This window comes from Pogoniulus pusillus, chromosome 34 (assembly GCF_015220805.1).
Source record: "Pogoniulus pusillus isolate bPogPus1 chromosome 34, bPogPus1.pri, whole genome shotgun sequence".
Lineage (NCBI taxonomy): Eukaryota > Metazoa > Chordata > Aves > Piciformes > Lybiidae > Pogoniulus > Pogoniulus pusillus.
The window spans coordinates 6,394,006-6,449,098 of NC_087297.1; the positions used below are offsets into that span (position 1 = coordinate 6,394,006).

Sequence of the window (55,093 nt, forward strand, 5' to 3'; positions counted from 1 at the left end):
ATAGAGCCAATGCTCAGCCAGCTCCAGGGTGGACCCACTGCTAGCCAAGCTCAAGCCCATCAGCAATGATGGGAGCACTTCTATGACAATGTAATCAGGAAAGGGGGAAAACCACAACCAACCAACACCACCACTCCAACAAACAAACCAATGATAACAACAAGAAGCAACAACAAAAACCCAACCCAAGCCTGCTGTGGAACAGAAGCAGGAGAGAGAAACAAGAGCATGTGAAGGAAACAATTCTACAGTCAGAGAGGTCTGTAAAGGAGAAGGAGCTGCTCCCAGCAGCCCATGGTGAAGAGTGGTGAGGCAGGCTCATGGAGGTCCACAGTGGAGCAGATACCCACCTGCAGCTGCTGGAGGGCTGCACACCAAAGCAGGTGGATGCACCTGAAGGAGGCTGTGACACTGTGGGAAGCCCATGCTGGAACAGGCTACTGGCAAGACCTGTAGGCCCATAGAAAGAGAAGAGTCCATGCATGAGCAGGTTCGATGGCAGGACTGGGGACCTTGTGAGGGACTCATGCTGGAGACCTTCTTTACTGAAGGTCTGCACCCCATGGAAGGCACCCACCCTGGGGCAGTTTGTGAAGAACTGCAGCCCCTGGGAAGGACTCAAGCTGGGGAAGTTTAGGGAGGGCTGTGTTCTGTGGGAGGGCCCCCATGCTGGAGCAGTGCTCATCCTGCCCTGTGGCTTCAGCACCTTGCTTTCCTTGGCGTGGCCAAGCCTGCTTTAGCTGGGAGTGCTGCTAACTTTGATCTGCTGGGCAGGCAGCACTGTGCTGCTGGCACCATAAAGCTGCTGTGGGATTCTCTCTGCCTCACAAAACAGCCAGCTGGCAAGGCAGGTGAAATTCACACGGGAAATACACATTCAGAGCAGATTCTGCAATGTTACTGCTTCAAGAACACCAAGAAGAGCCCTACATGACAGAACTGTTGAGGAGTTCTGCTACCCAGGTATCCTGACACAGGATGCTGCAGGATAATAATCCATTTGCAACTGGGAGTGGAACTTAACCCAACACAGGTAAGGACTGAACAGAATAAAATATTTTGGGAGGACAAATCACCTGCATTAAGTTGTGCAGAATGCTTCATGCTACCTTGGTCGTGGACCAAACTTTCCCTGCAGAAGTATTCAGGTTAGTTTTTGTCTTCCAGCTTCCTGTCTCTCTCTACTGGAGATTCAGCCAGGGGATATGGAAGGAACCCCCCTGCCAAGCAATTAGGGCTGTTTGGAGTTGGCTTGATGTAGAAAGGTGGTTGAGACTCAACTATTGTGAGCTGCAGCAGAGGAACCATGGATAAGAGAGTGAAAGAAAAGAGGTTTTAAGGTGTGGACTTTAAAAACAGCTGAGTCACTCCTGTTGTACACTTCCATACATCAGAGAGGACACTGACTGTGACCAAAGTCTGTAGAGAAGTTCTCTGTGTTCATGCATGCAGAAGTGGAAGAAATAACCTCTTCAAACCTCGTCCTGTTCCCTGAGCAGCAGGTATCAGCATTCAGCACCAGCCTTGTCTCGGCACGCAGCCTGCTGGGAAGCAGAGTGTCATAGCAGAGAAATGGGATAATTGAAAAGGAAAATGTTTCAGCACTTAGGACAACTTCTGCCAGGCTCTCTGAACTCAGCCTCAACAACTGACTGGCAGACAGAGTCTGCCAGTGTCTCTGTCAATGGAATAGGTTGGCCCTGACCCTCTTCAGAAAGTGAGACACATCAGACAAAAGACAACAAGACTCATCCTCATTTCAGCTCACAGCTCTTAATTTTATGCTGTGACTCCTCCAAAGAACAGATGCATAGCCAAAGCTGTTCCCAGATTCCAAGTAATGGGAGGACAATTTCCAGCACCTTGACTCCTCTAATTACAGTGACAAGCCTCCTGAAATCTCTGCTGTGGTCCTTCAGCTGAAACAGAAATGCAGGCGTTCCTCAATGGTGTCTGTAGAGCTGAGAGGAATGAGAGGATTAATTAGTTGCAGTTCATAAAACAATAAGATTAAAATCCATGAGTACCTACAGAGTGTAATTGGCAATAACGATGCAATCGCCACAGTGCGAGGAGGGCAGGATTGGGCCCAGGTACTTCACATCTGGAGCAAAATATATTGATTACATTAAGAGCATGGGACAGGGAGAAGCCCAGATCAGATCTTTCAGTAAAGAAATTTTTCTTAATACCAAATGTAAACCTTCCCTGGTGTAACTTGAGGCCATTTCCTCTCCCTCTATTACTTGTTACTAGGAAGAAGACACCATAGGATCATATCACAAAATCAATGATCTTGGAGGTCTCTTCCAATCCAAACCATTCTATGGAAACAAAGCCCAAAATAAATTCTCTGTTCATTCATCTATACCACCTGTAATTCCATTCTCCCCCAGGCAGTCTCTCTGGCTGGATGACAGCTTCCAGTAAGGCAGCTCTGCTTGCATTTTACAGCTGAAGACTAATCACAGAATGATAGGGGTTGGAAGGGACCTCTGGAGATAAAGAGCCAAATCCCCCTGCCAGAGCAAGATCATGTAAGGCAGTTCACACAGGAACTGTCCAGAGAGGTTTTGAAAGGCTGCAGAGGTGTGTTTGTGGGTACAGCCAGGAAAGAGAAAATTTACTTTAGATCCATATGAAAGGTTCAGTGTATTACTGAGCTTCCTCAGGTTTAAGTAATGAAAACCACCCAAGCTAATTAGTTTTCATGTTCAGCATACTATCTATAGACTCTCCTCCTCCCCAAACCACAGGGGTTTCTTTTTCACTCTAGCACTTTGGCAAGATGTTTCTCACAACATAAAACCCCAAATCAATTAATTATCTTTTCATCTTAACAAACATGCTACACACAAGTGCCCTTGCTTCCTTCACACAGCCCTGCCTACCTTAGGCAGCTGCTACTCAAGAATCACAGAATTAACCAGGTTGGAAAAGACCTTGAGATCATCGAGTCCAGCCTATCATCCAAAACCTTCTACTTAACTAAACCACAGCACTAAGTGCCTCATCCAGGCTCCTTTTAAACACCTCCAGGGACAGAGACTCCACCACCTCCCTGGGCAGCCCATTCCAACGGCCAGTCACTCTTGCTGTGAAGAACTCCAAGCACAGCCAGTAACAGGTATTGCAGGGAGCTGAATTCTAGGGGTTGTGCCTGGGAGCACTGGGTAAGAGCTCAAAAAGCAAATACAACAACAACAACTTTCAATGTACACACCAACACTACATGTGCCAACATGACAGGAAGTTCACTCCGGCAAAGAGGACCAAAATGAAGACAGTATCCCAGAATGGTTGGGGTTGGAAGGGACCTTAAAGATCCTCTAGTTGCAACCCCCTTGCCATGGGCAGGGACACCTTGCATTAGCCCAGGTTGCTCAAGGCCTCATTACAGAGTGTTATCCATGCCTAGAGATTGCTACAGCTGCATTAAAAGCAAGGAATAAAAGGTCCCAAGTCCATCATGAATATGGTGTCTGTTTTATTCTATTTACAGTACATTTGTTATAAATATAATACATTTCTTGAAAATCTGGAGTAGATTTCTTCTTTATTCCTTGTTTAAAACAGATCAGTTGTATAGTTACATCATAAAGCAAGTGACAATTTGAATGACAATCCCATGGCTGCCAAATAGTGCATTCTGTGGTGAGATGAATGAGAAAAATACTCAAAACTGGTCAAAGGAAGTTCTGAAACAACCTTAGGTGGGACTTGTATGTAAACCCTGAAAGGTTTCCATAAACATGAAAGCTCAAAACAAAAAAAAAAAGCTTCAACCTGAAGAACTGAGGAACAGAAGTGGGTTTGAAACACCTTATTGAACTTTACAGTAGGGTTGGGATTTACCATGATTAACGGCTTCAGACAGGAAGAAGCCAATGAGGGCTTCTCTTCCTGAACCACATCCTCATACAGCCACAAATATTAACACACCATGCTGGAAGTTGTAACAGCAGCCAAGTCGTGGTTTTGACAGGGCATAGGACATACAAACGTGTTCAGATTTGGAGTTGTTGAGTATTTTGTGTTATGAAGATCTCAATTACCAGAGAAGAAATACGTTACAAAAGGATAAATTTATTTCAGTCCAACGTGCGTTGCATTGAGAAACAAACCGACAAAGCAGTCTGAAGTTTGCTATTTGCTTTCCTACACGACCTTTAGTAACAAGTTAGGTGTTTGAGGTGCTATTTCCAAAAACTGCAGCAAAATGTCACCAGGAGAAAAGAATCCCATTGATTTAAGTGTCATCTTTTAGGGGAAGTGGTCAGATATTATTGATGATGATCAGTGCAGGCATGGAGTTCTGCTGACTCGTTTCAAACAGAGTCGCTTGGTCCGCTAACTTGGCAAATACTCTGGGGGTTCCGAGGTTGTAGACACCTGTGTGGACGAAGCAAGCCTTCAGCTGCAGGCTACAGACCTCCTGGCTTTTCAGCTGGAGCCTGTACTGCGTTTGCCCAAGCCATGTGAAAGATCCGTGGATTTCTAGTGCTTCTGGGCTGAAAGATAGGACAACAAAGTTATTGCTCTGCATTCGCAGTTCACACAATTCCCTCAACGTCAAGTTCTCCCAAGCAGCCAGAACACAGTGCCCTTCGCTGCCCCTTACAAAGAGATGCTTGTTAATGCTTTCCAAAAACTTCTTTCCAAAAGCCAGCAACTGGAAGCTACAGTTATTTATTGGCCATTTTGGATGGAAAGATGTACACCATCAGTTGCCCTTGATAACTTGGAAGCTGCTGAGTCTTTTTTTCACTGCCTGCAATAATTAAGTCACTGCCTTCCCCAAGTGCATTCTGCTCACTTTGTTTCTCACACCACCACTCTGCTCCTTAAGATATTCAGGTTTGTCTAGCAAGACAAAGCTAGACTTGGAAAGGATAACAGTTGCAACCTGTACTTCTGTATAAACAGAACTGTACTTAAGTGAAGTTGCTGAAGCTCAGATTTCGCTAGTTCAAAAGCACTTCCCCTTTCCCAGAAGAGATCTGCAGAGTTTAACCATTTGAGAGTCACAATTCAAGCTCCTGTCTCAGCAGTTGTCAGCAGCAAAACTGAGCACTGACTGAAGACTCTCATTTGGCCATATCAATATTCTATCACCTTCCTTTAATTTACAGAGAAGCTACTATTGGAAAAAATCCTATTCCAGATCTTTGATACAGTTCAACCTTTACAAGACTTCTCAAAACTACGTTTCTCCAAAAATGTTACTTGATTAAGATTCCCACATTACCTTGTTGTTTTATGTCTCAAATCAATCATTACATCTACAACAGCCTGGGAACAATTGGAAAGCAGGAGAGTGACAGGTACCAGGCAGAGGCTGCAAAGATAAATAGTTCCACAGTAAAGGAAATAAGTCTTACTCTGGGTAGTCTCAATTACACACTTCAACAGTTAAATTTCAAGCAATATAAAATGAACATGCAATTATCCGTTATGTAATAGTCAGGGCACATAGCAGTATCATCACTTACACAGCTTTTGTGACAAAAGCTGTTCAGACAAAGGGCAGTGGCTCAGCTGAGCCAAATCAAGTTATCACTTCCCTTTGTCCAGCTGAGAAAGACCAGCAAGAGCATGAAGAGTATCTCAGTTCAGAATGGGTAACATGGGCCACTATGCTGCTGTGAAACACAGGTCAGCATGTTTTGTCTAGGCACCTGCCTTCTGCACTGTCCTGTAGAGAAAGGCATGCAGCCTGAAGTTTTAGCCAGTACAGTGCCCAAAGAGTTGCACATACAAGTCTGGTGTTAACTTAAGCCTTTACCCTGAATAAAACTAATACAGTTAGTTGACAGAGTCCAGAGGAAGGCCACAAAAACGATCAGGTGGTTGGAGCACCTCTGCTACAAAGATAGGCTGAGAAAGTTTTTCAGCCTGAAGAAGAGTAAGCTCCGGGGAGACCTAATAGCAACTTTCCAGTACTTGAAGGGTGCTACAAGAAGGATGGAGAAGGACTGTGCACAAAGGCCTGCAGTTAGAGGACAAAGGGCAATGGGCTTCAAACTAGAGAAGAGCTGATTTGGATTGGATGTTAGGAACAGGTTCTGCACTATGATGGTAGTGGAACACTGGAACAGGTTGCCCAGGGAGGTAGTTGAGGCCTCATCCCTGGAAATACTCAAGGTGAGGCTCAACTTGGCTCTGGGCAACCTGATCTAGCAGAGAATGCCTCTGCTGACTGCAGAGGGACTTGGATTGGATGACCTTCAAATTCCAATTCCAACCCAGACCATTCTATGGTTCTGATGATAACCTGCTTGTGCACATGACTGGGTTTGTAAATAATGATGCAGCAAGAGAGACTTCAAGATGTTCACAGGCAAGAACACAAATGACTGCATCTGAAACAGCTCTACACAGGCAACAAGTGATTTGTACCAAATAACAATGGAGGTGTTCAAAACCAGACTGGATGAGGCCTTGGGTAACCAAGTCTCTGAGGCCCTTTCCAGGATAAGTCATTCTATGATTCAAATGTTTCTAGAGAAGAATGTTGTACGAACCTCTTTTGATGAAAAGAATGACTGAAGGACTCTGGATAATGAAGACTTGTCTTGATAAGATTAGAAAGCTGCTCTGGGGTTGGTCTTGCAGGTACTGCTGTGCTTTCTGGTCGAAAAAACTTTAAGAGAACCGTTTCCGGTAATTCCTGAAACACAAATTCAGAATGACATTTCAAATGGCAGAAGGTACTGTGCAATGACACAACACAAGAAATTCAGTCACAGGAGCTACAATTTTCCATACCTCCAGGGAAATAAGCTTACAACATCACAAAACTGACAGCTTTTCTCAATGTGTATTGTGTGTGTGAGCTACTGAAGGAATTCAGATGATTTATCTATCCGAAAAGATGGTAACAGATTTCACAGCTGCTTGTGAAGACACTGTGCAAGTTTCACAAAAGCATGCTGCTGTGGCTGTGGTTTTGCTAGTGCTTGGGTTTGACTTGCCTCTAAGAACTGAGGGACAGTTCCCTGTTCAGCAGCTGTACCTAAGAAAAAGCAGTAAAAATCCATCACCTGCCCTGAGAAGCTCACAGCAGGAAAGCCAGCAGCCAAGTTTCCCAGAACAGAGCCAAAGAAAAGAATGCAGAAGTTTCTAGGACCATGCTAATGATGACAGAAAGATTTAGTGATACAGAGTATCTTAAAAAACTGTCAGGCAAGCTCTTGCAGGCAAAGTTCTCTTTGTCCCCAGCTGAAAGCCCAAGTCTAACTACCACACTGCTTGGGATTCATCCTAACCCTGTGGCATGATCAATCTCTGAAGCAGAACAAATCAGATACAGAAAGATACACCACCAAACGAGGCAAGCAGGCTGCATTTGGCTCAGCACTACAGCAACTCTGTCCAACAGCATCTAATCTGTTTTGCAAACAGCATTTATTTTCCTTTGTCCCCTTATAAATCTATTCTGCAAAAAGTCCACCTTTAACATGAAATATATCTCAAAGACTTGGAGCAGCAAGTGTGACTAACTACTAAAAGCAAGAAAAAAGATTTTAAAAAGCCACCAAAGTAATTCCTTTTTTGCTTATCAGTGATGGATTGTCCCTTTTGAGTTGGAAGGAAATGCTACAGGCAACAAAACCTGACTCAAAATAAGAGAGACACTGAGCCTTCTGTAACAGTTATGAACAGCTCAGTTAGCATTGTCCAGCACTGGTAATAATAGGAAAACAGCCAATGTTTTAAGCTTGTAATTCTTCCCTTTTGAAGGGAATTCAGTAAGAAAAGAGAGATTTCACAGCAGCATTGAAATCTATTGTAGCTGATGAATTTATTTGGTGCTTCCACCCTACCCTCCGGGTACCTAACTTGATGAAAATTGACAGCACAAAAGACATTGGCCTTTGAAGTGATCTTTCCCCTCAAATTTCAATCCAACCAATTCTTCAGTGCCTCTTCAACCACAAATTAGTGTCCTACACACTGCAGTTTGCCCTAGAGTCCATTACCTGTTCCAAGTCCTCCCAATCAGAACTCCCGAGTATTTTTTTAAATCCCTACAAAAGACAAACACGAAGGATTATCTCTACAAACAGACAAGGACATCATGAAATGCAGCAGGCACATTTACTGGTGAAAGTGCAGAGTGTTGTTAAGATTTCAAACCTTTAGTTCTCATATCACACCTCTACAGAAGGGCTGGAAAGCAGAGACATTACCCAGTTACCATCACAGAGCTAAGCCTTAATTGCAGCCAGCCTCTGGGTGTCAGATTCAGAACGGATGTCTGTGAGTCTCCAAGTTCAGCTGCTCAAAGTCTAGGGCTTTTGTAACTCTGTACCTAGAACAAAGGCTAACACATGGCATTTAGTACATGATTCTCTTACCTAAAGCTTCAGGGCAGAACTAGCCATAGCTGAATGGCTCAGGGGACTCAGAGGAAATGCTAAGTTTAAGGATGCATCAAACTGCCCTTCTCTAGAACTTGTCAAATTGATCAAGTCTACAAACAAAACAAGCCCAAAAAATGCCCACATCTACTTGGGCACCTTCCCCTTCCCTTCAAAATATACACCAAGGAGAACCAAACCAAGAATTAAACCAGGTGTACTTTGTTGCTGAGCTCCTAGAATACCAGCTCAAGCGGAGCACTGCCTTTTACAAAGGCGAAGGCACAGCTGATGCCTGCTTGTTGACTCATCATTGTTCCTTGCAAAGCCTCCAGAAGCGCCACGGGCTCCAACAGACAACAAGCATCATGTATCTTACACACAAGGGCCACAACAACAGCCAAGGTACTGCCTTCAAAAATGCTTATGCTGGAAATTGAGGGTCTCATCCCCACATACTGCTAGAGGGTCATACAAGCTTGACAGATGACGCTTTGGTCATTCCATGCATCTTTTGCATTATCTGATAGAGGTCATAGACAGGTCTGCCCACAACACACTCCTTAACCTCTTACAATGCAATTTCAAACCAAGGAGTTCTCCCTCTCCATCAGATGGGTAGAAACGATGGCATCTTCTCACCATCACTTTAAAGGATTTTTCTACATATTAGACAATTGAAAGGTTGCAGTTTTAAAACTCATCTTGTCAATGACTGTCTCAGTGTGCTCTTAAACCAGAACAAAAATTAAACACCATAAATCACAAGTTGAACAATCCTTCTGAATGTGTGTATGTGCTCAGCTGGGAACGACAGACCAATATGCACAGCACAGAAGGGAACCCCTTGAACAACACTAAGCACAAGCAAAAGCATATATGAAAGCAACTGAGTAAGAGTGAGCCATACAGAACCTAAATGATGTGCCTTTCTCTCTTTCTCATTTTAAAACCTCAGTTTAAGTTGGTTCTCATCTATATTCATTCTAGTTTCTAACTACAGAAATAACTCCAGGAACAGTATTTTACCAAGATTCCACTGAGTTGCATCCACATTAAGCACCAAAGTTAGCAAAAATTATCACCTCTGAAGTGCCACACTGTCAAAAGGCCTGGAGCCACACTATGGATTTTGCTTTGGACTAGCACTGGTCTAATATACAGGGCTGAAGGAGCAGCCCAGAAGCACATCAGAAGCAATCCCAGAGCACAACTCCATATGGGAGGTGTCCACTTCTTGTAAGAGTGCCATGAAAACAGGGAGACTGGGTCCAGCATCCTAAAAATCCCAAGCATGACCACACTGATGGAATCTTTGTCTCATTTAGACCTCAGTCAAGGCAAATGTGCACATGCACAAAATTTCAGCAGCATGGATTTTCTCAACGTGCCAGCACACCCAGGTGACAAACCTCTGGCAGGCTGCTTCTCACTCTCCAGCAGTGTGAAGTCTTTGCCAAGTGTGACAAATGTCCCAGCCTCAAGCAATTACCACCATCCCACCATACTGCATTATAGAATCATAGAATCAAACAGGTTGGAAGAGATCTCCAAGATCATCCAGTCCAACCTAGGACCCAGCCCTAGCCAATCAACCAGACCATGGCACCAAGTGTCCCATCCAGTCTTTTCCTGAACACCTCCAGGGACAGCGACTCCACCACCTCCCTGGGCAGCCCATTCCAATGCCAATCACTCTCACTATGAACAACTTTCTCCTAACATCCAGCCTATATCTGCCCTGGTGCACCTTGAGAATGCGTCCCCTTGTTCTGTTGCTGTTTGCCTGGCAGAAGAGTCCAACCCCCACCTGGCTACAATCTCCCTTCAGGTAGTTGTAGACAGCACTGAGGTCACCCATGAGCCTCCTCAGGTGTTTCTCTTTGGGATCCTTTGGACTGAATTCATAGAGTTGATATAATCACTTTGGCTGGAAGAGACCTTTGAGATTAAAAGGACGTGAGAGACAGCAATAAGAAATAAGATTGATCAACAGCCCTGACTGCAAGTGGAATTTTAATAAGCTATTTGAAGATTTTGCCCTTTTGCTAAGATAAGGTAGAGAGGTCAAAACCAAGAGATTGAACAGCTGCACTTTGGATGCACTCAAGGTGACCTTCACTTAAACTGATTCCTAAAAGCAAGTTTCAGGAGAGAAGCAGAACCCATAGCATTGGCAAAAAAAAAACCAGCCATTAGCTGATTTTCATTAGGAAGGCTTTTTACTAACTGCACTCAAACAGCTCTTGCTAGCACATCTGTTCAGATCTGTTCACTTTAACACCTCATGAGATTTATTCCTCACGTGGCTGGTGGCAACCACAACATATCACTTTATAGCACATTTTATGCTTCTGATTCAAGGAAATAAACTACCTGGCTTTCACACACACACACTAGAAATGGCCAAAAGGCCATTTTCTCAAAAATAACAGTGAAATAAAAGACAGGAAGATAAATGTTTTCCATATTATCCAGACACCTTTCTAGATCAAACAAATAAATGCTTTAACAGAATCAACATTAAGTCTTCTTTTAACATGCTGTGTGTCACAGTTCCAAACCTCTAGAATATAAAAGGTGCCAGTAGTTCACACATCACCTGCTAAGCCTGTATCTCGTACCCTAAGCTCAAAGGCAGTTCAGTGAAATAAGAAAACCCTGTAGTGTAAATGAGAACAAATAATTCCCTGCTCAATGACAGAAACCAAATAAACTTCTGAGCTGTAGTTATTGTTGGCTGGAGTAGAATGAAAACAAGTTTAGAATTCACAATTCTGTTCTGAAGAGGCAAGGGAAGGAAAGGCTGCACGTGGATTTGAGCACCCAAGAAAAGTTTGTATAGAATACTACTGCCATTTTATTTCTTTTTATGTGGGTACATACAGAAATTCTACCTAGAGAGGGATTTTAAGCCCACCCCCAACCCCATGCCTCACTACTTCGTTTTATAGAAACAGGAGGTTTTATCTTGATTTTATCAGATGCTCTTTCAAGTTATGCTCCTGTGATACAGGAATAATCCCACCCTGCTATCTGTCCACATCCCTGTTGCATGCATTACATGATCCACAATGAGCCAAGCAGACAAAGAACCACCTGTTCTTGCACCTCAGTCAGCAGACCAACATCTCAGACATCTGAAGTTGACTTCGTATCAGTGCATCTAACTACCTACCCACCAGCAACTGCTTGCAGAGCCTGAGAAACACAAATGTGCCAATAAATGCAACCTACTGCTCTTCTACTACAGTGCTTCACTGCAGCTTTATTTTCCTGAACAGTTCTACAAGCTTCTAGAAACCCAAACTAAATCCTTAAAAGCCTGCAAAGAATCATTCTGAGATCACAGTATCACAGTATCACCAAGGTTGGAAGAGACCTCACAGATCATCAAGTCCAACACATCACAACTGACAAAGCAGAAGCCAAGCAGTTCACAGAATTTAAATAAAATAATAAGCTAAGCTATCTTGATGTGTTTGGTGTCATTATTTGATGAATTCATAGAATGGCTTAGGTTGGAAGGGATCTCAAAGATCATCCGCTTCCAACCCCCTGCCATAGGCAGCTAAGATTTGAGTCTTTTCTCAGACTACACAGACACAAAGAAGTGCAGACCTATCTTGTTTGTGTTTTCTCCTTGTGCACTGTGAGATTGTTCTTGTTTGGGCATGGTTGTATTGCCAGAGACACAAGAATTCCTTTGCTGTCTGCAACAGCATGAAGCAGGAGCAGTTTAAGTCAAGAAGAAAGAAGCTGAAGAAGGGAAACAGAACACAACAAGGGAGATGACTCTCATCCCTCTTCAGAGTCTGCAAGCAAATGCAGTTTTATCAGAACCGAGCAGCCCTTTATCATTTAAGAACTGCAACCCGCCGTGTGTTGGTAAAAAGCATGCGCCTCCGTCTCCCTCTGCTGTCTAGACCACAGAAAACAACTGCTACACTGTCAGCCGCAGACACTCAGGAACAGCCTATTCTCCCCATCCCTGCTTAGGACCTAGAGAGTAGAGACTGCAAGATAAACTATTTGAATGTTAAAATAAATCTCAACCCCATTTGCTGAAAATGTCCAGTTAGAAATATGTTTAGGTTCAGATTTTCTCCCCCCTCAGCTTTTCACTGCTGGTGAAGACAATACAAAGGTAATATGCAATCCTCAGTAGATTATGTGTATATTATTTTCTCCACCTAGCCTCATTCCATCTTATCTGGGGGATACTTTTAATTGTTAAATGCAGAGTGAATATATTGCTGCAAAGTCTCAAACTTTCTTATATCACACCTCATGCTGTACATGAGCATTTCTCAAACCTTAGCAGTCTTGAGGCTTTCAAAACCCAAGTTAAATCTGGACCTAGGTTACCATGAGGACACAGACTTTATAAACAACAACCACTGTTCTTACAGCAGATTTCAGCTGCACCACAATGCAGCTGCTTCCAACAAAATGCTTCACAGCAATGTTCCTTACACTGGACAAAGTGAGGACAATAATCAATGCAGCATCTTTCTCATCAATTAATACTATTACAACTGCACTCAAGAAGATTACAGACAGAGAATGTTAATACTCCCCAAAACATACTGAGGGTACACTGGGATCTTCCATCTCATTGGTGCCTGGATTCATTCTTTTATTCTTTCATTCATTCTTTGACGTTTAAAGCTGAATTGAATGCAGGCCACCAGAGTTGCAGTGCAGTCAAAAAGTAATGCATGTTTCTACCCCATAACATGTTCACTCATTTCAAGATGCAGACGTGACTCATTCCTACTTCTCTTCCCACCTATTTGCCCAAGCCAGAGCTCAGAAGTCTACTGTTCTCAGTCCTAACTTTCAATGCCTACAGTGTGACCTGCTGTTGCACATACACCTTAAGACAATAAAGATAACACAGCTGACATCAATACAGTATTGCTCAGCATAGCTTAAGCCCATGTGTGCATAAGCTTTTTTTTGGACATGGGGTGTGAAGTCACCATCTTCAGACATCAGATCTCAGATTTTCCTGGTTTTCAGTACCACTGAGCATTGGCAGGTTTAGCTCCAACTACAGGCCCCTTTCAGCCTATTCCCATCTATTCCATAGCACAAGAAAACAAGCGGGAAAATTATCTTGATAATGTAGAAGTCCTTACAGGCTTAGGAAGCAAAGTCAAGTGCACAGCTTCAGAGTGATTTCTATTTTTGTTACAGAAACACTTGTCCTATGTCTCCTTGACAAAATTCATGTCTACTACTACTTGCTGCAGCTTTGAGCAAGGACTCACTAAAACCTGTTTGCAACATTGGTAAAACCTAAGGAGAAATGCACTAAAGCAAGAAGAGGAGCAGTGCCCTGCTCTGGAGAAGACTAAACAAGCACAAGAATTGTTTCTCCTGTTTTGTACGCTAGACTTCTTCACTCATACAAAGTGCACTACCTAGCATGGATGATTTTCAACACATTTCTCTACAGCTTCCACAGTTGTTACTGATTCATACAGCAGGAGACATCCACCAGTTTCTCATAGGGTAGTCAGCCTCTAAAACTTCCAGGTGAAGCAATAGCTATTAACTGATCAGTTCCAATGGAGATTCCAATGGCTTTTCAACTGCTCCAGCCTTTTTTACTGTTCTAATACTTCACACTAGGCCCACATTTACAAGTTGTGCAGAGTAGCACCATTTACAATGTTTATTTTGTAACATTCAAAAATAAGAGCACCATTTTACTATTCACTTTGTTATGAAACAGTAATCAACTTCAACTTAATACCATTAGTAAGCTGCTAGTCCTACCCTGAAATACCACAGAACAGTTTACTCCAGTGACTGACTTGTATGTACATTTACTGCTTTTCATCTTTAAACTGAGCCCTGTGTCAACAGAGTTGACTGATCCAAGTTGAAGTTAGTTTGAATTACTAATTATAATAGACTCTACAAAATCAACCAGAGTGATTCTCTTACAAGCAAATATATCAAGTCTCTTGTGAGAAAGAAGCAATTGTAAAGAACTTCACACTGCATTACCTGCTTCTGAGGAAAGGATAGAGCCTCCTTCCCAACTGTGTTAAGGGCAACATGATGCTGGCCCTCCAAAATAAGCTGTTTGTTGTCTTCCACAACATAGGCCTATGGAATACAACACAAAAGACATTAGCATACCTGAAGATATCATGAGCTTCAAAACACAGAACTGCTGACCTTCCTCATAACCTAAGTGGAAGATGTTGCCCTGTTTAAAATCTGTAGGCTAGCATGACTTCTGTGCATGCTTTTCATTTTGCAAGCAAAGACATCTCCTCAAGTTCAGACTGCCAGTTTCCACTACTTAGTGTTTGCATGCTGGTCAATCAGATCCTCTTCTGCAAAAGAGATTGAGTCGCTCTTACAGTTCCATGACAAAAGCAAACATTAACAAATCTCTTGGCTTAAGATTTCAGACTTTTCCTCTTTGGAGGAGAGAACTTATAAGAACTGGGTATACACAGAATAATACAAAACCACTTCAGCATATTTATTACAGTTAAAGCTATTGTCTGTGATTTTTGACACAGTTTTAGTTCATTTAGCAGCTTTCAGAAAGAAATCCACATAAATGTTCAGGACTGCAGATCAAAATAGTTTCTAACAGCCACATTTCATGACCCAATGACCACAAAGACATGCAACCACACCTACCTTCCACAGCACAACAACGTTCAAATCGACTTCATTGCATCTCTGTATTAATCTGACTGTCTCATCAAATGATTGCTTGGCAGCCCTTTGAGATCCATGAGGATGAGATTGCACATGTGTTCTTCTAAATTCAGAGAACAAGCTTTGAAACAAAAAGTCTGCACAAGGACTGGCTGAGCTTATTATCTGGAAGAAAATAAAACCAAACAAGAAAGTGCTCTGAGAACAGGATGCAAGCTGACATCTGTGACTCTCACAACCTATCACTGCAGTGGCTCAGCTCCATTATCTTGCTCTGTCTGCAATTACAAGCTTACAGAACATTGCCTCTTGGTTTTTGTGCCTGCCCTGTTAGAGGTCACTCCTGATTACTGAGCTAAGGTGGAGAAACAGAAGATTTATTCCTTCAGTATGAGGGTGGTGAAACTCTGGAATAGGTTGCCCAGGGAAGATGGTGGAAGCCTCCTCCCTGCGGGTGTTCAAGGCCAGGCTGGATGAGGCCTTGAGCAGTCAAGTATACTTGAGAAGATGTCCTGGCCTACAATGGGGAGGTTGGAGTGGATGATCTTTGAGGTCCCTTCCAATCTAAACCATTCTATGATTCTGTAATTTGCCTCAAACTAGAAAAATCAAGCTTTAAGCTTTGATTATTGCCACCAGAAAGCCTATTGTGATACATCAAGTGCAATGGAGAGAGCTGAAGCATCCAACTCCCTCCCAAACTAACCCACATGCAAGTCATTATTGCTTATAAATGTCTTCCTGGAGATATCTAGATTTATTTATCCAGGTCAGGAACATATATTTTGCTAGCAATGGCAGATTACAGACTGCACAGTTTATCCCCCATGATAAATGCCACAGCCAGAAGAACTGTGCTGTTTATCTCATTTGTGCTGCATTTTTCCAACAGCAAAAGCAGTGGTTTTAAGACTGATAGCAATGACACTGAAAGACAGCAGGTAACATAAGAAACTGTAGCTTTCTATCCCCTCCCAGAAATGTTAACTGCTCCAGAATACGCAGTGGCAGAGCTGCTAATCACTGCGGTAGCAGAATGCTTTTGGAGTAACTCTATAGAAGGAAGGGCCATCTCCACATCCCTGCACTAGAGAATATTTTCTTAGATGATGAAGATGAAGTCCCTGCAGCTTCTCCAGCTCCAGCAATGCACATTTTACCTCACATTTTTAGTCCTAACTAAAATTTATATTCCTATCAAATGAAATGTCAGTGAGTAGGTTTTCCTTGGCTTTTAAAAGCTGTATTCATACATGGAAAATGTGCTCTGGGCAGAAAATAAGCATTCTAACATCCAGCTAACTAAACCCACTGCCCTAATGTAGATTCCTGACATGATGCAAGTGGCCTGCTTTCCTTCAGGGTTTGAGAAAGCATTTGCTGGGCCAAGACCATTTGCCAAAAGGATTCTTCTTCAGAAAGGAGGTGCATGCTTAATCTTTTCTTAAGAAAGCATGGCAATTACAGAATATTAGAGGTTGAAAGGGACTTCCAGAGATCATGGAGTCCAACCCCCTTGCCAAAGCAGCATCACTTAGGGTAGTCCACACAGGAATGCATCCAGGTGGGTTTGGAAAGCCTTCAGAGAAGGGGACTCCCCAACCTCTCTAGGCAGCCTGCTCCAGTGCTGTCACCCTCACTGTAAAGAAGTTTCTCCTCATGTTGAGGTGAAACCTTCTATCCAGAATCTTTAAGAAAAGGCCAAGAAAGACACCTTGACCTGGCTGCAATCTACAGCAGTAGCTTTGAAATTCCAGATTTTTAAAATGAGCTGTAACTGCAATTTTTAACTTATCTTAGTGAAAATGTCATCAGGATAAAACCCTATAGAATAAGAATCTCACATCCACAGATCTCTACTAGAGAGCCAGGTAATACACAGATCTCTACCAGAGAACTATGGGAGTGGGAAATACTCAAAACTGCTCTGAAGAGCTGGAAAGTAAGAAAAAACAAAATAGTAATCATCAGAATACACTCCCAAAGTAACTCAGCTATGGAGCTGGAACTTAAAATTCCAGACAATCCCTTATAGCAGTTCTTTGTGAAAAAGAAAAGCTGACCCAGAAGACCAATAGTTTTGGACATGCAAAACTCAACTTCCCAACTCTGAAAGCACTGGTTCCATTTCTCAGTTTCAAAAAAGGATTCCAACTGAGATACCTGCACATGGCACAAAGCCAAGCATGCAGTTGCACCAGCTCACCTACCTGTTCATTTCCAAAGACAATGTCTGCAAAGGTGTAATTTTCTACGGGATAAAAAGAGAAGACATTTCAGCATCAGGAAGAAACACAAATTCAGCATGCAGAATCCAAATACCACCTTCTTCTTCAGCAGAAAACTTACCTTCTGAGTTTTTGCATCTCACTGCTTTAAAGCATAACTTCGCTTTCTCTCTGCTAGAAAGTTTAGTATCTGGAAGAAAAAGGTTGCAAGAGTTTTTTGCTCCCTCAGAGTCCCTCCTCATGAGCCAAAACTCAGACTTTACACTTCACAAATACACACCCTCGATGATACTCAAGAAGCACAACCAATCAAGCAGAGAAACTGCATGGTAGTAAAGATGATAGAGCTTCTGCTACCCTTCTCTACCTACATCTAGGGCAGTAAGAGAGCTTTAATACATAAAGATGATATAGAAAAAGGAGGAAAGAATGGAAGACAATGAGTCAGTTTATCTGTTTCATCCTCAATGTTAACACTGGAGCAGTACATATCTAGATTAATTTTAAGTGCATACCAGTGAAGATCACATTTGTCATACAAAATAGCAGCTAATCTTTGCCTTTTTAAAGATTAGCAGCTTGTATTAGGCTAAGGCAGGACACAGCAAGAGCAATTTTGGCATTTTTCTAATAACTCAATAGAGCACTTGTCACATATTCTGTCCATCAACTGAATTTAACACTGATATAAATTAACTACAAGTAAAGGAAGACTGAAACATAATTCTCATTAGACAAGTTCTAAGTCAACTCAGCCACAAATCTCTCTCCAACACAGAAATAATTTACCTCTAAGCTAAGCTCATTCTTAAAAATAGTCTAAAAGTTATCTGTAAAATATATGTGTCTTAAAACTCTAGCAAAGGAAGGGCTGCAGAATGTCTGAAAGGGACAAAGTTTTTAGAGATTAGTTATTCTGACAGCCAAATTCAACTCCTTGTAAAACTCTCTCACCTATTCACCAGGCAGAAGATACACCCACCAGCATTTGGGTGATAAAGGTACATACCTTTGTCTTCAGAGATGTTAACAGACTTCTGAAGCTTCCAGTGCTTGCTATTACTTGAAACTTGCACTATATGGAATTCTTTAACACCAGTTTCACTCTAAGGAAGAAACAAAAGTTATGTCAGACAGGAACACTCACAGCTGTGATGTCTGACATAGCACTGGAAGTGCTGCCTGCAAGCTGGCCCTGTTAGAATCTTAGTTCAACTCATTATTCTCATCATCCCTAATAGAGCCCTAAGGAGAGACAAGGGGAGATTTAAGACCCACTGTAACTTAGAACAGTCCCAGTTCACAGCAACTTCCTATCACTCTCTCTGGCAAGAACTTCCTCCTAACATCTAGCCTAGACCTCTCCCAGCACAACTTGAGACTATGTCCCCTGTTCTGTTGCTGGTTGTCTGGGAGAAGAGACCAACCTCACCTGGCTGCAGCCTCCCTTCACTAACCTCTCGTCCCTCAGATGACATTACACCGATGTCATTTTTCTAGGAACTGTTGCTAAGGAATTACTATGTTTCATTATATAATTTTCCTTTGATCTCACAATATTTCTGTTTGTGAGCCTGGAAGGATCACAGGCTCACAGGACATTGGGGCAAGAAGGGACCCAAGGAGATCATCCAGTCCAACTCCCCTAGCACAGATCGCAACAGAACGCATCCAGACAGACCTTGAAAGTCTCCAGAGAAGGAGATTCCACAGCTTCTCTGGGGGGCCTGTGCCAGTGCTCTGTGATCCTTACAGTAAAGAAGTTTCCCCTTGTGTTGAGGTGGAACCTCTTTTGCTGCAACCCATTGCTCCTTGTCCTATCCCAGGGAGCAAGTTAGCAGATCCTGTCCCCCAGCCCTCAGATGTTTATAAACATTTATCAAATCCCCCCTCAGTCTTCTCTTCTCCAGACTAAAAAGTCCCAGGTCTCTCAGTCTCTCCTCATCAGCCATGCCCTCCAGTCCCCTAATCATACTTGTAGCTCTCCGCTGAACCCTCTCCAGCAGATCCCTGTTCCTCTTAAGCTGAGGAGCCCAAAACTGAATGCAGTATTCAAGATGAGGTCTCACCAGGGCAGAGTAGAGGGGAAGGAACTAAGAACATGTGTAAATTTCAACAAGCATGGCATGAAAAAATGAAGTATTTTCAGCTAATTCACTACAGCACAGCAGGCATATTTGTATTATATCTGCAAAAATGTCTTTTTGAGTTTGGTAGTAAACACAGAAGCCTCCTTCAAGTTGCAGTTCATATTTTTGACTTCACACATTACCACTAATTACATCAGTGTTTTCATTGGAAGGCTGTGGAAGGCACAAGTTGTCTCAGGTTCTCTATCTTGAAAGTAGTTATCATAAACATTCATGACTTGGAGTAAATCTTCCTAAAGGGAAGAACACTCTGAACTACAGTGCTGGAGTTTGCCTAGGAGATAGATAGCTATAGCAGATTTCTAGAGAGCTGAGATGTAATTTCATGTTGCTGCTCTTTCCAACAGTAACTGGAGTGATTAAATATACAAGGTTTACCTACTGTTTACAAAGCAGTTTGAAAAAGCCTTTTACTCAAGTCTTGGTTCCACTGGTGACACACATCTGCTAAGCTTTAGAACAGTACTATCATTTTAAACAAAAACTTACTGTGTTGATATTTTCTACATCCACAAACACCAACATATTGTCCCCTCTGCCTTCTTCATCTTCAAGTGCATTACTTCTGCAGGCAGTTGCTCGAATATGCAGAGACCGGCTAGTGCAAATAACTGCAGTGTGCCTTAATACTCTATGACTACGAAGGAGGAGAAAAGGAAAAAAGACAGACAAAGAAAAAAAGAGACATTCTGAACAACCAGCACTGCTGTCCAGAGCCTGTCATCAAGAAATTTAGCTTACATGTTTGCCATCAGTTAGACATTAGACAATTTCTTCCTTTCAATCACCGAAGAGCCACTTTTCTTTTAGCTTAATATCAGAACTATACTATATTTAAACCATCACTCTGCATGGGTAGGTGCTGTCCAAGGAATCAGTCTCCTGGCCAGTTTGAAATACTGGAGAAGGTTTGTATGTTACCATTCACCATACTTGTTTACCATTATTACCATTCATTGGCTTTCTGATGCAAGACCCACAGCACAGTGAGAAAAACTGGCATGTGTTAGCACAGGGACATTCACTGAGCTCCATAATGCCACCAGAGGCTTTGGAAAGTAACAATTGAGTGAATAAACCACAAAATGCCTACTAGTTGGTCTGAAGAAGGCTTTTCTCCAAAGAGCTCTCCTGAGCCTTCTTAGCCTCAGACACAGGTGGGACTTGGGAATAAGTGCCATAAAAAGCAAGCCTGCTGCCTTTCAAGTACAAAGAAAGCACTACTTGTTAGCTTGTGGTGTCAAACTTGAATGTTCACTGTCTCAAGACAGTCAAAACCAAATTATAACAACAAGTTAAACTTGGTATTTAACCCCTCCACAGAACAGCCTCCATCATAATACAACTAATAACCATATTTTAACTAAGAACAGTAATTTCTGTTCAAAGTAGACAAGACTTTGGTTTATTGCATACAGAAACAAATTAAGTCATGATTTTTCCACCCCTGTGCCTCAAAAGTGTGTTAAATACAGTTTGTATTAACAGCATTCTTCTTTCTATTAAATTAATAATTGCCACTTGAATGGAAGCAGTGTAGACTATATAAATCCACATGGAAATTAGGTCATACAGTAGACAAAAACTCTTGCTAGTGTAGCAGGTAACTGGCCACTTGAATATCACCACAGCAATGAGAAGAAATTCAGGAGTTTATGCTTACATGGTTTGTAATGCCTCCTAAGCACTACAGAAAAAAAGCAGGTAAAAACTTACCACATTTTTGAGTGCCTTTTGATACTTTCATAGTAAAACAAAAAGTTAATTTCATGAACACCTTCTTCATCTGGTCCCCGTAACCACATTGGCAGCTGCACCGAAGCCCCAGGAAGAAGAACAGCATCAGGAAGTGGGACGTTTATTACTTCAGGCTGAGCTCCTGTGCCAACCCCAAAGTCTAAGGAAGAAGCTGAGGAGAGCAGTGCTGTATGCACAGAGGTAGGATCTGTCACAACAGTCTTGTAAGCACTACAGTTCTCAGAAGCGGAAGGGCTCAGTGGTGTTAGGGCAGCAGTGTTTCCACCAAAGGTAAAAAACTCTGGATGCTTGGACACCACCTTCAGCATCGTTAGAGGACACTTGCTTACGTTCACAAACTCTACATAGGCTTTTCTGATTTCTCCACAGAGAAGACCTGTAGGAAAATTTATAAAGAACACCTGGATGGGAGAGAACAAGAGAAGAGAAAAGCTTGAGCGCCGAGTCAAGTCACAGATCACAGAATTAACCAGGTTGGAAAACACCTCGAGGATCATTGAGTCCAACCTATCACCTAACCCTTCTAATTATCTAACCCATGGCACTAAGTGCCTCATCCAGCCTCCTCTTAAACACCTCCAGGGATGGTGACTCCACCACCTCCTCAGGCAGCCCATTCCAATGCCAATCACTCTTTCCACAAAGAACTTGTTCCTAACATCCAGCCTGAACCTGCTCTGGCACAGTTTGAGACTCTGTCCCCTCTTGTTCTGTCACTGGGTGCCTGAGAGAAGAGACCAACCCCTGCCTGGCTATGATCTCCTTTCAGGTAGTTGTAGACAGCAATGAAGTCTGCCCTGAGCCTCTTCTTCCCCAGGCTGCACACCCCCAGCTCCCTCAGCCTCTCCTCACAGGGCTGTGCTCCAGGCCCCTCACCAGCCTCTGTGCCCTTGTCTAGACACGTTCAAGCACCTGAATCAAAACCCACACAAGTTTGGCATTGCTAGATGAGAAATTTACTGAAAAGATATAGACATTAACAAAGTCTGTGACACATTGATAAGCTGTAATTCAGCTGTTCTATTAAAACCACCATGAGAAAGTAGCTCCATACCTCCAACAAAGGCATTTCTTCTGTAATGATGGGGTCTAAACGCCGATCTGGTCCATATTTAATAGAGGTCTTTTCCTCTTTTGTGTTATTAAGTCGAGGCCCTTGGATTTCTAAGTCTTGTCGTCCTCTTACAGACAACCCATTGGCAACAAACTTCCCTGAAACAGTTTTAGAAAGTTTTATTGATTGTCTTTTGTCTAAGTAACTCCCTTTTCCTCCCCCCCCCACCCCCCCCGAGATGTGATCCAAAGCTCTCTGCCCAATCTCAAAACCCATCTTGATTCTCCAGTTACGGGGCACAGGCAGTGTTCATTGACTAGGCTACGTGACTGACAAAAGACTACTCAAAGCTTACTGTGACACAAGGCAGTGTGAGTTCAGCCAGCCAGTTATCCACTGTGGTAGATTTTACCCTCAAATAATTTGATTACAAGAGAGAAGAAGACAGAGCATGGGGGTGATGTGTATTTATTTCCTTTCCCAATTTCTACCAAGCTGGAAAAGTAACTTAAACCATTTTTATTTCCTTTAATGATCAATAGTCTCCAAATGTTCTTATTCTACAGGTTTGCATTTCATAGACAGCTAAGCAAGATTTGTTACTTCTCTGAGACAATTTCAAATCTCCATTTCCTCAGATAAATTTTCCTTGAGTTTCAGATGAATGACTCAAAACAGATCAACATGCAATTAGCATGCAATCAATAAGCCATTTAGATGTTAAGATAAAGGAAAGGCAATGAAAAATCAAGCCAAGATGCTGAAAATAAAAGTAATAATAAAAACAACTACACCAGCCAAAATTAAATTTGGGAATTTAAGAAAAGACCTTCAGTGAGACATTCAGATGAAAGTTAAAAGCTAACAAAGTGAAAAAACCCAGCAGAACAAGGAAGGTCAAAAGAGACAAGGATAGTTGTTATAAATCAACATGGCACAGAGGGAATACTTAAATTCTGGGGGCCTTAAAAATGGTCTCAGAATTTCCACAGGTTTAAAAGGGTAAGTATAGGTTTGGCAGAGGTTAGCTCCTCTCATTGAATTGCTACAGATGCCAACCCATCCTATATCATTTGTTTTCCCATCCTCACTTGAAGGAGGGCCTTGCATTATGATAATCAACTATTAAACACTAGAATTTAGTTCTGCACTGCAGAAAGTCACATCTGTCCCTTCCACAGACACAACAGTTAAAGGAATAACATCACTTACCTGTCTGTGATCCAACAGAAGGATCTATCCCATCTGATGTCACAGCACCCTGAACAGTGCCAAGATTATAAACGACTCCCAGAATATGTAGCTCCCCTGTTTGATGGGGAAAGAGCTTTAGTCTTGCCTGTGGAGATATGTTAAATTTTTGTTGTTGTTGCTACTAGAAAAAAGAATTATTACATTTAAATATCCAATTGCTAAGACATCCACAGCTACATTTACTTTGATTCTGTCAGACATAACTGGGTACAATTACAAGGCCTGTACTGGATTTCAAATTTTACACATACAGACCTTAACCAAAATAGTCTCACTTGAGAGATGCTTATCCCATTAGAAAAGAATCCTAAAGTGGAACAAAAATTAAACTAGCAGAGGCAGAATCACAGAATGGTTGAAGTTGGAAAGGCCCTCTGGAGGTCATCCTGTCCAACTCTCCTGTTCAGTGAGGGCCATTTGAGCAAGATGCCCAGGACCACATCCAAATGCTTTTAGTATCTCCAAGGAGGAAAACTCCACAATCTCTGTACAGCCTGTGCCATCCCAGTAAAAACAAACACACACAAAACCCACCACAACAAACAACTGCAACCTGCTCTTCAGACAGAGCCTTTTGTGTGTGATTGTGCCCACTGCCTCCTGCCCTGTCACAGCCTCCCTTCAGATACTCATACACACTGATGAGATTCTGAAGTGCCAGTGATCCATTTATCACCAATGTCTTCTGTAACTTCAGCATTAAGTTCAGATCATAACAAGCCTGAACTCCATCCTAAAGACCAACACCAAAGAGACTACTTTTAAAACAATGTACAGTACTTACCACTTTCGTTTCCTCACTGTTAATTAAGAACTCTGCTATTGCTTCAGTTCCTATCATATCATCATCACATGCTCCCTGTAAACAAGAAATAGTTTTTTAGATACCATTACTCTTGTGCAGAAAATATGCCATAAATACTACTTCCTACACCCTTCCAGGAAAAAAAAGCATAGCAATTTCTAAGTGCAAACAGGTCGGACCAGTAGGTGCTGTACGCCCAGCTCCTGAATTAAAGCAGCAGCTACAGAGCTCCACAAATAGTTACTTCAGGGAGAAATTTAAGATTTACTACTACAAATCAGAATAATTCCAAGTCAATATCACAGAAACAGAAGTATTTATTGTATCATTAAAGCAGTACTTTTGAGCAGAACAGCAGGGAAAGTGTATGGTTACTACAGGCTTAGTTATATATTTGTAATTATGGAAAACATTCCAACACCTTTAGAGATCACAGAATGTTAGGGAACTCCAGAAATCATGTCCAGCTCCTGTGCCAGAGCAGGATCACTTAGAACAGGTCACCCTGCAACACATCCAGGTGTTCTCTCAATGTCTCCAGAGAAGGAGACTCCACAACCTCTCTGGGCAGCCTGTTCCAGGGCTCTGTCACCCTTACAGTGAAAAAGTTTTTCCTTATGTTCAGGTGGAAGCTCCTTGCTCCAGCTTGCCCTTGTTGCCCCTTGTCTTGTCAGTGGACATCACTGAGCAGAGCCTGGTTCCATCCTCCCCACGTGGCCCTGCACATCTTTATAAACATTCGTGAAGTCATCTCTCAGATGACTAAAGACAGGCAGCTCCCTCGGCCTGTCCTCATAAGGGATATGTGCCACTGCCTTCAGTATCTTTGACCACTATGTTCCAAATGCTTTTAGCCAGGAAACCAAATTGTTACAGAATTTACTACAATATTCAGCACCAGAGCATATTCTTCAGGCTGGAGAGTTGGGCAGGGAGAAACTGAATGAAGTTCAGAGGCAAGTGTAGAGTCATGAAACTGGGAAAGAACAATCCCAGGGGTGAGTATAGAATGACCTGCTGGAGAACACTGAAGGGAAGAGGGACTTGGGAGGCCTGCTGGATGGAAAGATGGCCATGAGCCAGCAGTGTGCTCTTTTGGCAAAGAAAGTCAATGCTGTTCTGGGGTGTATTACAAGGGCTGTGGTTAGCAGGTCGAGGGAGGTTCTCCTTCCCCTATACTCTGCCCTAGTGAGGCCTCATCTGGAGTATTGTGTCCAGTTCTGGGCCGCCCAGCTCAAGGAGGACAGGTTGCTGCTTGAGAGAGTCCAGCACAGAGCCACAGAAATGATTAAAGAAGTTGAACATCTTCTTTATGAGGAGAGCCTGAGGGAGCTGGGGCTGTGCTGCTTGGAGAGGAGACAGCTAAGGGGTGACCTCATCCATGCTTATAAATATGTAAAGAATGAGTGCCAGGAGTATGGAGGCAGCCTCTTCTCAGCGATGTCCAATGACAGGACAAGGGGCAATGGGCAGAAGTTGAGGCATAGGAGGTTCCATGTGAACCTGAGGAAGAAATTTTTTCCCTGTGAGGGTGACAGAGCACTGGAATAGGCTGCCGAGGGAGGCTGTGGAGTCTCCCTCTCTGGAGGTATTCAAGAACCGTTTGGATATGTTCCAGTGTGATCTGCTCTAGGTGATCCTGCTCTGGCAGGGGGACTGGACCAGATGAGCTTCCAAGGTCCCTTCAAGCCCCTGACATTCCATGATTCTATGCTATTCAAACCTTGATAACACAAATGTAAGAATAGTCCTCTGGAGAGACATTCTGGCAGTATTAGTCGAAAAATTAAGCAGCAGTAAGTAGTTTCTCAATGATATCCAAAACATGAAATTTATAATACAGTACATTTTATTTGTTCTTCCAACTGAAATACAAAGATGTTCCTGTGTCAGATCAGGGCAGTTTTTCAGAACACACATTTCACTATGTAGACTAGTTCAAGTAAGAAGAATGTATTTGATGATAGATGTTGTCATTGCAGATCAATTCTGCTGGTCAAGGCTAGTGTTACTCAAAAGAGATCTACTACACACACAATAAAATGCTGCATGCATTTTGCTTTGCATTACAATACTCATTACATTTGTTAACTTGGCTGCTTCATGCTCTATGGATCTAGAAAAACCTAACCAATGCAAAAAGAAATTCAGTATTAAACTATCTGTTTTTTTATATCATAGAATTTTGAATACTTAACACATAGCCCATATAGCTGTTTTGTTTTCGTTGAAAAAGGATGAACCTTTCCTTACCAGCTCTTTTGTTTCTCCACCGTGCTTTGTGCTGAAGTCTTTAGGTTGAAATTTCCACAGCAGTGACAGGTCAGTTAAGAGAAGTGGAACTTTCAGAGGGTTTCGGAAGGACACTTCTACAGTTATTGGCTCTGTTAAAAAAGGGCAAGAAAATAGAATCACAGAATGCACTGGCTTGGAAGGGACCTTTAAATATCATCTAAGTCCAACCTTCCTGCACTGAGCAGGGAAATTCCCAACTAGATCAGGCTACTCAGAGCCCCATCAAGCCTGACCTTGAATGTATGCCAGAGATGGAGCTTCCACCATCTCCCTGGGCAACCTGCTCCACCACCCTCATGGTAAAGAATCTTTTCCTAACACTTGAACCTTGAATGTCTCCAGGTTGTCCCTCCTACAATCAGAAGGTTCGCCTATCTCAAAGCATTCATAGGCAAGCAAGCTGCTCAAGAGTGTTGGTTTAAATCTGCCACACCACAAAGTTGCATACAGATTCACTTAACTCAGTTCATTTCTGAAGTGTTTAAATTTTCACTTTACCTTCTATCACAGCAAGTGGAAATCTGGAGTTATCCGAGTAGCGATTTAAACAGAACTGCGTTGGTTGGAAGTTCGAAGGTAGTGTCCCTTTGTTTACCACAGAAACAACCTGCTCCTCAAGCTCCCTCCACTGCTGGGATGATTCAGAGTCATACTCCTGATCCAGGCTTACATGTGTAGCTGCCTGCTTTTCACCTAGGACGAGTAAGGCAATCTTAGAAGATGTGACGAGAGGCAGCAGCTGCAGCCCAGGGCTGCACTGGTCATTTAAACACTGTTAGAATATGTTAAGTTCTCAATTGTGATTAACAATGACAGTCACTCGTCACCAAATTGCAAGACATTTTGGAAAGCACACAGGAAAGACAACACTGAGCAGAATTTGAGTATACTTCCATTTGCAAATTGTGGAATTGCAGGATTTTCTCACTCGGTGTACAGATTTTTACTTCATGGCAGACTATGGCCCCACAGTACAGTCCTGGTCCTGGTTTACAGAAGAATGTCCACTCAAGCTATTCTACATTCAGTGTTTCAAACATTTCACCCAGGAGAAAGTTAACTCTCAAGATAATTTTCAGCACTGTAGTAGTGTCTAGCATTTGCTAAACCATTAAAAACCTGTTTCACTTGCACTGCAGCTTTCCAGCTATGGAAACAACACACAGAATCAACCAGATTGGAAGACACCTCCAAGCTCATCCAGTCCAACCTGTCACCCAGCCCTATCCAATTAATTAGACCACAATGCTAAGTGCCTCATCCAGTCTTTTTCTGAACACCTCTAGGGACAGTGACTCCACCATCTCCCTGGGCAGCCCATTCCAATCCCAGCTCCCTCAGCCTCTCCTCATAGGGCTGTGTTCCAGTCCTGTCACCAGCTTTGTCACCCTTCTCTGGACACGTTGCAGCACCTCAACATCACACACAGAGCTCATATTTACATAGCCTGAAACTATCTAGCAAGCAGATGCTAAGCTTAAACTTTCCTTTTGAAATCTCATTTAAGCAGCTACCTTGTCACACCAGGTTTACATTTATTTTTTTTAATGACACCAACTCCTGCATGTATTTTGGCTCCATAAATGATGTTGTGTAAAGACATTTGAAGTCTTTTCTCTAACCTTCTGCTGGTCGTCGATCGTGCCCAAAGAAAACCCGAGTTGCTGAGCTGTTGATGTATGGTAAAGGAAGCTGTGGTAAGGGACCATCAGGTGATAGCTGGGTTACATTCTGGAGCAAAGGAGGAAAACAGAGGGTCATGCCAGTGTGTAAATAGACAATGCTCATGCTGAACATTACCAGTGAACAGGTAATATTTGTAAGATGGAATGAATCATTGCAACTAATTGTTCTGTTAGTTTCTTCTGCTTTGACAGTCTGAAGTAATATTTCTTCAAGAAAGATTTGAAAGTTCATGAAATCTTTATGGAAGAGGAAAAATAATTATCTTAACCCAGTACTTTAATCACTATTGCAGCTGCATGGCTGGTACAAGCTTTATTTGGTGCAAAGCTTGACTAACTCAGAATTTGATCAACCGTTTATAATACCACTACCATTACACAAGCTCACCACTGCTGAGCTGTGGACTCAAACTTGAGTAGGGTCTACCATAAATTAGCAAACACCACAGAAACCCTTTACAAGCTTTAGAAAACAGTGAGCAACTACATGGCTGCAAGTTGTGTTATGCTCTCAATACTGAATATCCTATAACACGCTACAGTGCTACAATCCAGAGTCATTCAAGAGCTTACAGCCAACCCTGAGTCACTTGATCTATGAAAACACACATTAAAGAATAAAATTCACTGCAGTATGGATAGGGGGTACCTTATAGTACCAGAAAAGGTGACAGTCTACCTAGTTTTTATTAAACATTTATTATCAAAAGCCTCAAAAATAATTGATCAAAAGAAAGAATTTCCTCTAAAAGAAGCTGAACTATCATAAGCTGCAATTCAGCCATGACCCTTGTTTTGTTGTAATAAAACCACATCCAAGAGTCACACTAGCACCCATGAATGAAAGCACACTTGATACATGAAATGCAGCAAATCTGGTTTTTTGAAGCCTAAAGCAAAAAAAAACAAACTACATAAAAAATACCCCTGAAACAAAGCAGAAAATCATTTGATGACTTAACAAGAAATTACTGTTAATAAAACTAGTGATTACTCAAGGAATAAAGGCAATGAAGAGTCATTTACCTTATAAACATAAAGATATTCTCTTAAGAAAGCTCCTTGCTGAGCTGGAGGCTGTTTGCTGTCATTGATCAAGATATGCCTGAAGGCAGACACAGCATTGTCAAGCTGACAGAGTGTAAAAGACTGGCGCCCAATGGTGAAGTTGATGTGGTCTTCTGCAAGAGACCAGCCCTTCCCTTTGTAAACCTGCATGGCTTGGCAGTAGCAACGTAAGGCATGTCTTTTCTGCAAGACAAAAACCAACCACCCAATTAAGTTCAGTATCAGGAAGACTGAGGAGTAAGTCAGAAAGTTTTTACCAGCCCTCTCCACTATGCCAAGTGTAATGTTTGCAGAACCACACCTCTGAGCATCTGCTCAATCCCATTTGAAGCACAGATGCTGCTGGTTCATAGAGTACAGAGCCAAGCCTGCAGATTAAGTCCACGTTTTTCCAGACTAGTGTAACAGGCAGCAAGTTCAAAGCACAAATAAGAGAAGACTACTTTGAAAACAGTGCTCTGTGTTGCTCCACTAGAATCAGGCACAAGCAACAAGAAAGCTGTCACACAAACACAATGCCAAAGCTTTACAAAACGCATGCAAAGGGGTGAAATACAAAAGAATAAAGAAAAAAACTCTGACCAACAGCTCCCTGTCAGTACTGCCCTGTCATAAAAATACTGAAACTGCTGCAGACAGTTCTCTGTAGTAGTTTCTATGAAGAAAACAAAAGGTGGGGGGAATACTCCTAGCATCCTTCATATCTGAGATTTTCAGCACAGACTCTAAGAACACAAGATTTAATTTGGTCCTTATAGAAAAAAACCTTACCAAACAAAAATTAGATTGGGTGGGGTGGGAGAACAAGCCCCCAAAACACGGGGCTTTCCTTCAAACAACAGGGAGTGACAGGACTAGGGGCAATAGAGCAAATGAGGAGGAAGTTCTTCAGCATGAGAGGTGAGAGCCTGGAATGGGTTGCCCAGGGAGGTGGTTGAGGCCTCATGCCTGGAGTTGTTTAGGGCCAGGCTGGATGAGGCTGTGGCCAGCCTGATCTAGGGTAGGGTGTCCCTGGCCATGGCAGGGGGGTTGGAACTAGATGATCCTTGTGCTCCCTTCCAACTCTGACTGATTCCAAGATTCTAAGAGACGCTTTAGTCTGTCTTGTAGTAACTATTCATACACCTACACATCCACTAAAAAGCATATGGTTAAGGCAGCAGGAAACATATACCTAAATTTTGCCATTATTCTGAGAAGTTAAGAATTTAACAAATCCTTAACTCCTGCAACTCACTTTTAGCTCAGGAGTAAGAACACTCCTTTACTCCAATAAAAAGCCTTGTCATTCACTGGGTATAAAACAAACCCAGAAATGAAAATACACATCACAGAAGTTTCCAGTCAGTGATTTTCAGCATTATTTCAGACAGAAGACAAAGCTAATCAACACAGAGATCATATTCAGAAGAATCACACAGCTGCACACTTCTGCCTAACACAAGAGGGTTAGAAATCAAGCACCTTTTTCCAGGCTAATGACATAGTTAACCTGTTTTTCAAACACCAAGCATATTTCCCATGCTGAGAGACAATACTTACCTGGCCTGCTTTACTAAATCTATGGCCAGCCAGTATCATATGAAATGCAAACTTCCTAACCATGGGACTTTTCATGTTTATAAAGCAATGGGCTGCCTGCTCCAGCAGAAGTGCACTGCGAAGATCTGAATCCTGCTCAAAAGCAAAAAGGAAAATGAGATTCAAAGTTAAACACAAACACAAAGAAAACAGTGGTCTTATTTTAATGCTAACAGGGAGAAGAAGCTGTGACAGTCCTGTGCAAGTCCTGTTCTTTTATATGTAAACATTTTATGTATGTGTATATAAAAGAAAATAAGACTAGAAATGCTTTTCACTCTATTATGTACCAAATACACTGTCATTTTTTTCTCCAGAGGAGAGCTTTTATCTATCACCCTATTGTAGTGTGAGTGACAAAAATACTATTTTCTGCTTTTTCAATTACTCAGACTACAGTTTCCAACACCATTACCTCTACAGCACTCTTGCTACCTTTTCCCCCTCCATTTTCCTGCAGATATTATGGCTAAAAACAAAACCCAAGAGCTTCAAAACGATTAAAGAATAACAGAAGGAGCAAGGAAACTTGGTGTATTTGTATCACAAGAACCAGGATGACTTCTTAACAAGGCAGAGCTTATTTTCACACTCTTCATGCACAGACACAGCTATATTGCTTTAGCCAACCTGAACAGAATCTACTTGATTTTACCACAAGTCATCTCCATGCAGTCAGTGATGGACTACAAATATACTGAGACACCTCCACAGTATCCAATGAAGATTGTCCTTGCAACTGCCAAAAGGCACCACAAGTATACTATATACAATTTTAAGCTGTAAAATTAATGGGCAGAGCCAACAGTATCTAAATTCCATGGTTAAATCACCTACACTGCTCACACAAATTCTGGAGACAAGCTTAAGTTGAAAGAGCAAGAATGAAGCTACAAAGACACTTGAGAAACTTGGAAAACAAAGCAAAGTCATTCCATGCTTAATCTCTCCCAGGAAGTCTCATCATATTCAATGCAGCTGACCACAAAGGCAGAACTAACTGCCTGTTAGACTTTCCTCCAAGCTACATAAAAGATACTACACCACTACTGGTATTACATTTCTTTTGCTCTTTTTCAAGCCAGACACTTTCTGGGCTGTTAGAAGCTAATTCCATGCTTAATTTCCACCAATTAATATTACAGAAGTGTTCAGACTAGCTTTCATTTATGATTCTAATGATTCTTAACAGCTGACTTCCACTAATGTCTTAGTTACTTAAAACTACAGAGACCTTCTGACTATATGTAGGCTAGTATCCATTATGGCTCTGGCAGGTCACATTAATGCTTCTAACCCACAAGTTCTTAAACTCAGTTTGTCACACAAGAGCTAAGCAGATGTCAAATAAATTAATTGTAAAGCCAAAGATAACAAATGCAAACTGAGGACATTTAAAGAAGTCAAGCAAGTCATTTGATGATAAAGTACCAGTTTGTTTTCATTTGCAGTGCAAACAGTTTTCTTCTTGCTTTACACCAGCTCCTTTGCTATCTTTGGCTAGAAAATATCACAGGACAAGGGTTAGAATGTAACCCAGAATTGCTTGGATGAGCAACCAGAGGGCAAGACTGGAAAAAAAGCTACCAAGTGTTTTACCTCACTGGTCAGACCAATCAGAAGAGCAGCTGCCTCTGAGTATTTGCTTTGACTTTTTAAGATTTCAGCACTAAGCAGCACACAGCGTTCAGCCAGGACCATGTTCCTAAAACAAAAGTCAAAAATGTCTTAGGAAATATTTGTCAAAATAAACCACTGAAAAAAAAGAGAAACCTTTTCATCTCAAATGTGACAAATGTTCTCCCTGTCTCAACAGATGGATGTTCTGGTGTTTAGCTTTCTTAAAGGAAAAAAAACAGGAGAGTTCATTCCCTGCAAAACAACCACATACAGCCTGGCACATTAAGTGTCCTGGCCTACTGAACAGCAGCTTTCAAAACCAATGCCTGAGGTGGCCTACTGAACAGCAGCTTTCAAAATCAATACCTGAGGGCATTTTGGAGAATGGTGTCATATTTATAAAAATAGTAGCTAAAATGACCCAGTCAACTAAATGCTCTGATAAACAAGAAGTCCAGGAGTCCAGCAGGTAAATTCAACACAAGTTCAATCAGCACTCTGTTAAGAATGGCACAGTTCCCTTTCCATGTTACCTTAGATAAATAATGCAGCCCTGAAGGCAAATCACATTCTAGGCTGCACGAAGGAGTGTGGTCAACAGGTGATCCTGGCCCTTTACTCTGCTCTTTTAAGACCCTCACCTAAAATACTGCATCAAATTCTGGTGTCCCCAGCATAAGGAGGACACAGTACTGTTGGAACGAGTACAGTGGAGGGCCACAAAGTTGATCTGCTAAAAGGACAGGCTGAGGGAGGTGGGGTGGTTTAGCCTAGAGAAGAAAAGGTGGATGTTAGATCTACCTTCCAGTACCTGAAGGAACTCTACAGGAAGGCTGGAGAGGGACTTTTCATAGGGGTGTCTAGCAAATCGACAAAGAAGAATAGTGCTAAGCTGAGGGAGAGTATATTTAGACTGGATCTTAGGAAGAAGTTCTTCAGCATGAGTGTGGTGAGACTCTGGAACAGGTTGCCCAGAGAGGCTGTGGATGCTTCCTCCCTGGAAGTGTTCAAGGCCAAGCTAGACAAGGCCTTGAGCAGCTGAGTCTAGTTAAGAGGTGTCCCTGCCCATGGTGGGGATATTGGAGTAGATGATCTCTTCCATCCTACGCCATTCTGTGATTCCTTTAGTCATCTGGCACTATGTGCAGAGCAGAAAAGTTAGACCCTCAGTCTTCCAACTCTGACTGGATTAGTATGAAAGTAACTGACATACTTGCAGGTATCTCGATAAGTTTTAATTGCTGTTTCCATGTAATGAGCAGGATACGGTCTAGGAGCTCCAGGCTGAAGAAAAGCTGACACTGCTGCCATTTCCTGCAAGAGAAACTCAGCACTGTCACTACAGGCTCTCAACACACACTGAGGAACAGGTTTCAACAGCTACTACCTCAAGATTTTCATCTAATCAGCTACTGGCACATAAAAGCATACCAAACACACAGCAACTGTTAAGAGCTTTAACACAATACCCTCCTTATGGCTTTGCTTGTAATTCACCAGACAGGAGGAAGAGAGCTACACATACTGAAGTGTTTCTAGTCGGCTGTACCCCTAACACCAGACAGAAGCAGTGATTCAGTACTGCTGATAATTTCCTTTAGCAGGAACAAGCCTCCTGATGAAGTACCACCACCATCTCTTAAGATGAGAACTAGTTTTTGAGTGTTGCTTAAATGAAGCTACATTCTCAACTTCCAAGGAAATTCTGGTATATGTACTCTGAAATCTTACTTCTTTCTTTATGGGACAGCAAAGTTTTTTCCTGCAGTAATCATAGAATCAACCAGGTTGGAAGAGACCTCCAAGATCATCTAGTCCAAGAGTCTTAAAAACAAATGGTACAATACTACCTTTAGTGACAGTCTTGACTTCCCAGGAAATAAGTATTTTGCGAAGTCTCAAAGAGAGATTACAAAATTATTTTATACTTCCCAGACTAAAAATTTTAAGATCCATTCTGCTGCAGGAGACCTCACTGCTGTCTACAACTACCAGAAGAGAGGCTGTAGCCAGGTGGGGGTTGGTCTCTTCTTCCAGACAACCAGCAACAGAACAAGGGGACACAGCCTCAAGTTGTGCCAGGGGAAGTATAGGCTGGATGTCAGGAGGAAGTTGTTGGCAGAGAGGGTGATTTCCCATTGCAATGGGCTGCTCAGGGAGGTGGTGGAGTCACCATGCCTGGAAGTGTTCAAGAAAAGACTGGATGAGGCACTTAGTGACAGGGTCTAGTTGACTGGATAGGGCTCAGTGATAGGTTGGACTGGATGAGCTTGGAGGTCTCTTCCAACCTGGCTGATTCTATGATTCTCCTTACCATACTGCACATTTGAAGAACTATCTCTTCCATTTTTATTCCTTTTTTTCCCCACTTCATAAAACAAGAGCAAATAGACCAGAGAACACTTTAGAATTTGCTAGATACGTGCAGCAGACTTGGGAAGACCCTTATAAATTTGGAGGTGGAAGGAAGAGATTGCATTCTGCTACCTTCAGACAAGCATTAAATAGGAAAAGTTCACAGAATGTTTATGTTCTATGAAATACCAACCAGTGCTCCAGCTGCATAAAGCATTGCCTGATCATTTAAGAAGTCTTTCTTTGCTGTATGGTAACAGCTATAGGCAAGTTCATAGTGTTGAACCAAAAAGCACAAGTCTGCCATTTTCCGGATTTGAAGCTCTGGTGCTTCTGGGGGATACCTATAAATACAAATAGTTCAATTCAAAGTCATCATATGACTAAATAGAGCAAGGCATGTTCTGTAAAGTCATCCCCTCTCAATTTCTATTCACAAAGTAGGAATAAAATCCACATGGCTTCAGCCTTACTTAAAAAGCACCCACGACAAAATGAAGCTGCTTCCTCTCTGCCACATGGAACTGGTTTCACACCCTACCTTCTGATTAAAAAGATTCACTATTCCACTAACATGCACAACAAGCATGCCTCTTAGCCAAGAAACACTGAAAGAAGTATGCAGTATCATTGAAGCTGCTCAGTAAGATTAACTGTGAGTGCTGAGAAGAGCTGCATGAGAAGCAAACAGTAAGACATTGACCATTTACTAAGCTGTAGCTATCTCTCATGTTTCCCAAAAGAAAAAATCCACTAAAGAATTATGCTTTAAGCCAAAACACTGGGCAAGTTCCCATTCTCTGAAAGAATCACTTCAGTGAAGATCAAATACATTTGCATGAACACTTTTTAGTCAAACTTTGTAGGGAGCAAACCACATTTACAAATTCAATACAGATAGTTGAAATCCACAACGGTTTTGGTTACAAATTCAAAGACACCCAACATATGAATTTAAAGCTGTATGCAAGTGTCAGGGCCATTCACCCTGGCTAGGCAATGTCCAACAGTTAGTCAGACTGCTGTGGTTAAAATACAACAGTGGAAGGGAAAGCTTTTCATGACTAAACATCCTAAGCATACAGATGGAATATTTTGGCAAAACTTAAAATCTGGTTTTAGTGTAAAACAGAGGTGCAAAAAAAATATGCAACTATCCTTGATATAGCTCTCAAATACACTTGCAAAAGTATACTTAACTGCAGCAATTACAGTTCCCATTAAAGCTACATAAACAATAGGGTTTGGCTTACAGAAGAAAACAAAAAGGCTATAGTAATTTCAAAACGTTCCTCATGGCAGATCATAGCTTCTTTTTATTACTGCCACTCTTAAAAACGTGCAGTTCTTGCAACTTAGCAAACTTCGCTATAAATATCAAAGCAAGATGACTCTACACAGTTTCATCCTCTCTCTAAGTTCTTCTGTTCTATTATTTCACACATTTAGCTATAGTGTTTCTCATTACTTATCTAATTAAAGTCTTTTACAGTGTTGATTTAGTTTACTGCGCAGAACATCATCAAACACAAGTGAGGTACAGTTCAAATCTAAAGGACAGGCCTGTGATTACTTACAGCAAACCAGAAGTGTTCTTCAGTTCATTTATGCTTTTCTCTGGAACCTTGCTGCCACTAAACCATTTTTTAGTAGCAGAAAACAGTGATCGACTCAAGCCCTTCCTGGATATCAACTGCAAAAAGACACTAAAATCAGAGCAGTACAAGAGACACACCAACAGAAGCTAAACTAACACAAAAATCCAAGCTTCAGTAAGGCTTCCTAAACTCTAGTTGTTTCCATAAACCAGAAGTATATAACAACAATTAAATAACCAAAACTACATTCCCACAAGTGGCAATTCATATATTTGTTATATTTCAGACAGCTGAGGTGAACTATTGCTGCTGTAAACTGCAGACATGTCCATCCTAAGAACCCAACATTTGATCTTTGTTTGAAATCTAACAGACTATTTAACTGCTGGCCAACCTAAAATCTGGACAAAGATGACAACTAAAGAAAGGACTAACTCATCACCACTTGCATAAAGTATCAATTCCAAGGGCGCCAGTCGTACCTGCAAGCAAGGTTACACAGATTTGTTCACTTAGATAATTCCCACTAACAAGGATACTTCCACATGGAATTACCATTCCCAAGACCTAAGTCAAACTACAGCTCTTTTTGAAGGTAATTTTAACACCCTCACACACGTTTTTTACCATGTCTAAGAAAGCATTCTTACATCCCCAAGGTAAGGCTGTTTGCTGCCCTGTGCATGCACCTTTTCCACGTTTCCAAGCGTAAACACGGTCAGCATGTTCACGCTCCCAGAATTCAATTCCAGGAGAGTGTTCCTTACAGCAGATGACATTTAATAGCAAAACTCTGCCAACACAAATTGGGTTTTTTAAACAACAGATCAAGCAACAAAACTTCAGCTGTTTCTCCTTAAATTTCCTTACAGTTTCCAATAGGGTCGCTGACTCACTAGAAGGAAGTAACCATTTCTGAACAGATATGAGTAACTGGATTTATGCCCCAACTATTTCTTCTTCTTATGGCATGAAGTATTGAAGAGTAAACTGACCTGATCATTGAGTTGCCGAATTGTCTTCTCAATATGTGGCAGGAGTCCCCTGAAGGTGAACTCCTGTATGAACTGCCTAATTCGATCATGATCCGTTAGTGTTAAGCAAGCCCCACGAGGTGTCCCAGAATTGGATTTCTTTGAGTCCTGCAGTGACACAGCAGCCTTTGGGCAATCAGTGCTTTCCAAACTGCTGCTGGGAAGGTCCAGTTGAAGGGGGTGAGTTTTAAAGTTATTTGGCAGGCCATCTATCAAAAGATTGAACAAAAAAACCCAGTAAGCATAAAGTTATTTAAACATTTGGGGGTTTAAATGTCTTTATTAACCCACTTTTAATTTTCTTTACTCAGAAATCTGAGCAAATAAGCAAACCCTTTAACCTGTGCTTCAGATCAATGCTGAACAGACAGCAGCAGAGCACAACTTGACTATCACACCACTCCTGAAATTCTTCAGAAAGCTCAGGGCATCTCAGGAACTACAATATGCATAAATATATGAGTTTGTTTCTTAACTAGAGCACAAAGAATGTCCAAATATGCTGACTAGTACCAATAGCATAAAAGGAAGACTATGAAAACATTTAACTCCAAGTCAAATATTCATGGAGGTGGCAATGCAGTAGCTATTACAATGGCTGTAATGGATTCACTCACTCCTTTCTGTTTATATTTTAAGGTTAAAAAAACAAATCTGTTTTGCATACTTTTCCAGACAATTGTGATGCAAACTAATCTCCTCTGAAGTCCTCTTAATTCAGTGAGAAGGGCCAATGACTACTACTGAATATCTACTAGACCAAGATGCCATTTTGTGCTAAGACTTAAAGATCTCCCTTATTTATTATTTCCTTCCAATAAGAAAATCACCATGCTTTATCCAGCCCCAGCTAGCATTGAGCAATGCTGAGCTCTCAAAGCAAATCCTTAATGGATTTGATTCATGAAGTGCAAAGCTGGGTATGTAGAGTTCAAACAGCAGCTTGCAGTCTGCAAGCAGGCTGTGAAGCCCTAGAAAGCTCTTTTTCAGGCAGCTGCAGGCTCTCCTACATACACCATGCCTTTCAAATCAGATATGAAAACTGTGATCTGAGTCAGGCCAGTGTAGGGCATCTTCACTTGTTTCCCACTGCATGATGTGTCTCATCTGAATCCTACAGAGCTGCCTTAAAAGAAGGTTAAAAACTGCCACGCATTAATTTGCACTCCATTTCAGTTCTTGTCCTCTGTCATCCAGAAGCTCAAGTGCAAGGGAAGGTCTTCCAGCCAACTCACTTTGTAAGTCATTACTCTGTCATTTCCAGATTTAAAACCAAAACCAAGGAAAATAAACAAACCAACCTCAAGTTTCTAAGTCACATCAGAGAAATTAGCCAGAACTTTTACGATGAGAATTAACCACTCAATCCTCGGTTACTGTTCATTAATTGTCATTTTGCTGACAATAATCTTAACTAATCTTACAACAGGTGAGTCCCATACCTCAACAGTCATCTCATTAAAGATGTGTTTGCCAATTGCCACTAACCCTGGAGATCATCAGCACAGTGTTTGAATTCAGGGATATGAGTTTACATTATCTTTGAGCATTAAGTCATTTCTTTCCATTTCCTAAGAAATCACTCCAATGATTACTGCCCAAAACACAAGACAGCTGTATAAATGCTGTCACATCAATGTTTTGATCCAAATTATAAAAGTACCTTTAATTTCACTGTCTAAACCATCTGATATCAAGTGATCAGTGCTCTTGTTTGAAATGACAGTATAAGGACCATCTTCATAGCAATCCTGCCAGGAAAAAAAGACAAGAAGAGTTGTTACAAACACAAAAGTAAATCAATAGTAGCTAACTCAGGCACAGTGAACTGAATTAAGTAAGCATGTTTGCTCTTACATAGCCATTTCTTAAGTAGTTTGTGAAGTTCTAAGAACCTGTGCTGCTGTAAGGGTGAAAAGTTAACAGTCACTAAATGAAATGAGAATCTTCTGGCTTGATCAAACAGCTTCACTGTCATCTAAAAGCAAGCAACTCCAACCCTTACACTGCAGTGCCTACGGTAGTAAAAATTCCTGAGCAACAAACAAAAGTCATCCATGTTGGACAGTTGACGTGGACAGAAATACATTCAATTAATTTATGGTGGAGTATAATTTACTGATGCTTTCAGAATAAAGAGATGTTTTGACTCTCCAGTGCCAGTTAGATTTGGCACAGAACTACAATTCCACACACAGACCTTTTAACCAATGTGATTACCACTGCAGGCCAGTCAAAAGCAAACTGAAGGAAGAATATTTTTGGTGCTGACATGGCAAAGTGAACCCAAGGGTCTGAGCTAACACACACTATCATTTACCATCACAGCAGATGACAGACCAGATTTGGACTTCAGAGAACTTAGCAGAAAAACCACATAGCTCCACAAAACACACACAAATTGTTTAGTGAAACATAGAGACCTGGGGGTAATATAAGACTAAAGAAAATTTATCTAAATGAAAGTAGAAATTCACTATGAATAGGGTATTTGAGGTCACTTGCTCTTGTCAATGCATAAAGCACAAGTCAATTAGCATTTCTGACAGTATTCAGTGCTCCTCACTGTCAAAGTAGCACAGAGGACAGTTCTTTGAATCATCTTATGCTCTCACAAAAAGTCATAGCTATGTTAGAAGCATCCTACCTGATTATTAGCCCATTCTGTAGACAGACATACCTAATACTAAGGCAAAATTCAACACAGCTAAAATGAGCTTTGATATGCAACTCAAAGTATTTTTAAACCACTACAATACCTGGTTCTGGAGAGTGTTTTTCTGAAGGTACTGACTCCAAGGATCTGGTATCTGTTCATCTGTTCCTCTGTTGGACACCCGAGAATTAATTTTCAGTAAATAGCAACCCTGAGTTCCATACCTCTGCTTCATCTCTTCATAAATGGAGTCAGCTCTGAAAAAAAATAAAACAGTATTTATCCTGTCTTAATTGCAAAACAATACTATTCTAAATATGTACTGCAACTAACTCTTTTAGACTACTATCCCTAGGCATTAGAAGGAAAAATCTCCTGGTTTTTAAAGCACTCCTTTATGCAAGAGTGAAACTGAGAATCAGTTTGCCAAATCAGCAAAGAAAGCATCCACCCATGAAGCTAGCACTGATTCTTTTCTGTGAATAAATGAAACAGATCTAAAAATAATACTTCAGCAAATTAGCCTGGATAGTCAGCACACTACTTAAGGGATCCTGCTGTACATCTAATCTCAACAGATTTTATAAACACAAATATTTCAGCCAAAGAGTTCATCTCTAAATTCAGTGAACGCTAATAACCCACCTTTGCTCTTCTCCTGTGCTTACATCGTGCAGCAACACATAATATTTGAGTGTGTTTGGGATAAACCACTTAGGATATAAATATTCATTGCTATGTTGAATTCGATGTTGCTCTTGAGACAGCTTCAGAAATTGCTCCACAGGCTCTGGTTCACTAGAAGAAACTACAAGCATACCTAAATTCCAGTTAAGGACTTTTACCAGAAGAACCCAGCAACGACCACTGATCACATCATAAAATGACAAGTGTACAGAACAGATGAGGACAAATTTTAAGCCTGAAAAACACACTACTACAGAAGTTTCTGCAGTCAGAATTTGGCCTTAATCTTGCTGAAGAAACAGAATGATCAGTCAACCAAGATCTGCAACATGAGATGAAACAGGAGTTCACTCTGATTCTGATATTGGATTCAAGTTTAAGCCAATATGTAATAGGTCATTAAAGATTTTAGATGCTACTGTTCACATAACATATGCTGAGAACTCACTCTCAGTTTCCTTTAGTTTTCAAGTTGGAAGGAGAGTTGGGACTAAATTATCACCTGAGCAACAATATTCATGAAAACAGCAACACCTGAGCAAAAAGCAGAAGTGTTCAGATTTTTACCTCAATGCAACTACACAATTGCTAATAAGGAACATTCTCTTCTGTGACAGCTGCTCACCAAATCAAAGACATTAACTTACAGCAGCCAGTAAGGAAGTTGCAATTTAAAATGTTACTAAAATTCGTAAGTCAAAGACTAGGACCAATATTTTGTCAAGTTAGTTCTGCACAAAGAGTTCTCTCTAATGGCTACCAACATACTTGTTCCACCATACTAAAATGATAAAGTACAGTAAGGAGTTTGGAACAAGTGTTATGAAACCTGCAGTATGAAAATCAAAGCAAAGCTAAACACTAAACTGCTTCATGAAACTGTGCCTATTTTTATTTTCCCCACAGAAAAATAAATTTTGCTTATGTCTGGGGTGGGGGAATTAAAGCTTTTAGACCTCTTTCCAGCCTTTTTTTTCCAAAATAGCTTTAAAGTTGACCAATTTTCCAAGACACCTTCTCCAACCTCCCACCTCCAGCTGCTAGAAAAAAACTACAGGAAGCAGCAGGTTCACCCCAAAAACACAAGTCTCTGCTGTACATAAGGGACAGTTAATAGATAGTCAAAGAGCCACAGCAGAAAGCTGTTTAGGACAATGAAGTTCAGTTTACAGGTGTTAGCTTACAGTTCAGTTTGACACCAAGTGTGCTTTTAAAAGAAGCCACAAAGAAAACTTCACACCCCCCCTTATGAAATGTGTCTGTACAGCTAAACATATTGGAAAAAGATACATTTCAAATCATAAAAGCAACAAGAACTTCAAAGCCTCCTACATTGTTTCTGCAGCCAGTTGCATCAGCCTTCACTAGAGATCTGCAACACCCAAAGGATACATGCAACATAGTGGTTCAAGAACTCGTGATCCGATGCAGGCATGGACTGAAGAAAGCATTCTCTGTAAGACTCAAACCAAGGAGTAGTAGCTGGAATACACAATGAGATAGGATCAACCTTCAGCAAAACTTCTGTTAACTCATTTATGAAATGTGAAAGACTACACCTAAGAGTGAAGCTTGCAAACCCTGATGAGGTTTGCATGGCAGGGGAAGAAAGAGGGTACACAGTCTAAGGAGAAAGCATCTAAGATACACACAAGGGGAGAAACAGGAACACTGTGAATCAAATTCTATGAAACTGGACAGTATCTTAAGCACCAGCTTCCTCAGTATTATAGGCTCACATATATTCAGTCCTTGTTAGAGTAACTACTCCTTACCAAAGGTTTATATATACATGCACTTGGGAAAACAAAAAACGAATTAAAATCCTTCTAACAGTCACTGAATTTGCCTCAGCTGCGGATGCACGAACTGACTGAGAACCAAAATTAGGTTTTGAGTATGTAGAGGAGCTAAGGATTAACAAAACCCTACCCTGCCAGTTTGTCTAAAGCTTTTTGCAAGTGTGACTTGGCTTGACAGTAGTCCCCTTCCTCTGCCCTGCCAAAACAAATGGTTCAGCTGTCATCTGGCAAAGCAGAACTCCAGAAAGCTAAAAACTCTGATCAGAGCTATGCCAACTAATGCCTTCTAATGTGAACCTGTCATCTTCAAATGCCCCTTTACAATAGGGATTTCATTTCTCCAAGAGAATCACATCAAGGGAAACAAAGTAAGTCTGTGACATCCACAGAAAATGGGAAATTAAAAATCTTGTCTGGTGCTTTCTACTCCAACAATCAGTCAGCAATGAAGCATTATTTCTTCTCTCAGACCTGTTTTATGCCATCTCAATTCTGCAACTCCTTCTATAGGTTGGATTGGATGATCTTGGAGGTCTCCTCCAATCTGGTGATTCTATGATTTGAATGGAAAAACAACCTCACAGCAAAACCAGTCCACTTCAAATAACCTGATATCACACTGAAGTTAGCTGGAATTCAGTGTAAACTCACCTGAAACCTACAAAACAGTAAGTAGTACAGAGGAAAAAAAAGGCATTAATAAGAAATGCTGAAGGCATTCATTTGCTTTATATGACCCCAAGTAAACACATCCCTTGATTTAGCTCACTGAATTTCTAATGCTTTGCAAGTTTGCATCTCCTAAAACCCACTCCCCCTAAAAAAAAAAACCCTGAAACAACTCACCAACAGAACAAAAATTCCCCAAATTTCAGCATCTTGATTTCTCAGGTTACTTTAAGAACCCGAGTTCATTTTTATGTTGGAATTCTCCTAGTGCAGTAAGTTGAATGCATTTTGTTTAATCCTACATTGGCCAGTCATCTTACACCAGCTTCCTCTGCATCCAAGTCACATATAGCCCCACTTGAAAACTGAGCTCAGCCTAGCAGCCAGTACATCTCACACAGAAAAGATTGATAGGAGGCAAAATTCCAGCTTCAGATTACAGCCTTTCTAGCAACTGGTGTCTGAGCACTCAGCTGGGGTATAAAGACCTCTTGGCATTACTATTACAGCTATTTAAACTAAAGAAAACACAGCTTGTTATTAAAACAAACCATGAGAACATGATTCACCAGGATATATTTTACAGGTAGAGCAAAGCCTTTTAGTAACTCAGGTTCAAAGCAAACTACATTAAACTATTTAAGCTAGAAATTTCAACTGCATTTTAGTTTCAAGCTCAGATTTCAGTTTTCCGTTTCTGTTTTGCACCTGAATCATGGCCAGAAAAAAAAATATTAAAAACCCACAGCTATAAACAGAGAATTACTACTTTGTTTTGCTGGGTCTTGTTTGTTTTGAGGGGTTTTCCCCCCCTCTATTTTCTCATTCATCCTTATTAGGAACTTTGGAAGTGACTACAAAGGCAGCTGAAATCCCTTTACACAACACAGCACACCAGGATTCGCTCCAGAGCATTTACAGGGCTGGAATCACTGACAGTAGATACTTAGAATAATAAACATGCACCATATTAAAAGCAAAAGCAGTATTTGAAAGAATTTTTACAGATATAACATCTCATAACATATTACAGCAGTGCACAGTAAATGTGTCATTCAGGTATAGGGACCTGTATGGTTTGTATTTTTTCAATAGGACATTTCCAGTATATTAAACAAGCAGAACTGAAGCTTAAGCAAACTTGTTAATGTGTTCAGAAACTAAGAAAATCATAATAATAATGGTAAGTAATATTTGTACACTACAGCTTCAGAATAAGAAATCTAATTCATTAAGTTTTGTACTTTTATCTACCTTACTGGGCCCAGGGGAGGGTCACAAAATTATCACAGGGCTGAAGTACTTCTTCTATGGGGACAGGCAGAAAGAGTTGAGGCTGTTCAGCCTGGAGAAAAGAAAGCTCCCTGAAGACCTTACTTCAGCCTTCCAGTATCTGAAGGTGAACTACAGAAAGCTGGGGAGGGACTTTTTACAAGGGCTTGTAGTGACAGGACAAGTGTCAGTGGCTTTAAAGCTTGAGGAGAGTAGATTTAGACTGGGTATTAGGAAGAAATTCTTTACAGTGGGAGTGGTGAGACACTGGAACAGGTTGCCCAGGGCTGTCATGGATGTGCCCTCCCTGGAGGTGTTCAAGGCTAGAAGGAATGAAGCCTTGAGCAACCCGGTCTGGTGGAAGCTGTCCCTACTCACAGCAGGAGGGTTGGAACTAGGTATCTTAAGGTCTCTTCCAACCTAAACCATTCTATGAAACTATGGATCTACAACTGACCAAGATGAATTACACAGACAGCAGTAATCCAGCACACTCAGAAGGGAAGGCAGCTAGCAGCTTCTGAACAGACACTACTGAAAGGTTGGCTGTCACTAACTGAAGGCGTAACATCAACTTGTTAATATCTAAATTTGAAAACCATCACAATCGACCTCAACACAAAACACCACTATAAAGAGAGAGGTCAATAACCAATGCATTTTGGCAGCAAAGTAAGTCTTAACTAGGTGAAAACTTAGTAAAATGATTTTGAAGAGAGTCATACTCCAGAAAATGTCAATGTAGCAGAGAGACATGTGCTCTAAGTACACTGAGCACTGCAGCTGCAGTTTGGAAAGCACCACAATCTCCCAGGAAGGAAGTTCTATGGAGGAACAGAGAGTATTTACGATTGAATCACAGAATAGTGACATTAAACAGCTCTGTAGGATCAAACAAAACAGTGCTTTTAGAGCGTTAGGTCATCTCCCACCACCACTCTGGACTTACTGACTGTACAGAAAGACCATATGATTTAGATTAAGAGGAGTAGAAATGCAACCAGAATAAAAATTAAATGACCATCACCAACAATTTTTCATTTAAGAGGGGGAAAAAAATAATGAAGGAACACACATTTAGGCCAGGAAAAGTGCTAAACAGCTGTAGCAGATGGTAAGGAAAGGTGGATGGAGCACATGAAAAAGGAATAAAGGGCAATTTGGTAAATTGGCACCAACCACAAAAAAAATACCTGAATAACACGTGGATGTGTTCAGTTCCATCAGTGTCTCTTTCCAATTACTGTACCAAGGAACACTAGCTTTAACTGAGTGATCTGATAGAAAAAACATGGTATTATTACACTAAAAAGCAAACACACTATTGGCTTTTATGCTCCACTAGCATGAACTAGAAAATCTATACCATGCAGGCCCATCAGGGACTGAAGACATTTGATTCCAGCTAACCTCAAACACAATCACAAACATTTCAGGCTCCTCAACACTGGACAGTGTACTTTAACAGAACTCAGTATTAATTTCTGGTTCAGCCCACATTCTGGACTTCAATAAAGGTGGAGATCTATAAAGTTGTTAAAAAATGAGTTATATTTAGATATTGTGTCTGTTCTTCTAGTTGGAAAACACTCTAAGATAGTAATTTCTGAGATTTCTTAGCCTATAGCATTACAGAGAGAGTGATTTGCCACTGGAACAGGCTGCCAAGGGAGGTGGTGGAGTCGCCGTCCCTGGAGGTGTTCAAGAAAAGCCTGGATAAGGAACTTAGTGCCATGGTCTAGTTGACTGGCTAGGGCTGGGTGCTAGGTTTGATTAGATGAGCTTGGAGGACTTTTCCAACATGGCTGATTCTATATTTCTACAGTTAAATTAACTGAAGATGTTAGCTGCTCCAATTGGTTTTCCCAATATTCTCCCTTATTTCCATTATACTCCTGCACTGCTGCATGCCAGCAGCAAAATTATGCAGACCTGAACAAACAGTCAAGGAAGTGATCCTGCTGAAAACTTATTTGAGTAAAGAAACAACAACAAAAAAGTCCTTATTGGGAGAAGCAAGCATGGCTGAACATAAGCACCCTTTCAGCAATCAACTAGGTCTCTCAGTAGAAGATTATGGAAAACTATGAGACTAATTAAAACAACAACTGCAACAAAGGATTACAAACAATTAAGCAATTCACCACAACAGTTGCCAAACGTTTCTAAAAAATGAGCAGGATCATGATCCCAGGGCTGGAAACACTCATTCATGAGCTTCTTAATGTTTCTGTCTTCCTTCAATACAGATGCACTTCATCATCATTAAAGATTAAGTAAATACATCCTAAAGTACTAACTCACCAAAAGATAAAAAAAGCAAACTACAAAGCAGATTGGAGTGGTTTATATTTCTGTTCCAGGAACGAATTCTTCCACTGGTTTTGAAGTTGAAAAGGTTACTTAGTAAACACTGTGTTTTCTAAGTAGAAAAAGAACTCTGCCTGACAAGCTAAAGATTTTCTCACACCCTCCTCTGGTGTAATGGGATCCAAGTCTCACTACCACGAAACACTATGCCAGTGTTTTGTGTAAAAGCTTTAAAACAAGGTACCACAGAACTACAAAGCTGAATGACCTTAAACAGCTTCTACATCTCTCCTTGTCAAACACATAGCCAGGCTGAATGGGGAAAAGAAATTAACCACTGAGAGACGAGAGTCATGAAGCATGATTCGTACATCTAAAGCTTCAACAGCAAACTAAACGAGAATTCCTAACTTCCACAACTACAAAACAAGGCTGGATATAGTCCCTATTTTTCCTCCATCCTTCCAAAGCTTCACTTCTAAATGGACATCATTAAAAACGTTAAGGGGGAAAAAAGTCTCCTCATCAAAACTATGGCAACTCACCAATTTCACAGATAAACAAAGGCACGGAAATGAAAACGTTGCAGTTTCCAATAGCTCTCAAAAATTAGAATTTCCAGGCTCAAGCTGAGGATATGGCTTGTAAATTAGGTATCAAAGATTTAGAATTATGACAACAAAAACCATCAACAAACTACAACAACATCAACTACTAACACTCCTGAAGTTTCAGCTCCCGTCTAAGTAGGGCAATGCATATATGCTTTGAATTAAGTATGTACTCAAAGGCTTTGATGGATTAGGGTCTTAATTGGGAGGATTTTAATCTTCTCAGTCCTCAAGACAAGGTCTCAATTAGTGCTATTCACAATGCCTTATCCTTTGGAGATCTGAAGAAACATTTTTAGAATACTCTAGCCATTTTGACAGTGAATTTCAGGTAAAAAAAAAAGGAAGCACACCCCTTTCCTCCAAACATCTTTTCCTTAAACTTTATGACAACTTTATTAACTCTGCATATTAAGCAACAAGTAAAAAAAAAAACCACAGAAGACACCAGAAGGACTAACTTCAACATTGAGCTGTACGTTAATGCCAACATTATAAATGAGTTCTGATATTCATGCAGCCAAGTGTAACAAGTCAGTGTATCAGTTCTGTAAAAAGAAAATTTCTCACCTGATGAGTAAACATGAAAAGCACAAATATTTTCTATATTAAAAAGACACGATGATTTAGCACAAGTTAAGGTTATAGAATCATAGAATTGTCAGGACCGGAAGGGACCTCTAGAATCACCTAACTCTAACCCCTTGCCATGGGTAGGGACACCTCATGCTAGATCAGGTTGCTCAGAGCCACCTCCAGCTTGGCCTTAAAAACTTCCAGGGATGAGGCTTCTACTACCTTCTTGGGCAATCTGTTCCAGTGTCTCACCACGCTCATGGTGAAGAACTTCCTCCCACCATCCAATCTGATTTACCCACTTCCAGTTTTGCTCCATTTCCCCCAGTCCTATCACTATCTGACATCCTAAAAAGTCCCTAACCAGCTTTCCTGTAGCACCCCCCTTAAGACACTGGAAGGCCACAATAAAGTCTCCTGGGAGCCTTCTCCTCTTCAGACTGAAGGTCATCTTTAAGGCCCCTTCCAATCCAAACCATTCTACAATTCTAATTTGAGAAGAATTACAACACTAGGAAATATTAAGAGTTATGAAGTCCAACCACACTTTTTAGCATAATATAAAACCAACACTCTGGCAAATCTAGAAATGCAGTAAAAACAATGACTCAGCTGATCAGCTCTCAGAGTAATTTTAACACCTGCCAAGAATTGAAATCAAGGTTAGAAACCTTACAGTAAAGCCCACTTTAAGTTATGAAGATTACAACAACATTACATACCACTAATGTTGAGGTCATAGTCTCCAGCTGTGATCACATTAGCTACTAGTCCTTCAGCAGGCTGAGTGAGAAACACAACATCACTGAGGAGTTTTCGAATGGCACCGGGCTGAGGTGGGTGAGTAATAATGTTGTTGACAGCAATCTTCAGATTTTTAATTATGTGGAGCTGATTATTAGGATCTCTCATGTGAACTACAAAAGAAAAAAGAAACAGGTTTTGTTGAGGAGCCCAACAGAGTCAAAACAGTTACCATAAATTAGCATTTCTCCCTGACTCTTCCTTTTCTTTACAGATTGCTTGCTTTACTATCAAAGTACTCAAAATGCTGCACCCCCTTCCTTGTAGAAAGTTCCCAACTTGCACAGGAAGGATGCAGTAACCACACATGGATTTCAAATAACATCTCATGTTCCAAAGGAGTTAAAGCAGATCTTCACAGCTTTCAAGCCCAGCCTGGCATAGTTCTATCCTCTTCAGTCACACATTCATTCCCAACCTTTTAGCCAGCTCGTGGGAAAACACAGTGAAGCAGCTCAGAGAACTGATCCTGCCCAAAAGAACCTCAAGATCCATTGGATGTTTATGCTGTAAGATTCAGATTGAACTAGTTCACCACAACTGCGAACCAAAGAGCTAAACTGAACTCCTTCAGTTCGGCATTTCTACCAGAACGCCTAAAGGGGCAAGTATTTTTTTTAAACCCCATCTTATCATGTATGTTATCAACCCTACTGTCACATGATTACTGAAAAGATCAAGTGTAAGGAAAGTAGGAGGGATGAAAACTAAGGCACGAGTTTGCCTTTTACCAGTGCAGCTGTAACACTAAAATTCATTCTCAATGTCTCTCTTAAAATACTATTCCTGACAATGTAGAGCAAAGACTTCTCCATATAGGAAGCAGGTGACATTTCTGGCACATGTGCAATGTTGACATAAAGGACATACCTGGAACCTCACAAAGCTCTTGCTATAATCCCTAATGAAAAAAAAACAACAACCCACCAGTGTTACACAGTCCTTCAAATGCTCATGAGATCATTTCAGAAAGTATCCTGCCAAATGTGGGGGTAGTAGCATATATTAGAACAAGATCCTTCTCATCACAAGTTGAAAATATTCAGATGCTGACTAAAAATACTCATGAACAAGGAATTCATAACAGCAAACGAAGCTCAAATAAATGCAAAGCTGCCATTATAGTTCCTTACTTCCAGTTTATATTTAAGGCTTAGAATAAGCTATCAAAAGCTTTTTGTTTTATCATAAAGTATCATAGAATGGCTTGAGTTGGAAGGCACCCTTAGGGCATCTTTAGATCATCTAGTTCCAACCTTCCTGCCATGGGCTGGCCCACCTCCCACCAGACCAGGTTGCTCAAAGCCTCATCCAGACTGGTCTTAAACACTTCCAGGAATGAAGCATCCACAAATTTCTCTGGGCAACCTGTTGCAGTGTCCCACCACCCTCCTAGTAAAGAACTTCTAATGTCCCTGCTCTAGTTTAAGAACATTGTCCTTCGTGTTATCACCACGTGGCCTTACAAACAGTCCCCCTTAAGCTTTCCTGCAGCACCCTTCAGGTTTTAAGATCTTAAACCTAAGTGTTTTATAGTAACCAATGCTATCTTAAAGTGACACTGGGTAGCCGAAGTGTGTGCACTGTCATCTTCCCTCCCACCAAGCCTGGATTAGTTCAGACAGTACTTTGGAAAATTCTTAAAATCAGGATGCAATTGCAAAGGAAATGCGCTTGCACAATGCACACCTTTGTAACATTATGTATCAATAGTTACCACCAACCACATCAGTTACATCACCAGTACTGCATTCAGTTTTGTTCCCTTCACTCCAGGTGTGAACGTATGAAAGCTACAATATCATTTTGGATTCCTTTATTAAAGAAAAAAAAAAATAAGCTTAGAGGAAACCAAATCCACTTCCAAAGTCAAGACTTGACAGGACAGTAAAGTTGTGCTCTCATTATTTCTCTTTCAAAGCCATAAAAGCCACTTACTTACACAAACAAAGATGCTAGAAATTACAGTAAAGAGCACTCTAAACCTGTGCTCAGGACTTCCTACCATCACAATTCATTTTACTCCAAGGGTATTTTTGGCCACACCAATTTTAGCAAGTTGCTAAAAGGCAGAAGTTGATGAATAGAGTAATACTGACTAGTGCAGAGGCCTCTCCTTTAAACTAAATCACGTATCTTTGTGGGGTTCTACTTTAAATTAGCTATAATCTGGTCTGCCTGCACTGAGAAGCCAAGACTAGTACATGGTCTAAGACTACTTGGGCAATCCAGTGGTGGTCTTGCCTTCAGACAAGTTAAGGAATGAAGGACAACTGATACAGGCACTGTAGAAGGCTCATCTTAGTTCCTGTGCCTCAGCACTGTTTTACACACAAATCAAGAGATTAATTTCCTAAGTGCACTGCTTCTCTAAGCAAGAATGCTGATGAACACATAGCCTTCAGCAGGCTCATAAGTTATGTAAATCCTAAACTTCAGAGAACAATCTGTAGTTTAGCAGGACTCAAAAATTTATTAGCAAAGTAGTAATCAAGCTCTTAAAATTATAGAAGAGTTGAGGAAGTAACAGATGCAACTTTAAGTTTTGCACAAGAGACAGCTTATTTCTAAAGAGATTAAATACTAATGAACCCAACTCAACATTATAAATTGAATGAAAGACCCAGTGAAGATAGGAGTATTAACAAAAAAGACAGCATTTCATGCTCCTTTAAGAAAAACTGCTTAAAAGTGAAGACATCAGAACAATCATGAGCAGTGAAACTCCCAGTTTTGAAGGCATGTGCATACATTCTCCTGTACCATGTCCAGATCACTGATTATGCCTCTCTTGCTCTGAACAGGACATGAAAAACACCATTGAAAAAAATGGTCAAACCAATTAAAGCAGAGCAACTTAAGAACTTATCCTGTGTTTTCACATCTGGTGCACATGATACAGCTGACAGTGTCCCTGTGCAGCAGTGTGTACAGACTGCAAGAAGCATTTTTCCCTCTCACAGAGCTCCACAATTTCTGGAGCCAGAGAAACTGCTTACAGTTACTCGAATTCCTGGCAGGTTTTCTTGCAATGAACTATTCTTCTGCCTGAAGAAAATGTCTAGTACTGCTTTCCCTACCCCATTCACACTGGTTTTGAACACAAGTTACATATAGCATGCAGTGATGTTTTTTTTTCCATGAAGCTAGAAGAGGAAGTCACACTTGGAGTGAAGAGCTGCAGTCAAGGCTTGCAGGCTGCTGGAATACACAGAAAATGGTGCAATAACAAAATCCCACTGTACCAGTCTTCAGCTTCTTGCTCCTCTGACCTTCAGTTCACATTATGAATGGGATGGCTCAGGCTGTCAAAGGTAGGCAGCAAGGATGTCCCTTCTCAAAGCTACATCACACTGGTGACAGCTGCTAAATTAGGAATTCAAAACTATCATGCAGATTCAGATGCAGTTAATAAGGGTGTTCATTAATAAATGACAGAGCTTGGAGAAGACCAATTACAGAAACATTAAAAAATGACTGTGAAGTTACAAAAATCTAACAGTGAAGTTTTCCTTCACAAGTTCTTAGCAGGATGCAGAAACTGAGTCAGCTCCAGTCTCTCAAGTAATAAGCTCAAAGTCTTACATTATATCAAGGGAGGGAACCTAATCTTTAGCCATAACTAACCCCTTTAGTAAAAGATGGTGAAGATTAGTTTCTAAGCATCAACATACTACTGAGGTCTGCATTTACACAGGGAATGCTGAGGATAAATCAGGTTCACAACTTCTGTAGCTGTTAAAATAGCTGGAACAAAAGCAGCTAGAACTAAGCTGCAACAGAACTCAGCATTCTCCAGAATTTAAACAGCCTGCCTGGCCTTGTTTGCTCGATGCATTTTGTAAGCCTTTCACCAAAGAACCCAGAGATATTTAAGCAACTTCAGGACTCCAAGGATGTGAGCCTTCTGTGTCTTATTTTTATCTCTGCTGTATTCTCGCATAGCTCCTAAGTGTTTCTAAACATTTATAAACAAATTATGTTAATAAGTTCTTAAGACTCACCATGGAAAGAAGGCAGATTTTTAACACACATTAGCTTTTAAATTGGTGGCATTTTTTTTCAAACAGCAATGCAGAAATCTAGCTGGAGGAATAGCATAAGCTTCATTTCCTTGCAGTTTCTTCAGCACATGATACAAGGAGATGGAAGTCTGAGCTAGGTGTCTGTCCGAAAGCAAATCTGACAAATGTCACTGCAATGCAACTCTGATGAACAGTCCTATTCCAACTGCTGTCCTGCACAACATTCTGATGAGCTGTGGCTTGAAAATCACAGCTGGCTGCTTTTCTTTTTTTCTAAATTCCAAATATGAAGTTAAAGGACTACAATAAAAGAACCCTATTGTTTCTCTCCTATGGTTCATTTCCAGCTTGGCTCCATGGTCATTTCACCTGTGCCACATAACCAGCTCAACTCTCTTTGTAGAGATCTTATTCTTAGAAACATCAACACACAACAAATAAATATACAACAAAAATATAGGTGAGACAGAGAGTCCACCTTGCAATTCTGAAAGACTGACCACGTTTTCAACACCTGGGTACTTCACTAACAGCCTTACCACAAGAATGAAGTTCTGGAAGATCTACATCTGCAGTCAGACGCAAGTATCTGACAAGTAGCAGGAAAGAAAGTTTTAAAGACACAAAAACAATCAGTTTGGAAGAGGTCGGTTTGCTGACACTTCTCCCTTCAGCAGCGTGCTCTGTCTGCAGAAGAAACCTAACTTCCAAAGTTCCACGGAGACGAACAGAGCGAGCAGAACGAAACGGGCTTAGCAGCCACCTGGGGCAACCCCGGCAAACGGGTGCCTCCGCAACGCCTGTCAGCGCTCCACAACACCCGACTCAGCGGCCGCCGCCGCCGCGGCCCCGAGGAACGCGGCTCGCTTCCCCTGTCCGCCCAACGCAGCTTCACCGGGCACCAGGGCAGAGAAGGAGCTGCGACAGTGGCTCCAGCAGGCCGGGCCGGACCCCTCGCCCCCCGAGAGACCGCCGGGCGGAAGGGACCGGCGGCACCGCCTTCCCCGCGCCGTGTAAACAAGCCGCCCGCCCCACGCCGCTCCCGGCACCAACCTTCCGAGGTGAGGCGGCAAAAGGGCTTCACTAGCTCGGCGAAGCTCAGGTTGTTCTTGCGGGTGAGCTTTTCCGCCTCCTCGCTGCACAGCGCGGCCACCAAGGGCACGAACGAGTCCTGGATGAACTCCTGCACCGACTGCACGCACTGGGCCATCGCCTCCTCCACCCTGGGGCCCGAACCGGCCCCGCCACCTTCTTCCGCTCTTCTCCGCCTCGCCCTATCGGCTTCCCCCTTCTCGGTCCGCCTGCCGCTGCTTCCCTGCGACCGCCGCCTCGGTCACCTGTCGCGACACCGCGGGCGCCGAGCGCTCAGCAACCGGCCAGCGCCGCCATGTTGCGCCTCAGCCGAGCCCTCGGGGAGCGCCCGCTCCCGGCAGCCCCCGCGCCCGCCCATGTGATTGGCCGGTCGGGGCGGGCCGCGCACGGCCGGAAGCGCTCGGGAGGAGGCGGCGGCCGGGTGGAGGCGGCGGCCGGGTGGGGTCAGGAGGCTCTGGGCTCTGCTCTGCGCTCCGTGCGGGGAGCTGTCACCGCTCGCCTCCGACTAGCTGAAGTGGTGGGCAGCTGCCCCGGGGGTCTTGTTTGGCGCAGGGAGTTTGTTTTGCGGCGGTGTTTAGGATGCCCGCACAGTGCGCGCCCTGCCCGCGGCGTGGCTCAGTGCCCGGGATGGCATCCGCAGCGCCGGGCAGGCCGCTCGCACCGCCGCACACGCCCAGGCTGAGGCCGGCTTCGCGTCCGGCGGAAGCACCTCACCAACGGCTCCAGGCTCGGTCCTTTCCACGAAGTGCAATTTGAGGAACAGGCTGCTGCAGTGTGGATCGCCTCCTGAGTCACAATGCTGCCAGCAAGCCACCTCCAGCGTAGGCTCCTCTCGCCATGGTTCCGCAAGACCTGCCAGGAGCTTGCCTCCAGCGTGGGCTTCCCGTGGGGTCATAGCATCCTTCAGGTATCACTCCTGTTCTAGCTTGGGGTCCTCTAAGGGCTGCAGGTGGATACCTGTTCTCCTGTGGATCTCTATAGGCTGCAGGGAGACGGAGTGCTTCACCGTGTTCATCACCATGGGCTGCGGCGCGATTGCTGCTCCGGT

The 55,093-nt window shown here is 41.8% G+C and overlaps 1 protein-coding gene across 4 annotated transcripts; it reads right to left on the reverse strand.

Moving 5' to 3' along the window:
- Nucleotides 1-3,463: 3,463 nt before the first annotated feature.
- On the reverse strand, nt 3,464-54,380 carry TRAPPC8 (trafficking protein particle complex subunit 8). Of its 4 annotated transcripts, XM_064170447.1 has the most exons (31): nt 54,007-54,379; nt 48,847-49,041; nt 45,821-45,904; nt 42,277-42,366; nt 40,843-41,017; nt 40,301-40,454; nt 39,205-39,292; nt 37,503-37,750; nt 36,487-36,602; nt 35,103-35,253; nt 33,768-33,868; nt 32,534-32,639; nt 30,896-31,027; nt 29,312-29,536; nt 28,223-28,331; nt 27,099-27,293; nt 26,559-26,689; nt 24,285-24,359; nt 23,459-23,585; nt 22,247-22,404; nt 21,151-21,593; nt 19,924-20,071; nt 18,294-18,390; nt 17,406-17,474; nt 17,267-17,307; nt 15,036-15,221; nt 14,385-14,486; nt 7,983-8,030; nt 6,525-6,670; nt 5,249-5,338; nt 3,464-4,511 (listed from the first exon to the last, which is right to left on the reverse strand). In XM_064170447.1, exons 1-31 carry the CDS (start codon nt 54,161-54,163, stop codon nt 4,277-4,279), a joined length of 4,422 nt encoding a protein of 1,473 aa, XP_064026517.1. In that variant the 5' UTR covers nt 54,164-54,379; the 3' UTR covers nt 3,464-4,276. The 4 variants fall into 4 exon arrangements, with proteins under 4 accessions (XP_064026517.1, XP_064026518.1, XP_064026519.1 ...); XM_064170448.1 differs by lacking the exon at nt 7,983-8,030 and having other exon boundaries at nt 54,007-54,380; XM_064170449.1 differs by lacking the exon at nt 45,821-45,904.
- Between the last annotated feature and the right edge of the window lie 713 nt (nt 54,381-55,093).

Excerpts from the sequence above, each read along its gene's own strand:
- TRAPPC8 (XM_064170447.1), bottom strand. The coding sequence starts at position 54,163 with ATGGCCCAGTGCGTGCAGTCGGTGCAGGAGTTCATCCAGGACTCGTTC. Across the intron at positions 20,072-21,150 it reads AAAAGGCACTCAAAAATGTG|TCATAGAGTATTAAGGCACA; the intron begins GTAAGTTTTTAC and ends CCTCCTTCGTAG. Across the intron at positions 8,031-14,384 it reads TATCCTTTCCTCAGAAGCAG|GGATTTAAAAAAATACTCGG; the intron begins GTAATGCAGTGT and ends TGTCTTTTGTAG.